Source organism: Oncorhynchus keta, chromosome 30, assembly GCF_023373465.1.
Source record: "Oncorhynchus keta strain PuntledgeMale-10-30-2019 chromosome 30, Oket_V2, whole genome shotgun sequence".
In the NCBI taxonomy this organism is placed as follows: domain Eukaryota; kingdom Metazoa; phylum Chordata; class Actinopteri; order Salmoniformes; family Salmonidae; genus Oncorhynchus; species Oncorhynchus keta.
This window is the reverse complement of record NC_068450.1, coordinates 22,072,254-22,138,952: the sequence shown is the minus strand read 5'-3', so window position 1 is coordinate 22,138,952 and position 66,699 is coordinate 22,072,254. Positions and strand designations below refer to the sequence as shown.

The 66,699-nt window shown below is 44.3% G+C and overlaps 1 protein-coding gene across 3 annotated transcripts; it reads right to left on the bottom strand.

Annotated features, from left to right (window-relative positions):
• Positions 1–16,394: 16,394 nt before the first annotated feature.
• Positions 16,395–60,941, bottom strand: LOC118372263 (protocadherin Fat 1-like). 3 transcript variants are annotated; one of them, XM_052488035.1, is made up of 32 exons: positions 60,780–60,927; positions 57,002–60,289; positions 56,482–56,600; positions 56,248–56,343; positions 56,052–56,151; positions 54,043–54,104; positions 53,526–53,900; positions 51,668–51,878; positions 49,154–49,293; positions 46,271–46,546; positions 44,851–45,061; positions 40,625–44,680; positions 40,297–40,493; positions 39,965–40,118; positions 39,598–39,831; positions 37,399–37,785; positions 37,059–37,273; positions 36,734–36,871; positions 36,406–36,549; positions 35,814–36,011; positions 31,773–32,598; positions 30,886–31,008; positions 30,491–30,648; positions 28,707–29,026; positions 28,425–28,585; positions 28,129–28,282; positions 25,145–25,255; positions 24,588–24,876; positions 24,157–24,502; positions 23,783–23,899; positions 23,564–23,628; positions 17,311–17,491 (listed from the first exon to the last, which is right to left on the bottom strand). In XM_052488035.1, exons 2-32 carry the CDS (start codon positions 60,282–60,284, stop codon positions 17,441–17,443), a joined length of 13,317 nt encoding a protein of 4,438 aa, XP_052343995.1. In that variant the 5' UTR covers positions 60,285–60,289; positions 60,780–60,927; the 3' UTR covers positions 17,311–17,440. The 3 variants fall into 3 exon arrangements, 2 of the variants coding, with proteins under 2 accessions (XP_052343994.1, XP_052343995.1); XM_052488034.1 differs by lacking the exon at positions 23,564–23,628 and having other exon boundaries at positions 16,395–17,491; positions 60,780–60,926; XR_008087370.1 differs by lacking the exons at positions 17,311–17,491; positions 23,564–23,628; positions 23,783–23,899; ... (11 more) ...; positions 36,734–36,871; positions 37,059–37,273 and adding an exon at positions 39,031–39,161 and having other exon boundaries at positions 37,637–37,785; positions 60,780–60,941.
• Between the last annotated feature and the right edge of the window lie 5,758 nt (positions 60,942–66,699).

Below are 66,699 nucleotides of genomic sequence, written 5' to 3'. Positions count from 1 at the left end.
TTGATGTGTGCAGAGAGTCCCTGGTTTGCGCCTGGGTATGGGCGAGGGGACGGTCTAAAGTTATACTGTTACACACACACACCTCGCCTGCATGATGTACCCAGCCTTAGGTCTACATCATTGTTCAGCGCCAGACTCTCTCATCACTTACAATATGCCCCTTTATCCACCACCTGTCCTTTAATCTGCCCGTGTTTTCTCTTCTCCCCTGTAGAGCAAGATTCCCCAAACGGCAGCCTGCGGTTGGAAAAACTTGGCCCCAAGTTTTCTGAGCAAAAAAAACTTTCATTGTTGGACATAAAAGACTGTAAAAACACCAGTAAATCAGCTCCAAATGATTTTCATGTTGGAACTCTGTTCCCAAGTATTGCCATGCATAATAGAGAGTCACGTGATCATATACAAATGCAAGCAAGATTTGAAATGATTGTTTTATGATTATATCTGTTTGGGCTTCTTGCTCAAGAAAAAAACATCCCGCAGCTGAATCTAGTTGATGATCCCTGATGTAGAGCGTGCAATTCAGATTGTTTTCAAAGTGACAACGCTGCTGGCTGATGAGTTCATGTATAGGCTATAAATGATCTGTTCTGTGTTAATAGATGACAAGTTGATACTAACTCTCTTAGAGCGTAGCAACTGTGTTTCACGGGAAACACAAACGACTGAAAAAAATCAAGAGATGTTTTTTTGACAAGAATATGGATATGGGGTTGTGCTTCTCCATTCTCCCCCTGTTGCTCACTGCTCAGGAGTCTGGGTTGGTTGACGGGCGCTGTAAGGAGTCTGGGTTGGTTGACGGGCGCTGTAAGGAGTCTGGGTTGGTTGACGATCGCTGTGACGCGTGTGGGTTGGTTGACGGGCGCTGTAAGGAGTCTGGGTTGGTTGACGAGCGCTGTGAGGTGTGTGGGTTGGTTGACGGGCGCTGTAAGGCGTGTGGGTTGGTTGACGGGCGCTGTAAGGCGTGTGGGTTGGTTGACGGGCGCTGTAAGGCGTGTGGGTTGGTTGACGGGCGCTGTAAGGAGTCTGGGTTGGTTGACGGGCGCTGTAAGGAGTGGGGGTTGGTTGACGGGCGCTGTAAGGAGTCTGGGTTGGTTGACGGGCGCTGTAAGGAGTGGGGGTTGGTTGACGGGCGCTGTGAAGCGTGTGGGTTGGTTGACGGGCGCTGTGAGGCGTGTGGGTTGGTTGACGGGCACTGTGAAGCGTGTGGGTTGGTTGACGGGCGCTGTGAGGCGTGTGGGTTGGTTGACGGATGCTGTGAAGCGTGTGGGTTGGTTGACGGGCGCTGTGAGGCGTGGGGGTTGGTTGACGGACGCTGTGAGGCGTGTGGGTTGGTTGACGGGCGCTGTGAGGCGTGTGGGTTGGTTGACGGGCGCTGTAAGGAGTCTGGGTTGGTTGACGGGCGCTGTAAGGAGTGTGGGTTGTTTGACATGCGCTGTAAGGAGTGTGGGTTGGTTGACGGGTGCTGTAAGGAGTGGGGGTTGGTTGACGGGCGCTGTAAGGAGTCTGGGTTGGTTGACGGGCGCTGTAAGGCATGTGGGTTGGTTGACGGGCGCTGTGAAGCGTGTGGGTTGGTTGACGGGCGCTGTGAGGCGTGTAGGTTGGTTGACGGGCACTGTGAAGCGTGTGGGTTGGTTGACGGGCGCTGTGAGGCGTGTGGGTTGGTTGACGGACGCTGTGAGGCGTGTGGGTTGGTTGACGGGCGCTGTGAGGCGTGTGGGTTGGTTGACGGGCGCTGTGAGGCATGTGGGTTGGTTGACGGGCGCTGTGAGGCGTGTGGGTTGTTTGACATGCGCTGTAAGGAGTGTGGGTTGGTTGACGGGTGCTGTAAGGAGTGGGGGTTGGTTGACGGGCGCTGTAAGGAGTGTGGGTTGGTTGACATGCGCTGTAAGGAGTGTGGGTTGGTTGACGGGCGCTGTAAGGAGTGTGGGTTGGTTGACGGGCGCTGTAAGGAGTGGGGGTTGGTTGACGGGCGCTGTAAGGAGTGTGGGTTGGTTGACGGGCGCTGTAAGGAGTGGGGTTGGTTGACGGGCGCTGTAAGGAGTGGGGGTTGGTTGACGGGCGTTGTAAGGAGTGTGGGTTGGTTGACGGGCGCTGTAAGGAGTGGGGGTTGGTTGACGGGCGCTGTAAGGAGTGTGGGTTGGTTGACGGGCGCTGTAAGGAGTGTGGGTTGGTTGACGGGCGCTGTAAGGAGTGTGGGTTGGTTGACGGGCGCTGTAAGGACGGGCGCTGTAAGGAGGGGGTTGGTTGACGGGCGCTGTAAGGAGTGTGGGTTGGTTGACGGGCGCTGTAAGGAGTGGGGGTTGGTTGACGGGCGCTGTAAGGAGTGTGGGTTGGTTGACGGGCGCTGTAAGGAGTGGGGGTTGGTTGACAGGTGCTGTGAGGGGTGTGGGTTGGTTGACGTGGGCTGTAAGGAGTGTGGGTTGGTTGACGGGCGCTGTAAGGAGTGTGGGTTGGTTGACGGGCGCTGTAAGGAGTGTGGGTTGGTTGACGGGCGCTGTAAGGAGTGTGGGTTGGTTGACGGGTGCTGTGAGGCGTGTGGGTTGGTTGACGTGGGCTGTAAGGAGTGTGGGTTGGTTGACGGGTACTGTGAGGCGTGTGGGTTGGTTGACGTGGGCTGTAAGGAGTGTGGGTTGGTTGACGGGCGCTGTAAGGAGTGGGGGTTGGCTGTCAGCAGAGTGTGAACCTTGCTCTCTACAAAAGAGACTGTGAGAAAGCAGATAAAAGACCACAGGCTTTAATAAAACATTGAAGCTCCTTGGCTACAGCCAGTTCAGTCTGAGTGGGAGTTCCTCTCATTCAGTTACAGACTGGATTGTTGAGGAAACACACCACAAAGACACAGTCCAGTTTTACTTCAGGTTGAACAGAAATGTGCAACAAAATGCTTGCATAATAAACTATGGCCTGGCCTCTCAAATTATACAGCTGGTGTATGTCCTGGCCAGTGGATTCATTACATTACATTTAAGTCATTTAGCAGACGCTCTTATCCAGAGCGACTTACAAATTGGTGCATTCACCTTTAAATGTATCCAGCCTATATTGGACCTTGCAGGACACCATCCATTGTGCCAAGCACTTAGTAGCAAGGTTAGGGTGTTTGGAAGGAGTTGAATATGGAGCCCTCTTTATCACACTGGCATCCAAAGGGCCTCCATGTGTCACTCAGCAGGCACGTTATTTTCAAATACAAGAGGAGGTAGCATCAATTAATTCCAATATAGACTTTGACGATGGCCATAGTGCCCCACCAGGCATGGTTGTTCTCCTGGAAGTGGCAACTCAAGTGATCGGTTTTATCATTACAAATTATGAATAACATGTTCCCCACAGGACAACAAACAGCAGTGCAGCGCTCTAGGAAGCAATAACTTTACTAGAGGTCATTGCCTCTTTCCCAACAAAACGGTTCCATAGGGGTTCTACGGGTGTCCCTATAGTAGAAGCCTTTTTGGTTCCAGGTCAAACCCAGGGTTACCACTGAGCAAACACTGGTTGAATCAACATGGATTATTTTGTTTAAAATATCAGTGAAACAATGTGATGATGTTGAATCATTGAAATTCACGTTGAATTCACGTTAGTTGAAAACTCAAATGTAAATCAAAACTAGACGTTGAACTGACGTCTGTGCCTAGTGGGTTCTACTAACTGGAACATCAAAGGGTTATCCTATGGCAGTGGTCACCAACCGTCGACTGGTCGATCTCCAATGCATTCCTAGTTGATCACCAAACATTTCTGTAAATAAAAACGATAGAAGTTAAGCATTGCGATCCTATTATCTTTAATTGTTTCATGCTGTTGTCGGTCGGTGCACTTGATTCAACAGTTCTAGTGCCGGGAAGGCAAAGTGTTCTCATTTTTAACCATTCATGTGCCTGAAGGTAGAACTCCGGCTAACCGGCAGGCCCTGGGAACAGGTTTACCAGGTCTGGCTAAAATTTCTAGGCCAATGACCCCTGAAAACACACCCACAAGGCCTGAAAACTAGCCCCCCCTAAAATGTAAATGTTGCATCAAGAGAGGAGTTACCACATTTATTTGACCCTTTTTTCATAACGTTATCGAGCAAATTAAGAAGGAATATCAACAGCATTTCTAATGAAGATAAACGAAAAAAACGAAAGAAAAGATCGCCCTTAAACTCTCCAGATCATTTCCCATCAATGGGTTTCGATTTAACTTGTTTTTACTGCTATGATTAAGCAATAAGGCCAGGTGTGGTATATGGTCATATACCACAAACCCCTAAGGTGCCTTATTGCTATTATAAACTGGTTACCAAAGTAATTAGAATATATATTTTTTGTCATTCCCGCGTCAACCACTCGTCTGATATACCATGGGTTTCAACCAATCAGTCTTCAGGGCTCAAACCACCCCGTTTATAATTGTACATACATCCTGTTTGCGAATATGCATAACTATAGATACATTCAACAGGAGAGTTTGAGTGATGAAAGTTGGATAGAGGATCTCAATCTCTGTGCAAGAAACACTTGGACGAACTTCAAAAATCGAATGTCAGGCGATTTTCTGGCAATTGTGCCTTTATTATGTGCCAGATGTTAACCTTTATAAATGCCCTATTTGCGAGATTGACTTGTTATTTCAATAGGCATAGGCTACTGACTAAAATCTGGGTTTATATTTGCAATTCAACTTTGCCATGGTTTGCTGAACTATGCAGGTAGCCTATAGGCCATAATAGGCCAACATGTCAACGTGGAAAAATCCACAATGAAACTGATATCAAATTTGGAGAATGATTGATACATTTGCGATAGAGCTGAGACCATGATCACAATTGATCAATTCCAATTTAATGAACTAAACATGGCCATTAATATTTGCGTGATAACACGAGGCCACGACAACAAGCTGAGTTATAGTTTATTTATTAAATCCATTTGCCAGTTCCTGGCAGGCTACACAAGTGGCACACATTGATTTGCAATGACTCCAGTGATTTCGTCATTTCAATATATTTATTGTATCAAATAGTAGGCTTCAGTAGCCTGAAAATAAAATTAATTAATAGACTACTTGATGGCCAACAGATGCAAATGTAGCCTATCATTCTCCACATTTCATGTAATTTTCATTGTGGACCTTTTCCCATAACAAGCATGAGACCCTAGAACTGAGCACGAGTAAAACCACTCGCTTGATACTGTTATTCATAAGATAAGTCGACATTAGAATTCAGTTTACTCTTTGCGAATTCATCTAAAGAGTTCCAGTGCGCCTAACACCGTTTCCCAGCGCTTTGTGGTCGTTGTATCAGTTCAAGCGCGTTAATATGTTTAATGGGAAAAGCGTGTCTCCATAATGACCAATCTAAATAGCCTACCTACAACTGGTCAACTGTTATCACGACGTGCGTGTTGCTCTGTCTCAGTGACTCAGATGCCTCTGCTGCTGCGCTCTCTCGAGTGCTGTCAAAGCACACACACCCCTCCGGCCCTCTCCCTCTCCACCACTCATTCGCTCTGTAACAGTCTGCTCAGTACCTGATAGTCAGCAGCAGGTCACAGTGAAATATATATTTTTAAAGAGAAATTACATGGCGGCCGCGGTGCAATTTAGAAGTAGCCCAAAAAGCTGCTACCCGCGACCAATACATTCTCACCCGCGACGTCGTCTTCAAAGTGCCCGATTTTTCTGAAAAACCCAAGAATATAGCAACACTGCCAGAGAGCAAATCAAGTTCATTTATAAGCCTACTGCTGGCCAATCAGATAGCTCAGATCAACATGTCTGCAGTTTCCTTGAGCCATAGACTGTAAAATTAAGCGTTGAGCGCACAGCTAAATTGATACTGTGATATTTCAAAACGTTTAAAAATGACTAGAGATACTCAACGAATACAGCAAAACACTGCTGTTTTTCTGAGTGAGTTCATACTTAAGTTGTTATTCATCACTGTCAACACGTTGTTCCAACATTTTTATAAGCCATAAAATGCGATACAAGCAGCTCTGCAGCTGCAATGAATGAGTTATTATTAGCAGCTCGTCTCTTTTTTTTATATCGAGTAATATTTCACTGGACATCGGATTAACAACATGAATTTGTGCATGAGGCAGAAATAATGCAGTGCAACTTGAATTTCGCCATCAGCTGGAAGACAGTGTCCCCTTTTCTCCGCAAAGGGAGGGTGAGCGGTGAGTCGGTTCTCTCGCTCCCCTGACTGACCATCAGATAGATGCAAGCCATCAGTCTAGTAAAATAAAAAAATAAAAAATGATTCTGCTCACTCAGTTGTGCCTCAAAAGTAATACAACAAAGTATCTATTACAAGTGTGATCATATAGGCTACCTACAATTTTGAAATATATTTTCAAAATGGTCTCAGTACAACACTGGCAGGGAAATTCAAGCATAGCCAATGTGCAGTGTTAATGTATTGGGCCTATGGCCTATGACACATCTCATTGCTACATAACTTTTTTTAATAGGTAAATGTTGCATAGGCTTACATTTTTGAAGTCATATTTAATCTGTGCAGTAGAGTCGTAGATCTCGCCTTGCATTTTGACTCAGAAAAGGGGACAGCCGAAGACCCTTTTAGGTTCTAGATAGCACCTTTTTTGTGTACATCAATTTAAGAGAGTCACTCCTCAGAGTTAAAGGCCTGGACCAGAAGAACAAGGCAGGGGAGTGAGACAATAAAGACCAAGGGAACATTGTGGTAACAGAGGCCAGAAACAGACTCGTCTCTGGTGGACAGACAAAACATTAAGACTGTAGAGGCCAGCGAGATTTGGTTCTGGGTTGCTGAGATTAGGGACATATAGCTGGGCAGCCATGGAGGGGGCAGATGAAACAGGCTACAGCAGAGAGGATGGATGGAGGAGAAATCTTGGATGTCGTGATGTGAGTAGACAGTCAGAGAGAATAGAGTCAGCTGAGAATAGAGAGAAAGCAGTGCAGTCTGGGTAGAAAATGTATTCTGATGTATTGTATATGACAGTGTTTGGCTGGACCACTGTATTTGGTTTATATTGAGCTGCTATGCTTCTTCCCACATTTGATTCCATGTTTTATTCTTCACATTCTACTAATTCCATACTGAGACAGATGTTTCACAACTGTGATGTGTCAACATCTACTTGGAGATAGTGTGCCAAATCAAATCAAAGTTTATAGCCAGCACCTCGCCTAAACAGGTGTGCATTTCTTTTGTCTCCAAATTTGTGTGTGGAAAAAGTGTGCATAGAGTCAGTGCAGATAGTCCAAGGGTGAGGGTGGGCAGCCATTGATTAGCTGTTCAGTCTTATTGCTTGGAGATAAACTCAGCAAAAAAAGAAACGTCCCTTTTTCAGGACCCTGTCTTTCAAAAATAATTCTTAAAAATCCAATTAATGTCACAGATCTGCATTGTAAAGGGTTTATGAACCATAAACAATTAATGAACGTGCACCTGTGGAACGGTCATTAAGACACTAACAGCTTACAGACGGTAGGCAATTAAGGTCACAGTTATGAAAACTTAGGACACTAAAGAGGCCTTTCTACTGACTCTGGAAAACACCAAAAGAAAGATGCCCAGGGTCCCTGCTCATCTGTGTGAACGTGCCTTAGGCATGCTGCAAGGAGGCATGAGGACTGCAGATGTGGCCAGGGAAATAAATTGCAATGTCCGTACTGTGAGACGCCTAAGACAGCGCTACAGGGAGACAGGACGGACAGCTGATCGTCCTCGCAGTGGCAGACCACGTGTAACAACATCTGCACAGGATCGATACATCTGAACATCACACCTGCAGGACAGGTACAGGATGGCAACAACAACTGCCCGAGTTACACCAGGAACGCACAATCACTCCATCAGTGCTCAAACTGTCCGCAATAGGCTAAGAGAGGCTGGACTGGGGGCTTGTAGGCCTGTTGTAAGGCAGGTCCTCAACAGACATCACTGGCAACAATGCCGCCTATGGGCACAAACCCACAGTCGCTGGACCAAACAGGACTGGCAAAAAGTGCTCTTCACTGACAAGTCGCGGTTTTGTCTCACCAGGGGTGATGGTCGGATTTGCGTTTATCGTCAAAGGAATGAGCATTACACCGAGGCCTGTACTCTGGAGCGGGATCGATTTGGAGGTGGAGGGTCCGTCATGGTCTGGGGCGGTGTGTCACAGCATCATCGGACTGAGCTTGTTGTCATTGCAGGCAATCTCAACGCTGTGCATTACAGGGAAGATATCCTCCTCCCTCATGTGGTACACTTCCTGCAGGCTCATCCTGACATGACTCTCCAGCATGACAATGCCACCAGCTATACTGCTCGTTCTGTGCGTGATTTCCTGCAAGACAGGAATGTCAATGTTCTGCCATGGTCAGTGAAGAGCCTGGATCTCAATCCCATTGAGCACGTCTGAGACCTGTTGGATCGGAGGGTGAGGGCTAGAGACATTCCCCCCAGAAATGTCTGGGAACTTGCAGGTGCCTTGGTGGAAGAGTGGGGTGACATCTCACAGCAAGAACTGTCAAATAAGGTGCAGTCCATGAGGAGATGCACTGCAGTACTTAATGCAGCTGGTGGCCACACCAGATACTGACTGTTACTTTTGATTTTGAACCCCCCTTTGTTCAGGGACACATTTATGTTAGTCACATGTCTGTGGAACTTGTTCAGTTTATGTCTCAGTTGTTGAATCTTATGTTCATACAAATATTTATACATGTTAAGTTGCTGAAAATAAACACAGTTGACAGTGAGAGGACGTTTCTTTTTTTTGCTGAGTTTAGAAGCTGCCTCGTAGCCTGTTAGTCTGAGACCTGATGCTCCGGTAGCGCTTGCCAGACGGTGTGTGAGATAACAGTCCATGGCTGGGGTGGCATAAGTCTTTGGCAGTTATCCTCAGACCCAGCCTGGTATAAATATCCTGGGTGGCTCGGAGCTCGCCCCCTGTGATGTAGAGCCTTGGGGCCGAGGGCAGTACTCTCAATAATGCATCTGTAGAAGTTATTGAGGATCTGAGAGGCCATGCCAAATCTCTTCAGCCTCTTGAGGGAGAAGAGGCGCTGTTGCACCTAAAATATTTCTGTTCATTGCCAGATTATGCCGTGAGTAAAATATCTATATTATTTTGTGACACAAATGCATGTGTGTAATGGGGAAATCTAAGATGAGTCAGGGTTTCCAGTGATTAACACAATGCATAGCATATTGATGTGTTCAGTTTCTGTAATACACATGATTTCCAGTGATTAACACAATGCATAGCATATTGATGTTTTCAGTTTCTGTAATACACATGATTTCCAGTGTACTATTTGTGACACTGATACTAATTACTTATGTTCCTACCTTTGACCCGTGAAACTGCCAGTATCCAACATCTGCCAGTGTTGAATGGTATGGTTAAAGTTTGGCTCCATTCTGTGCCGGAGACACACGTATAATGTATCTGTTTGATTCTGTACCAGCTGATGTTTGTGACAAACCTCTTGAGCTGCTGTTCAGAGAACGTTTGGTACGGTCTGATTAGAATATAAAGGGCACGTCTCCAAGAGGTCTGTTTCTCTTCTGTGTCTCCCTGTTGAATTACGATTGAATATATCTGCTCTTCTCTTTTATTCACCTAAACATCCCCTTTAATATATAATAATAATATATGCCATTTAGCAGACGCTTTTATCCAAAGCGACTTACAATCATGTGTGCATACATTCTACGTATGGGTGGTCCCGGGAATCGAACCCACTACCCTGGCGTTACAAGCGCCTCTAAAATGTGTATAGGCAATGGTACAAACCATGAATGAATGAATGAATGGGGTCTCTTCTGAATGGACAATAAGCACTCAGTGCGGGAGTAAGGTAAGAAGAGTTTTTGTGAGAGTTAGGCATCCATGTGATTGTTGCGAAACGGTCTGCTAAAGTGACTGGGTCAGGGTTGACCTGGGGAGACAGCGTTGGTTTACCTCTCTATGACTGGGCCAGGGTTGACATGGGGGACAGCGTTGGTTTACCTCTATGACTGGGCCAGGGTTGACCTGGGGACACAGCGTTGGTTTACCTCTCTATGACTGGGCCAGGGTTGACCTGGGGACACAGCATTGGTTTACCTCTCTATGACTGGGTCAGGGTTGACCTGGGGACACAGCGTTGGTTTACCTCTCTATGACTGGGTCAGGGTTGACCTGGGGAGACAGCGTTGGTTTACCTCTCTATGACTGGGTCAGGGTTGACCTGGGGAGACAGCGTTGGTTTACCTCTCTATGACTGGGTCAGGGTTGACCTGGGGACACAGCGTTGGTTTATCTCTCTATGACTGGGTCAGGGTTGACCTGGGGACACAGCGTTGGTTTACCTCTCTATGACTGGGCCAGGGTTGACCTGGGGACACAGCGTTGGTTTACCTCTCTATGACTGGGCCAGGGTTGACCTGGGGACACAGCGTTGGTTTACCTCTCTATGACTGGGCCAGGGTTGACCTGGGGACACAGCGTTGGTTTACCTCTCTATGACTGGGTCAGGGTTGACCTGGGGACACAGCGTTGGTTTACCTCTCTATGACTGGGCCAGGGTTGACCTGGGGACACAGCGTTGGTTTACCTCTCTATGACTGGGCCAGGGTTGACCTGGGGACACAGCGTTGGTTTACCTCTCTATGACTGGGCCAGGGTTGACCTGGGGACACAGCGTTGGTTTACCTCTCTATGACTGGGTCAGGGTTGACCTGGGGACACAGCGTTGGTTTACCTCTCTATGACTGGGTCAGGGTTGACCTGGGGAGACAGCGTTGGTTTACCTCTCTATGACTGGGTCAGGGTTGACCTGGGGAGACAGCGTTGGTTTACCTCTCTATGACTGGGTCAGGGTTGACCTGGGGACACAGCGTTGGTTTACCTCTCTATGACTGGGTCAGGGTTGACCTGGGGACACAGCGTTGGTTTACCTCTCTATGACTGGGCCAGGGTTGACCTGGGGACACAGCGTTGGTTTACCTCTCTATGACTGGGCCAGGGTTGACCTGGGGACACAGCGTTGGTTTACCTCTCTATGACTGGGTCAGGGTTGACCTGGGGACACAGCGTTGGTTTACCTCTCTATGACTGGGTCAGGGTTGACCTGAGGAGACAGCGTTGGTTTACCTCTCTATGACTGGGTCAGGGTTGACCTGGGGAGACAGCGTTGGTTTACCTCTCTATGACTGGGTCAGGGTTGACCTGGGGAGACAGCGTTGGTTTACCTCTCTATGACTGGGTCAGGGTTGACCTGGGGACACAGCGTTGGTTTACCTCTCTATGACTGGGTCAGGGTTGTCCTGGGGACACAGCGTTGGTTTATCTCTCTATGACTGGGCCAGGGTTGACCTGGGGACACAGCGTTGGTTTACCTCTCTATGACTGGGCCAGGGTTGACCTGGGGACACAGCGTTGGTTTACCTCTCTATGACTGGGCCAGGGTTGACCTGGGGACACAGCGTTGGTTTACCTCTCTATGACTGGGCCAGGGTTGACCTGGGGACACAGCGTTGGTTTACCTCTCTATGACTGGGCCAGGGTTGACCTGGGGACACAGCGTTGGTTTACCTCTCTATGACTGGGCCAGGGTTGACCTGGGGACACAGCGTTGGTTTACCTCTCTATGACTGGGCCAGGGTTGACCTGGGGACACAGCGTTGGTTTACCTCTCTATGACTGGGCCAGGGTTGACCTGGGGACACAGCGTTGGTTTACCTCTCTATGACTGGGCCAGGGTTGACCTGGGGACGCAGCGTTGGTTTTCTGCTCTATGAGGCCAGGTGTGAGGAGACTGCAAGGGACAATTAATACGTTAAATATGGTTATTACCACCTGGGCTCCTCATTAACATGAATACATTTTTGTTTATTTATTTGTGTGTGAGAGAAAGTGTGTGTGTGTGTGTGTGTGGGGAGAAGAGTGTTTCTGAGTCTGTGTGCATATGAGAAAGAGAGTGTGTGTGTGTGTGGTGGGGAGTGTTTGGGTCATTGTGTGTGAGAATAACTGTGTGTTTGTGTGTGTGTGCGTGCATGTGTTCTGACCAGGGATTTACATGTGTGTGTGTGTTTGTCATACATCTCCATTGCGCCTGTGTCACATGTTCCTGGTTGTCAGTCAGTCAGAGTGAAGCAGACGGCCACATCACGTTACACACAAGGCTCTGCTCCTCTCCCCTAAGGCCCACCCACTACATGTCACAGAATTTAAATTATGTCACTGTCTGACAAGGATTTGTGCTACATGTAGGACAGAAGTAGACCTGTTTAATCCAAATTATAAACTGGGTGGTTCCAGCCCTGAGTGCTGATTGGCTGACAGCCGTGGTATATTAGACCGTAAACCACGGGTATGACATTTATTTTTACTGCTCTAATTACGTTGGAAACCAGTTTATAATAAAAATAAGGCACCTCGGGGTTTGTGGTATATGGCCAATATACCTGGCTAAGGGCTGTGCCTAAGAAATGCCCTTAGCTGTGGTATATTGGCCAAATACCACACCCCTCGTGCCTTATTGCTTAATAATACCATCCTGTAGTTGGTAATGCCCTCCCTCCTTTCTGGTTTGATAATGTGATGAAGTCTGACACATCCATTCAGAGGAACATTGACATCTGAGCTAGACCACATGAATCCAGGTTACTTATAGTGCTAATCCACACCATTCCCAAGAAAAGCTTTCTGGGGTTATACTGCCATCTTGTGCTATGCAATGAGCATCTTTAGCTCTCACTATCAAGAACCTACTCTAAAACAGAGGCGTCAAACTCATTTTTGGTCAGGCCAGGGTGTGACATGGGTTTATATATTGTATTTTCGTATTGGGGTTTGTAGTATTTGGGATTGCGGCTGAGTAGGGGTGTTGTATAGGCTTGGCTGCATGACGCGGTTCTCAATCAGAGTCAGGTGATTCTCGTTGTCTCTGATTGGGAACCGTATTTAGGTAGCCGGGGTTCCACTGTGTACTTCGTGGGTGATTGTTCCTGTCTCTGTGTAGTTTCACCAGATAGGCTCGGTCACTTTGGTTTTTCTTTTTTACTTGTTTTGGAAGAAGAGAACGAGCGCCATTCTCCTTGCGGAGATGGTGCTAAATCCATCAACACGGTCGGTCCCTGGGATTGGGCTGGCCAACACGATTCGGTTTGCTTGGAAGGAAAAGGAGTTGGAGCCTTTAGGACGCAAAACTTTTGGAAGGATAATATTGATGGGGATTCTAAAGCTGACGGTGAAGGACGTGTTTTGTTTCCAAGGCAACTCGTTGGAGGGAGCATACGACGTGGCACTATATACAGAGGAAAAACACGATGATATCCTGAGAAGGGCAAGAGCAGTGGGAGGTGAGAGGCCGATGTGCCACTATGAAATAACAAGCCTGGTGAAGAATAACTTTTGGGTTGTAACTGTTAACATTTACAACCCTTACGTTAAGGACGAAGAGGTGAGGGCTTTTCTGGGGAGATACATGGATAACGTCTCCTCAGCAAGGCACCTCAAAGACTCCCTTGGGTTTTGGAATGGGAGGAGAGGCTTCCAGGCCCTCCTCAGAGAGGACCCAAAGGGACATGGTGGCTACCTCCATCCTCCTGCTATGTTCTCCCTAGGGGCTGACAGGGGGACGTTGTTTTATGCACGTCAGCCCCCATTTTGCAGGCGCTGTATGGCCTACGGTCACATATTCGAAAAGAAGAAAATGCAGATTTTGTGGATCTGAAGAACACGAGGCGAGGGATTGTGACAAGCCTAAGACGTGCCATGGGTGTGGCTCGTCAGCACACCTGTGGCGGGGGTGCCCGGCCCGTCAGAGGTCATATGCGTCTGCGGCTGGGGGGGGAGCAGGAGTGGGGGATGGGGAAAGAAGAGGAGGGGAAGGAAGCACGCCTCATGACCAGAGTACAGGTCCAGAGGGGAAGGCCACAAGGGAGGAGGAGCAAGAAGCGGCGGATGGAAGAGAGAAGGAAACGGAAGGCACGGGAGTAGGAGAACCAGGAAAAGCGGCAGAAGAAGGCAACCGAGTGGAGGAGCATGAGAGAGAAGAAAGTGAGGGAGGAGTGGTGGAGAAGGAGACGGTGGAAGAGCAAGTGGACTGGGGGGAAAGTGCCCTGGTGGAAGAGATGAGGGGTATGGGGCTGGTGGGGGGGGGGTGGTATCTCTCCACTGCCGCCATCACCAAAGAAGAGAATGAAGAGGAGGGTGCGATTGGCCGACAGTGAGAGGGAGTGGATGGCCAAGAGAGTGATGGGGGTGGGAGAAACATCTGGGTTGCTGCTGGTTTCCCCAGGCCCTCAACTTCTGTTGGGTGGGGACACACCTAACAAGACTCAGGACTGGGTACAGGAGGAGGTGGGGAGTTTTTTGTTTGGGGACTCAGCCTCCCCAATTTTTTTCCAAACCAGCTGCAACACTGGAGAGGGGGAGGATTGTGGGGGTAGACCCAGGGTGCAGGGCACCCCGGAGCCAAACACTATTCCTGCATTCTGGGATGGTGAGGTGGAGGAAGAGGGGGGGATGTCGGGATTACGGATGGTGTTCTCACCGGTAGATATGGAGCAGGGGAGCATCGGGTGAGTCTCCTGTTTTTTTTGTATTTTTTTCTGTCTGGGTTTAGAATTTGAGTGTATTACATGTTTTTATTTCTTCATGGGGTCTACTTTTAATTTTGTTAGTTTAAATGTAAGGGGTTTAAGGGATTTTGTTAAGAGGAGGGCGGTTTTTAGTTATTTGGAGGGTGTGGGGTTTGATTTTTGTTTTTTACAGGAGGTTCACCTGAGGGATGGAGGGGATGTTAGTAGGTTTAAGAGGGAGTGGGACAAGAGGGAGTCGGTTTGGGGTATTGGGGGGGTGAACTCATCGGGGGTAGGGATTTTGTGTGGGCACAAGGAGGTAAAAGTGGAGGATTCTTTTGTGGTAATGCAGGGGAGGGTTATAGGGGTGGATGTCACGATAAGGGATTGTAAATTTAGATTAGTGGTGGTGTATGGGCCACAGGTGGTGACAGACAGGAGGGAGATGGTGGACTGTCTGACGCCCCTGTGTGTCACAAATAGGAAATTTGTGATATAGGGGGATTTTAATACAGATTTAGGAAGAGGGGGGATAGCAGTTTAGTGCTGGGTGTCATTTAGATTTGTAAGGGGATAGATTAGGGACGGGGAGATAGGGAAAGGTATTTTGTAGGGTGACGGAGGGAAGATGCTCCCCTGAGGTTTTGTTTTGGGTTTATGTTTAGTTTAATTAGTTTAATTAAAATTCCATTATTTGAGTATGTATGTAAATTATGAGTTGTAAAGAATGAATGGTATTGAAGATAATAAATTATTTTTTATAATAAAAAAATAAAAAAATAGGCTGTAATTAGGTTTCACGTTCCGTTTTGTTGTTTTGCATTTGTATAGTTATTTCATGTATCGCTCTTCCTTCATTAAAGACATGAGTAACCACCACGCTGCATTTCAGTCCGACTCTCTTTCTACAAACGAAGAACGCCGTTACAATTTTCCCTGTGGGCCGCATTCCATCTTCACAGAGGTCTGGAGGGCCGCACTTAAAATACATTATTCATCCTAGCTGTCAAAATAGTAAAAATAAAGAAAAACCTAGGAATGAGTAGGTGTGTCCAAACTTTTGACTGGTTCTCTATATATTTTGTTTTACATCCTATTGAGCTCATTTATACAGGACTGAACAGAATGGATACTATATATTTGTTGTGCATCTCTGGCTTGCTGTAGTGTGATAAGATCCTATGGAAACAGAAGTATCTGTCATTCTATTTCTCACAGAGGGTTAACCTTGTGAAAAGAGCTATATTTTCCTTGAGAAACATGTAAACATAAACAACAGCTTCTAAAATGATTTTCCTCCAATGGAAACCGCATAAGAAGTAGAGGTGACCGTACTATCGACAGGCTAGATGACCACCATCAAGTAAAGTGCATCTGGTGAGGGGATGAGCAGCAGTCTTCCTTTGATGCCCATGTATACGTCCCAAATGGCACCCTATTCCCTACATAGTGCATTACACCCTTATGGGATTTGGTCAAAAGTAGTGCACTACATAGGGAATAGGGTGCCATTTGGGAAGAAGCCCAGCTCTTTTACATCTCACAAGTTAAACTGGAGTTTTTAAAAAAAAATGAAAGTGTTCCAAATTAAAAATGCTTCATTATTTGGTGAGAGTCCTATTCAGTCCAACTTTAAACATATCAGTCTGAAGTTAGAAACTGTTACCCCCTTTTTAAAAGAATGAGCTTGAGGTCAAAAAGAGGACTTTCCTCTCATCCTCTTCCCCTTTCCTTACTGATGATAGCACGGTATGGCAGGACAACAGGATAGCTAATGCTAAAACAGTATGGCTGTCCCTTCTGCTGACTGATCTGTATTCATTTATTAAAACAAACGTAACAGCAATGATTCAATGGCAGAATCATGTATATAAATGTTTATTGTACAGTACAATCAAACAGCTAATTAATATATAATCAGTATAAATCTAACATAAGCTTCATGCAATGCAATATCACTGAATAGAATATGCAGACGTGTATGGTATTTACAGTGTTAGCCATTACAGATGGACGTAAGGGGTGAGCTTTTTCTTCTGAAATTACATAACATTCACTACACCTTTCCTGCAGTCAAATGACCAAATTGCCCTATAGTGGCCTGTTATTAATATATTTTATAATTTCATAATTAAATAAACATTATTTTACAACACGCCAAAAATGTCACGGTTATGTTATATTTCAGTCTTCTGTGAAGTATATAAAGTGTAATATTGTAATGCAAACTCAAAGTGTAATACATTTTAACTCTATATCTGACATGGTAAAGGTGTCTTCTTTTTCTAAAGCCCATAACCATGTGTATGAGATGTATACTTTTGTTTCAATAGAGAGCCAACGCTCTGATCATCAGGGTCTATCTCTGAATTCTCTAAGTGAAGTTCATAGTTTCAGTCGCCTGTCAGAGGCGTTGTGTCCAGAGGTTAGGGTGTGAGATAACCAAACAAGCCTGCTGGTCACTCTGACCCCTCACCCAAGCCTGACAGGTCAGAGCTGGAGGCATGGGAGACGGGCACACTGCTGCTGAGCTCCTATCCACAGCTCATGTCCAAGGGGTCACTGTGTGTCCCTATATGCACCCTGCTGATACCTGTGTTACTGCCTGGGAGCTTAGTGGGGTCTGTAGGGTAGAGGTGGTGCTGCTGGTGCTGGTAAATGTTTTCCCCCTGCTGGCTACAGGTGAAGTATGTGTCTGGATGGAGTCATCATAACTGGCCCTGATACCTAACAGACATCATCCACATCCAGAGAAAGGAAATCAGTTGATGGAGTCACTCTCAATGTCTATACCTCCTACATAGCAGTCAAGGTTGAGGAGCTCAGGGTCAGGGTCAGAGTCAGTGCAGGAGGGGGCAGGCTTTTCTATACATATACTCTGCAACAGTTCCTGGTCTACAGGACGCTGAGCACTCGGCATCCAATCAGATGTGTCCCAGTGATAGCCTATTCGGGGCGAAAATGTTATCAGTGACAAACAAGCATCAAAGTGTCTGTCTCCCCTTAGACACAAATACAGACATGCATAGATCATCTCAGTAGTCTGTTACTGTGACCATTGTTGGAGAATAGTCTGATAGGAGGTTTGGAGAATATAAACTGTGGATAATTATAGGGTGTCCAATCTAATAAAAAACAAACTGGTAAAATAATGTGTAGATACTCCACTAAGAAAACAAATGGTCCAAACCTTATGTCTCTATCATAATCTGTTCAAAAGTTTACCCTTGTAGGATGGCCAAGACTAGGGTCACAGTAACTAAACTCATCATCTGTCTTCTCCAATCAGGAGGACATAAAACAACATAGAGGTAAGACAGATACAGCTGAAGTCGGACGTTTACATACACCTTAGCCGAATACATTTAAACTCAGTTTTTCACAATTCCTGACATTGAATCCTAGTAAAAATTCCCTGTCTTAGATCGGTTAGGATCACCACTTTATTTTAAGAATGTGAAATGTCAGAATAATAGTAGAGAGAATGACTTATTTCAGCTTTTATTTCTTTCATCACTTTCCCAGTGGGTCAGAAGATTACATACACTCAATTGGTATTTGGTAGCATTGCCTTAAAATTGTTTAACTTGTGTCAAACATTTTGTGTTGCCTTTCACAAGCTTCCCACAATAAGTTGGGTGAATTTTGTCCCATTCCTCCTGACAGAGCTGGTGTAACTGAGTCAGGTTTGTAGGCCTCCTTGCTCGCACACGCCTTTTCCGTTCTGCCCACAAAATGTCTATAGGATTGAGGTCAGGGTTTTGTGATGGCCACTCCAATACCTTGAATTTGTTGTCCTTAAGCCATTTTGCCACAACTTTGGAAGTATGCTTGGGATCATTGTCCAATTGGCAGACCCATTTGCAACCAAGCATTAACTTCCTGCCTGATGTCTTGAGATGTTGCTTCAATATATCCACATACTTTTCCTACCTCATAATGCCATCTATTTTGTGAAGTGCACCAGTCCCTCCTGCAGCAAAGCACCCCCACAACATGATGCTGCCACCCCTGTGCTTCACGGTTGGGATCGTGTTCTTCGGCTCACAAGCCTCCCCCTGTTTCCCTCCAAACATAACGATGGTCATTATGGTCAAACAGTTCTATTTTTGTTTCATCCGACCAGAGGACATTTCTCCAAAAAGTATGATCTTTGTCCCCATGTGCAGTTGCAAAGCATAGTCTGCCTTTTTTATGGCGGTTTTAGAGCAGTGGCTTTTTCCTTGCTGAGCGGCCTTTCAGGTTATGTCGATATAGGACTCGTTTTAATGTGGATATAGATCATTTTGTACCTGTTTCCTCCCGCGTCTTCACAAGGTCCTTTGCTGTTGTTCTGGGATTGATTTGCACTTTTCGCACCAAAGTATGTTCATTTCTAGGAGACAGACCACGTCTCCTTCCTGAGCGGTATGATGGCTGCATGGTCCCATGGTGTTTCCACTTGCGTACTATTGTTTGTACAAATGAAAGTGGTAACTTCAGGTGTTTGTAAATTGCTCCCAAGGATGAACCAGACTTGTGGAGGTCTACCATTTTTTTCTGAGGTCTTGGCTGATTTCTTTTGATTTCCCCAAGCAAAGAGGCACTGAGTCTGAAGGTAGGCCATGAAATACATCCACAGGTACGCCTCCAATTAACTCAAATTATGTCAATTAGCCTATAAGAAGCTTCTAAAGCCATGACATCATTTTACAGAGTTTTCCAAGCTGTTTAAAGGCACAGTCGACTTAGTGTATGTAAACTTCTGACCCACTGGATTTGTGATACATATATTATAAGTGAAATAATCTGTCTGTAAACAATTGTTGGAAAAATTACTTGTGTCATGCACAAAGTAGATGTCCTAACCGACTTGCCAAAACTATAGCTTGTTAACAAGAAATTTGTGGATTGGTTTTAATGACACCAACATAAGTGTATGTAAACTTCCAACTTCAACTGTAGATATCAATTTTGAGACATGACATTTTAATATTTTAGTATACGCTTTTCATATTAATGAGACACTACTCAGAAAAACAAGTGTATCTCTATGAAATGTCAACGGAGCACTGAGCAGCAAGCTATTTATTTCAGTCTTTTACAATTCATTTTCAACATATTCAAATAATGATTGATAGACAATGTCATTAAAAACATTCTTTTGATGAATTTATTCATACTATTTCTTCCACAAGATATAGTCCTGACCCAAATCTGGGGTTGCAACACAAGCCGGCTGGTCGTTCGTTCTATCGGTTCGGTTACCAGAGACGCAATCCAGTAGTTAAGTCTTTTTGTTCTAAATCTATAGACACAATGTTCCATTGCCATGATGGCTGGCAACGTTCTTATCCCTTGCTTGCTAGCTAATCAACTTTGACTAACAGAGTCAAGTCAAACAGTGTAGCCAGAATAACAGCAAAGTAGCTGCATTTGCATTTGTTTAAGCTGTTTTCTAGTGACTTTTTGGGGGATACATCCATAACAATAAGCTAATGATGTGATTTCACCTGGCCTAGAAAATGTGCTCTCTTGCAAGGCCACTGTTCAGAGGAGATAGCCAACTACACAGCTAAAACAACGATTTCAAACTGAAGCTGGAATGACAACAAACTAGCTGTATGTTGTGTTTTTCTATCGACATTTCTTTGTATAAATCCATAAAATGCTGATTCATGATTTCGACTGGCTGAGAAAAGCTGCCAGCCTGTCTGTTTCGTCCCGGCACCACATTCATTACCATAGAACAGCTGGAGACTGAATTTCAATATTGAAACAGACAGCAAGGCTATGACACATCTCCGCTGTTGAAAACCAAATGCTAGTCTAAAAGAAACGGGAGATAATGTCTAGATGCTTTTTACAATGTAGATCTTGTATATAAAATGCCTGTCTGAGCTGATGTGGATTACGCAGTCAGACAGATTAAATAGGCATTTTAACGTCATAGATTTAGCCGGTGGTAATTTGTGGAATAGACATGGGCTGGAATGCATTTTTAACCAACCAGCATCCAGTATTAGACCCACCCGTCGTATAATTAAGCTTTTTGCGACCCCCCCGGGAAGTACTTTTCAGACAACCACAGCATATAAAATCATCAAAAGTCATGGTGAGAAGATCTTGGTACGTATTATTGGATGTATTAGGTTACAAAATACAACTTTTAGGATACAATGTTAATGATATGTTAGAGAAAGACCTCACAGAGTGATTCAGAACATGAACAATCATATTTGTCTTGGTAAAATGTATTTTATAACATAAGGAAGTGATATTCCATCACCAAACACGTTTTCGGCACCTAATAATTAGTGATCTCACAACATCATTGTGAAATCTCCTCTGTATTAAATCAGATTAGACACCAGCAGGACTTCAGCAGCACATTCAAGGGTAAGATGTTATAGAGGGTTTATTTACAAGCCAGCCCATTGTTAAATGGTCCTTTCGGAGTACAATTCTGCATTTGCTACGGTAAGCTAACAGAGCATGAGAGGAGGGAAGACAAGCACATCACCTCTGGTGTTTTGAAGAACACAAGCCCAGTAATGACAGCTGAGAGAGAAATACAAGATTTCAAGAGTTTACACTACAAAGAGACAAATTAACACCCATGGGAGTCAGTGTATTGGACTGATGCCTACTGAAGAGCATATACTGCATGTAAAGATGTAGCCAGAACCACTGGGAACTCTAGCCAGAATCACTTACAGCCAACATTACCTCATCTACTGACTCCCTAAACACAATTATCTACTGACTCCCTGAACACAACTACAGTGGTTTTCAAAAGTATTCACGCCCTTGGCACTTTTCCTATTTTGTTGCCTTCCAATCTGGAATTATAATTGATTTTTTGGGGGGCTTGTATCATTTGATTTACACAACATGCATACCACTTTGAAGATGCAAAATATGTTTTATTGTGAAACAAACAAGAAATAATACAAAAAAACATAACTTGAGCGTGCATAACTATTCACCCCCCCAAAGTCAATACTTTGAATACCCACCTTTTGCAGCAATTACAGCTGCTAGTCTCTTGGGGTATGTCTCTATAAGCTTGGCACATCTAGCCACTGGGATTTTTGCCCATTCTTCAAGGCAAAACTGCTCCAGCTCCTTCAAGTTGGATGGGTTCCACTGGTGTACAGCAATCTTTAAGTCATACCACAGATTCTCAATTTGATTGAGGTCTGGGCTTTGACTAGGCCATTCCAAGACATTTGAATGTTTCCCCTTAAACCACTGGAGTGTTGCTTTAGCAGAATGCTTCGGCTCATTGTCCTGCTGGAAGGTGAACCTCCGTCCCAATCTCAAATCTCTGGAAGACAGGTAGAAGGTGTTGCCTAATAACATGCATTAGCCTGGATTCCAGCACTTACACTGATGTCTCAGTGGGTCATTGTCCTGCTGGAAGGTGAACCTCTGTCCCAGTCTCAAATCTCTGGAAGACTGAAACAGGTTTCCCTCAATAATTTCCCTGTATTTAGCGCCATCCATCATTCCTTCAATTCTGACCAGTTTCCCAATCCCTGCCGATGAAAAACATGCTGCCACCACCATGCTTCACAGTGGGGATGAAATTCTCGGGGTGATGAGAGGTGTTGGGTTTACGCCAGACATAGACATAGCGCCAGACATCCTTGATGACCAAAAAGCTCAATTTTAGTCTCAAAGGACCAGAGTACCTTCTTCCATATGCTTGGGGTGTCTCCCACATGCCTTTTGGCGAACACCAACCGTGTTTGCTTATTCTTTTCTTTCAACAATTACTTTTTTATGGCCACTCTTCCATAAAGCCCAGCTCTGTGGAGTGCATGGCTTAAAGTGGTCCTATGGACAGATACTCCAATCTCCACTGTGGAGCTTTGCAGCTCCTTCAAGGTTATCTTTGGTCTCTTTTTTGCCTCTCTGATTAATGCCCTCCTTGCCTGGTCTGTGAGTTTTGGTGGGCAGCCTCTCTTGTCAGGTTTGTTGTTTGTGGTTTGGTGCCACATTATTTATATTTTTTAATAATGAATTTAATGGTGCTCCGTGGGATGCTCAAAGTTTGGGATATTTTTTATAACCCAACCCTGTACTCATCCACAACTTTCTCCCTGACCTGTTTGAAGAGCTCCACGGTCTTAATGGTGCCGCTTGCTTGGTGGTGCGCCTTGCTTAGTGGTGTTGCATACTCTGGGGCCGTTCGGAACAGGTGTATACATACTGAGATCATGTGACACTTAGATTAACTTTATTTAACTCATTATGTGACTTCTGAAGGTAATTGGTTGCACCATATCTTATTTCAGGGCTTCACAGTAAAGGGGGTGATTACATATGCATTCACCACTTTTCTGTTAAAAAAAAAAAAGTAATTAATTTCACTTCACCAATTTGGCCTATTTTGTGTATGTCCATTACATGAAATCCAAACAAAAATCCATTTAAATTACAGGTTGTAATGCAACAAAATAGGAAAAACGGAACGTGGGATGAATACTTTTGCAAGGCACTGTATCTCCTGCCTCCCTGATCACAACTATCTCCTGCCTCCCTGAACACAACTATCTCCTGAAACAACTAGTGTAGTATAAGATAGGAATGATACCTTATTTTTCACAGTAAATACTGTGTGATTGAAGTCCTATGAGGGCTAAGGAGGGAGTGACGAGAGAAATCTAACATTAGCACACAATAAATGTACCAAATACTACATAGGGTGAATACTCTTGAGTAATGGAGGTGGAAATAAATAGATGGGAATTTAACCATATGTTTCAAAATAAACAAATGCTAATGGTATGGATTGGAACCACAGAAGCCACAAACTACACTTAACACAAGAGTTCAGGACAACACAAGGATATGATCTTACACCAGGAGACTGTCAAACTATCAGGAGACTGTAAAACTATCAGTTGATTGCCAGACTATCAGTACTGTATATGTAGATTGTCAGACTATCAGCAGACTATCAAGAGATTGTAAGACTATCAGGAGACTATTGGGCTACTTCCCACAACGTCAATGTAAATGACAACTTACACTGTGCCCCCTGTTAAACCCTGACCTGGGGCTGTGCATAGATTTAATCCAAACTGGAGCTGAGACTAGAGAAAAGGAGAGGAAGAAGGAAAAGTGACATAAGAGAGAACAGAGGTATCATTACAGGTAGGTGTTGCCTAATAATATGCATTAGCCTGGATTCCAGCACTTACACTGTGATGTCTCACCCTGTCATCTTAGACGAGTAACAACACCTACCGTTCTCATCTCCTGATCCTGACTGGTAGGAACAGAGGGACTCTGAGGCACTGCTACGGTTTTCCAGGTCTTTCCTAGATCTCTGAGTGGAGACTGGATCCAGCTCCACTACCTCTTCTGGGGGAGACAAAGATACAAATCACTTATGACCTTGCTGATGAAGACGAGATTGTTTGATTCACCATAAACACAAAGGTATCATACTGTACTATATGTAAAGCCACATCAAATGTGCAATTTAATTTAGTTGTTTACAATAAAAATACATGCAGGTTATCAAAGTAAAGCTGATAGGTCAAAATGTGAAAACTATGAATGACAAAACAGTGTCTTCTCATTTCCTGCTCCCAGCCTCCAGTCATCTGCTCTCTCACCATCATAGTGGTAGTCCCAGCAGGGTTTCTGGATGGACTCCGTCTCTGAAGGGGTGTTGGAATGCAGGCGGCGTGGCAGGGTGGGAGCCACACTGCACACTGCCACCCCTCTCCTCAGCATGGGCACGGGGTCTGGGTCAGGGGTGCTGTGCTCTGTGGGTTCCACCAACCCAAGACCTTCGCAGGAACCCTTGTTCAGGTTGTGGCGTGAGTTGCTGGGGTAACTAGGGGTGTAGGAGATGGGTCTAACTGGGATCTGTGGTGGAACGTCCAAGTAGACTGGGACTCCCCGGCTGGACTTGACCTCCAGGTAAGCTCTCCCAAAGAACTCTTTACCATCTTCATCCTTAAGGTTCAAAGTTCGAACGTCACAATTATTTGTCATATATTCAAAAATACAATCAATCACTTACTGACAACAGATATGATACCTCATATTCCTTAGATCCGTCCTGTTTGGCCCTCTTCCGGACGGCAACAAAGAGCAGAGACAGGCCGAAGATGGTAACCAGGAACAGGGCCAGTCCAAGGAGTTCCTCCAGGCCAATGGACCAGCTGGTGAACAGCAGCTCGTTCCTGACCAACATCTCGAGCTCACACTGCCGCCCAGCGAACCCCACCACGCAGCTACAGTTGAAGGAGCCGTAGGTGTTTACACACACACCTCCGTTAGAGCAGAGACTCTCTGTCTGCATACACTCATCTACATCCCCAAGGCACCTGGACAGAAGAACACCGTCCAGAGTCACATTCACATACAGCATCTATATGGAGTGTGTTCCAAATGGTCCCAATATAGTGCACTACTTCTGACCAGAGCTCTGTAGTGCACTATGTAGGGAATAGGGTGCCATTTGGGATGCAAACATCCAGAACCTATATGCAGTATATATTGCAGCTCTGGCATAGTGTGACATCATGGATGTGTCATACCAAACCCGGAGTGGAAGAATGCGGGTTAGTGAGAATAATAGATGTTTCTGCTTACCGTTCCCCCTGAAACCCCGGCTCACACTCACACACAGCCCCATCCAGACTGTCGATACAATGTCCACTGTTTCTGCAGGGGTTATCTTTGCAGTACGGACCAACTGCACACCTGGAATATAGACACGCTTTTTAACTTCCCATACATCATCTATTGTCTTCAGTTTTTCACCAACAACAACAATGCTATGAGAAATGTCCAACCCCACAGGATAGCAGACACGTGACTAACACTATAACGTTCTAAAGTCTCAGAACTGTTTTGTGGTGATTTCTTCTTTCATAACCCATTAAGGTCCTCACCATAAAGGTACAGCGCTTTCAGAAAGTATTCACACTCCTTGACTTTTTACACATATTGTTGTGTTACAGCCATATTTGAGCCACTGGTCTACTTACAATACCCCATAACGTGGAATTATTTTTTTCCAAAAATGAAAAGCTGAAATATCTTGTGTCAATAAGTATTTAACCCCTTTATTATGGCAAGCCTAAATAAGTTCAGGAGTAAAAAGGTGCTTAACAAATCACATAACAAGTTGCATGGGTTCACTCTATATGCAATCACCTTCCAGCAGGACAATAACCTAAAACACAAGGCCAAATCTACACTGGAGTTGTTTACCAAGAAGACAGTGAATGTTCCTGAGTGGCCTAGTTTCAGTTTTGACTATGTATGGCAAGACTGAAAATGGATGTTCAGCAATTGTTGTCCGGACCTCTGGCAGTCTGTATGAAGGTGCCACAGGGTTCAATTCTAGGGCCAACTCTTTTCTCTTGCTGCTGGTGATTCTCTGATCCACCTCTACGCAGACGACACCATTCTGTATACTTCTGGCCCTTCTTTGGACACTGTGTTAACTAACTTCCAGACAAGCTTCAATGCCATACAACTCTCCTTTCGTGGCTTCCAACTGCTCTTAAATTAAAGTAAAACTAAATGCATGCTCTTCAACTGATCGCTGCCCGCTTCTACACAGTGCCATCCGTTTTGTCACCAAAGCCCCATATACTATCCACCACTGTGACCTGTATGCTCTCGTTGACTGGCCCTCATTTCATATTCGTCGCCAAACCCACTGGCTCCAGGTCATCTATAAGTCTTTACTAGGTAAAGCTACGCCTTATCTCAGCTCACTGGTCACCATAGCAGCACCCACCCGTAGCATGCTGTCCAGCAGGTATATTTCACTGGTCACCCCCAAAGCCAATTCCCTCTTTGGCCACCTTTCCTTTCAGTTCTCTGCTGCCAATGACTGGAACGAATTGCAAAAATCACTGAAGCTGGAGACCCATATCTCCCTCTCTAACTTAAAGCATCAGCTGTCAGAGCAGCTCACAGATCATTGCACCTGTACATAGCCCATCTGTAAATAGCCCATCCAACTACCTCATCCCCATATTGTTATTTTTTTCTGCTCCTTTGCACCCCAGTATCTCTACTTGCACATTCATCTTCTGCACACCTATCACTCCAGTGTTAATTGATCAATTGTAATTACTTCTCCACTACGGCCTTTTTATTGCCTTACCTCCCTAATCTTACCTCATTTGCACACACTGTATATAGATTTTTTCTATTGTGTTATTGACTGTACATTTGTTTATTCCATGTGTAACTCTGTGTTGTTGTTTGTGTCGCACTGCTTTGCTTTATCTTGACCAGGTCGCAGTTGTAAATGAGAACTTGGTCTCAACTGTCCTACTTGGTTAAATCAAGGTGAAATAAAAAATGTACAAATTAAAATGATCAACAACCAATGTGACAGCTTGAAGAATGTTGACATTAATAATGGCAAAATGTTGTACAATTCTGGTGTGGAAAGTCTTACCTAGAAAAGCTCACAGCTATAATCGCTGCCAAAGGGGCTTCTACAAAGTATTGACTCAGGGGTGTGAATACCTATGTAAATTAGATATTTCTCTGTTGAACGGAGGTCTGTGCCCAGAGGGAAGGTTATATCTGGCACGGAATGTTAAAACCTTCACAGAAAAGTACAGACATTTCATGATTAAATAAAGAGAATAGCCTTCCTTCTTTCTAATCACAAAATCAAATATATTAATTAATGTTCAACACACATTTCTTAAAGCGATAGCTCTCGAAAATGACAAATATACTATATCTTATGGATAACTAGCAGCATTGCTAAAGCTTAGCTCTGGATGAGTAAACTGATATGTGTGTCTGGTCTCTGACACCCAAAGTCAGTAAACTACTTCCTAGTTAGAAATAAAATGTGGTAAGTTTGGCATTTTTGTGAAATACCTCTTCCTTAGAGGTTTTCATATTGATATAGAACATGACAAAAGCAGCCCTAAACATGCCCTAAGGCACCTGTATTTATTAAGTGCTGGGAAAAAGAGGACCAGAACCTATGATATGAATAATCAAGGACTTGGGACTAGAACCCATGATATGAATAATCGAAGACCTGGGACTAGAACCCATGATATGAATAATAAAGAACTTGGAACTATAAGGTCCTACCTGTAAAATGTATAGTTTGGAGTTAATGAGTATTTTTCAAGTCCCAGAACTATTTTGTGATGTCTTCCTCTTTCATGACTCAATAACTATATGACCTTACATAACAGTTCATTTTGATTGGCAGCCCAGCATTGTGTGATTGGATTGCAGATATAACCCTCAAAGCATTAAGTTAAAAGGTGTTTGCGCACAAAGAACATTCCGATTTTTCATTGTAAATTTACTTTAGAACATCTCTGACAGATCTCACATGTAAAGGACCACCTAATGAGCAACTCTATGTGAATAACTCATTTTTTACCAAGATGTCAAATAGAATCTCAAGGTCACGATTGGTAATGTCCCAACTGACACCCTGTTTCCTATACAGTGCACTACTTTCAACCAGAACCCTAAGGGTCATGGTCAAAAGTAGTGCACTACAAAGGAATAAGGTGCCATTTGGGACACATTATTCCAAATTTCAGTTCATAATGGGTAACTGCTCTATGTACCGTGGTCCTGAGTACTGTCCTCTACACTGGCAGTAAAAGTCCTGGTTGTCCAGCACACAGGTTCCTCCATATAGACAGGGGTTGGAGGAACAGGGGCTAGCTGCCACCTCACAGTGAGACCCCATGAACAAGTCACTGCATTTACAGAAGTAACCTGCAATAGAAACAAGTGTATAATGTACAAAAAAATATATATGTAGGATAACAAGATGTTTGAGACCAATATGTTCTGTATAGACTGTGAATAGGACTGTATGGGGATTTTTCTATGGCAATAAATGGTGTCTGTCTCCTACCTCCATGAGGCAGAGTGGAGCAGGTTCCTCCATTCATACAGGGCTGAGAGGAGCAGTCTGGAGCAGGGAGGGCCACACAGCCTGGTGCCACCCCCACCACCTCCTCTACTAGAACATGGGCCTGGGCCTCAGTGTCCAGGTTCAGATCATAGCCATTAAACCTGACAAAATAAAATCAACAGTTATTTAGTCATTTCACAAGCAAATTTGTCACAAATCACATTACAAAAATACAAATAAATAAACAAAAATGTTGACAAAATGGAGGGAAACATCAAATACCTGACTGCCTCAATACAACCCTGAAGATCACGACTGTGAGAGACTGGCAAACGCTGTGAGGCTGTCTTTGCTGTCATCTGCTGGTCGGATTCAGAAACACCACCCAGGAACAGGCTTCCGTCCAGGTTGAGGGAGCGGAGTGTGCCTGGTGCCGTGCCCGAGGCCGTGTAGAGCTGATCCAGAACCAGCATGGCGTGGTTGCCGTTTACCTCAAGGGATACGGTGTGCCACTGGCCATCACTGACCTGGGCACTGTGGATAGAGACGATGCCTGGGCCACTGCCACAGTCAAACTGGTACTGCAGCCTACCGTCCACTATCTGAGGGCAGGAGTGGGTACATAAAGGTAGGAAATGGCTGTTAGGCCTGGGAATTGCCAGGGACCTCGTGATACGATATCATCACGATACTTTGGTACCGATTCGATATGTATTGCGATTCTCACGATTCTATATACACTATAAATACAAAAGTATGTGGACAACCCTTCAAATTAGTGGATTCGGATATTTCAGCCATACCTGCTGACAGGTATATAAAATTGAGCATACGGCCATGCAATCTCCATATACAAACATTGGCAGTAGAATGGCCTTACTGAAAAGCTAAGAGTCTTTTCAAAGTGGCACTGTCATAGAATGGCACTTTTCCAACAAGTCAGTCCCGGTCAACTGAATGTGCTGTAATTGAGAAGTGGAAACATCTAGGAGCAACACAGTTCAGCCGTGAAGTGGTAGGCCACACAAGCTCACAGAACAGGACCGCCGAGTGCTGAAGTGCATAGCACGTAAAAATATTCTTATATAGTGCAATGAGGGGCCAGTTAATTAGGTACACCACCCCATTCACGAAAATGGTTTCTAGGATTTACTGACAAACAAAAAACATCCATTCAGCGGCAGTCCTGTGGGCGAAAACAGCTTGTTGATGAGAGGTTGAAGGAGAATGGCAAGTATTGTGCAAGCTAACAGGCGGACAAATAACGGCGCATTGCAACAGTGGTGTGCAGAACGGCATCTCGGAACGCACAACACGTCGGTCTTCGTCACAGAAGGACTATTGCAGCAGACGACCACAGCAGGTTCCACTCCTATCAGCTAAAAACAAGAAGAAGCCCCTCCAGTGGGCACGCCCTCACCAACACTGGACAACTGAGGAGTGGAAGAATGTTGCCTGGTCTCACGAATCCCGGTTCCTGTTGCATCATGCTGACGGCAGTCAGGATTTGGCGTAAGCAGCATTACTTCATGGCCCATCCTGTCTGGTGTCAACGGTACAGGCTGGTGGCAGTGGTGTAATGGTGTAGGGAATGTTTTCCTGGCAAACGTTAGGTCCCTTAATACCAATTGAGCAGCATTTGAACTACACAGCGTAACTGAACATTGCTGACCAGGTGCACCCCTTCATGGATACAGGGGGTCCGACCCGGTACTAGATTGGTGTACCTAATCAATTGTGTAGATGGAGTAGGGTGCCATTTTGAACACAAGACAATGTGATGTTAGAGAATACTGACTAAACACATACTATTTTCCAATGAGGCATGTGAGTGTCTCTACATGTGTACAGTATAGTGTTGTAGTGACTGTATTCACTGTCATTTCTTCTCAAAGTTTAAATCCTGAGTTTATGGCCTGTTTTTATTCAAATGTAATTATTGATTTTCCTAACTGAACAACCAACAGTAACTTGTGCCCTATCCCCTACTATTTTATAGTGCAGTACTATTGACCAGAACCCTATATACGGAATCGGTGCCATCTGGGACTTATCCATAGACCTACCTCTAGAATGCAGTAGTCTGTTCCTCCGGCAAACAGGAGAGTTGCATGGTGGGACAAGGTTCTCAGTCTGAGAGACAGTTTCATCTTCTCTCTATAGCGGTTCTCCATCAGACGGTACCTGATGTAACCCTTCCCACTGAACCATAGAGACTGACCTCCTGTGGTTTAAACATAACATATAGATGGATCAGTTATGTGACATCTTACATCTCTGTTACTAATATCTGTTTTGCTGGTGACTGAAGTAATGGTTATATCGGATCTGAAGAAACAGGAGCCATTCTATTCATCTTGAATGTGAGAATAATGTCTAGCCAAGTTAGACTAAAGAAACGGTCATTGGAACACTTTCTGGGGATGATGATCTGTTTGGTTGTTTGAGTGACAGACAGTACCTGAGCAGTCTCCCTGTTGGTCAGGTGGACAGATACAGCTGTATGGTCCCTCTCTTTGGTTGGACACACATCCCTCAGGACAGGGCTTCCCCTCACAGAGCTTCAACACAGGACACTCACCACCTATTACCGAACATATCAAATCATTACAATAAGGGAGAGGACACACCCTAAACGGCACTCCATTCCCTATTCAATGCACTACTTTTTGTAGGGAAAAAAGTGCCAATTGGGATGCAGCCGGAATGTAGTGTATTGGACGACTTCTATTGTTTTATCGAATACTTGACGATATGTGATGAGTGATGTGTGTTTGTGTGTTGTGTACTGGTGTGCGCGGTGTGTGGTGTGCGCGGTGTGTGGTGTGTGATGGTGTGTCATGTGTGGTGGTGTGTGTGGTGGTGTGTGATGTGGTGGTGTGTGGTATGTGGTGGTGTGGTGGTGTGTGATGTGTGGTGGTGTGTGATGTGTGGTGTGTGGTGTGATGTGTGTGAGGTGTGATGTGAGGTGCGAGGTGTGATGATGTGTGTGATGTGTGATGTGTGATGTGTGGTGATGTGTGTGATGCGTGTGATGCGTGGTGTGTGGTGTGATGTGTGGTGATGTGTGTGATGCGTGATGTGTGGTGTTGTGTGGTGTGTGAGGTGTGTGGTGTGATGTGTGGTGATGTGTGTGATGCGTGATGTGTGGTGTTGTGTGGTGTGTGAGGTGTGTGGTGTGATGTGTGGTGATGTGTGTGATGCGTGATGTGTGGTGTTGTGTGGTGTGTGAGGTGTGTGGTGTGATGTGTGGTGATGTGTGTGATGCGTGATGTGTGGTGTTGTGTGGTGTGTGAGGTGTGTGGTGTGATGTGTGGTGATGTGTGTGATGCGTGATGTGTGGGGTACCTTTACAGAGGCACACAGCAGATCTGTGATGTGGCGGGGTGATGAGGCTGAGTCTAGCCGTGCTGTAGGTGGTCAGGAAGTTCTGGTCCAGGGTGACCACCTCACTACAGAGCATGGCAGGACAATCCAAGCCTGCACATAGCTTCCTGAACACCCTGACCACACGGAGGCCTGTAAGCTCCTGGATTGCACCCACAGAGGCATTGAGCTTACGAAGGAGGATCCCGTCCTTGGTAGTGGTCAGGGGGCTACCGGGAGGTGACCGCTCCAGAGCCAGCAGGACATCCAGGCTACCAGGGGGCTCACAGGGCTGCAGACTGACCAGCTGGACATCACTCCTCTTGATCCCTGCCACCAGGCGCAGTGCCCTCAGGAAGCCCCTCCAGTGCTCCCCGACGAACTCCTCGGGGCCCACCCCAGCCAGACGGACGGCCACGGAGCTCTCCAGCATGCGCTTGGTCACCTGGTGGACGTGCACACTGACACCGGTTGCCGTGGTGAAGCGTCCGTCAGTAACAGTGACGTTGAGCAGGTAATGGCCCAGCTTGAGGACGTGACCCGGCCGGGTCACCAGACGGCCATCTGAGGGGGACAGGGAGAACAGTAGTGTATTGGCTAAATTGGGCTGGAGGTTGTAGGTCAGGGAGTCATAGAGGTCCTGGTCAGTGGCTCGGATCTGACCCAGCACCCCGCCCGGATAGGCCTCTCCTGGGGTGGAGATGAGTACCTCCAGGGGGAGGATAGCAGGGGGGTGGAGGCTCTCTTGGATCACCCTGATATTGATCACTGTGGAGGCCAGGATTGGTGGTCTGCCACTGTCTAGCACCTGAGGAAACACAACAGAACCACAGCCATTACATCATTATTACAACCTATCACTATAATCACTACCCAGTGCTTGAATTCCTCACTTCAGGTTAAGAGGATAAAATAACAGGCTTGCAAGTGCCATTAATGACCAGAGGGGGGAGTTGGTGGACTTTGAGTCACTGCTGCTTCTGGGATCAAAGGCCAGAAACTCTGGGATTAAAGGAGAAAAGCAATACTGAAATTTGAGCAACCTCTACAAACTCTGTTATGATCACAGAAGTTTACAACCATTCCTGTGTTTGCAGTGAACCTACTGGTGCTCCCTGATACAGACAGCAGGTGTACTACCATTTCACTATTCCCTGGGTGCCGATTAAGCGGATGTCGATTAAGGCATCCCCTTGCAACTCTCTGATTCAGAGGGGTTGGGTTAAATGCGGAAGACACATTTCAGTTGAACGCATTGAGTTGTACAGCTGACTAGGTATCCCCCTTTCCCTTTCAACCATTCCTGTGTTTCTGGTGAACCTACTGGTGCTCCCTGATACAGACAGCAGGTATACGACCCTTCAACCATTCCTGTGTTTCCGGTGAACCTACTGGTGCTCCCTGATACAGACAGCAGGTATACTACCCTTCAACCATTCCTGTGTTTCCGGTGAACCTATTGGTGCTCCCTGATACAGACAGCAGGTATACTACCCTTCAACCATTCCTGTGTTTCCGGTGAACCTACTGGTGCTCCCTGACACAGACAGCAGGTATATGACCCTTCAACCATTCCTGTGTTTCCGGTGAACCTACTGGTGCTCCCTGACACAGACAGCAGGTATACGACCCTTCAACCCTTCAACCATTCCTGTGTTTCCGGTGAACCTACTGGTGCTCCCTGACACAGACAGCAGGTATACGACCCTTCAACCATTCCTGTGTTTCTGGTGAACCTACTGGTGCTCCCTGATACAGACAGCAGGTATACTACCCTTCAACCATTCCTGTGTTTCTGGTGAACCTACTGGTGCTCCCTGATACAGACAGCAGGTATACTACCCTTCAACCATTCCTGTGTTTCCGGTGAACCTACTGGTGCTCCCTGATACAGACAGCAGGTATACTACCCTTCAACCATTCCTGTGTTTCTGGTGAACCTACTGGTGCTCCCTGATACAGACAGCAGGTATACTACCCTTCAACCATTCCTGTGTTTCTGGTGAACCTACTGGTGCTCCCTGATACAGACAGCAGGTATACAACCCTTCAACCATTCCTGTGTTTTCAGTGAACATGGATAGCCATTTGATTAGCTGTTCAGGAGTCTTATGGCTTGGGGGTAGAAGCTGTTAAGAAGCCTTTTGGACCTAGACTCGGTGCTCCGGTACCACTTGCCGTGCGGTAGCAGAGAGAACAGTCTATGACTAGGGTGTATTTGACCATTTTTAGGGCCTTCCTCAGGCACCACATGGTATAGAGATCCTGGATGGCAGGAAGCTTGGCCCCATTGATGTACTGGGCCGTACGCACTACCCTCTGTAGTGCCTTGCGGTTGGAGGCCGAGCAATTGCCATACCAGGCAGGGATGCAGTCAGGATGCTCTCAATGGTGCAGCTGTATAACTTTGAGGATCTGAGGACCCATACCAAATCTTTTCAGTCTCCTGAGGGGGGAAGAGGCTTTGTCGTGCTCTCTTCACCACTGTCTTGGTGTGTTTTGACCATGATAGTTTGTTGGTGATGTGGACACCAAGGCACTTGCGGCCCTCAACCTGTTCCACTACAGCCCTGTCGATGAGAATGGGGACGTGCTCGGTCCTCCTTTAGCTGTAGTCCACAATCATCTCCTTTGTCTTGATCACGTTGAGGGAGAGGTTGTTGTCCTGTAGCTGACCTCCTCCCTATAGGCTGTCTCATCGTTGTCGGTGATCAGGCCTACCACCGTTGTGTCATCGGCAAACTTAATGATGGTGTTGGAGTCATGCCTGGCCATGCCGTCATGAGTGAACAGGAAGTACAGGAGGGGACTAAGCACGCAGCCCCTGAGGGGCCCCCTTGTTGAGGATCAGCGTGGCAGATGTGTTGTTACCTACCTTTACCACTTGGGGCCGCCCGTTAGGAAGTCCAGGATCCAGTTGCAGAGGGAGGTGTTAAGTCCCAGGTTCCTTAGCTTAGTGATGAGCTTTGAGGGCACTATGGTGTTGGACACTGAGCTGTAGTCGATGAACAGCATTCTCACATAGGTGTTCCTTTTGTCCAGGTGGGAAAGGAAAGTGTGGAGTGCAATAGAGATGGTATCATCTGTGGATCTGTTGAAGCAGTATGCAAATTGGAGTGGGTCTAGGGTTTCTGGGATAATGAAGTTGATGTGAGCCATGACCAGCCTTTCAAAGCACTTCATGGCTACAGACGTGTGTGCTACGGGTCGGTAGTCATTTAGTCAGGTTACCTTTGTGTTCTTGGGCACAGGGACTATGATGGTCTACTTCAAACATGTAGGTATTACAGACTCAGTCAGGGACATGTTGAAAATGTCAGTGAAGACACTTGCCAGTTGGTCAGCGCACGCTTGGAGTACACATCCTGGAAATCCATCTGGCCCTGCGACCTTGTGAATGTTGACCTGTTTAAAGGTCTTACTCACGTAGGCTTTGGAGAGCGTGATCACACAGTCATCCGGAACAGCTGATGCTCTCATGCATGTTTCAGTGTTACTTGCTTCGAAGCGAGCATAAAAGTAATTTAGCTCGTCTGGTAGGCTCGTCTCACTGGGCAGGAGGATAGAATTACGGTAAGATTTGCCAAATGGAGGGCGAGGGAGAGCTTTGTACGCATCTCTGTGTGTGGAGTAAAGGTGGTCTCAAGTTTTTTTCCCTCTGGTTGCACATTTAACATGCTGGTAGAAATTGTATTTTATTTCACCTTTATTTAACCAGGTAGGCTAGTTGAGAACAAGTTCTCATTTGCAACTGCGACCTGGTCGAGGGAAATGAGGTAAAACTGATTTATGTTTCCCTGCATTAAAGTCCCCGGCCACTAGGAGCACCTCCTCTGGATGAGCGTTTCCCTGTTTGCTTATGGCCATGTCCAGTGAACCTATTGGTGCTCCCTGATACAGACAGCAGATATACATCAATGGTTGATCTATTACTAATAATTTACTGTATCAAGAACAAAACACATATCAGAAAAATGTAATACTACTGTTAGCCTAATTAGCATTTTGTGAATGTAGTCCAACCTGAGCATGTAGTATGTAGTGGTCCTTTACTGTGCGGTCCAGCAGTGTGGTGGTCCTGAGGGTTCCCTGGGGGTCTATTAGGAAGGAGCCTCCCTCATCTCCCCCAAGGATGGTGAAGGAGAATGGGGGGCCGTTGTGGGAGGCATCCCTATCTGTTACAGTCAGCTTGAGAACACTGCTCCCTACTGGGACACTCTCCTGGGATAGAGAGTGGGGAAGGAAAGAAAGAGGGGGACAGAGGGAGGGAGAGAGACAGAGAGAGGGGGAGAGAGAGAGAGGGAGAGATTCCATATCCATGCCTTTCGATGTTGATTCAGGAGCTACTGTTCAGAGGCTTAATGAAGCTCCCTCATTTATCCTTTCTCTTCTCAGCTATACATCCTGTATCTGTACCTCACACTATTCCTTACACTCCTCTGCTTCAAGTGCAACTCTATGGCACCCAATAACGTTTCCGAGGCGTCTTAACTTCAGTTAACTTGCACCCTCCAGCTAAACCTCACTTCATTTAAGAAGTGTAGTCAGTGTTGTCAGATTTAAATCTCTCTCTCATCTCTCCGTGGCATGTCTACCTCTGACCTGTCTGTCTTACCTGGATGACAAGGCTGTAGTCAGCCTCAGAGAACACGGGCGCATTATCATTGACATCCGACACGTCAATGTTGACCAGGGCACTGCTGGATCTGGATGGACTCCCACTGTCTGATGCCAGTACCGTCAGAGTGTACGCAGGCACCTAGTTTAACACAGAGTAAAGGGGTGGGGGAAAAATCTACTCTAGACTTTGTGAGCAATTAAAAACAATTGAGGCTTGTAACATTGCCAATACTTGTCTGCTTCAAACTGTGATACTTGGAGTGTTAATTGTGCTCTGTTGAATGAGAGGAACATGGGAAGAACGTGGAAAGTTAGTTAGCTACCTTTTCTCGGTCTAATGGGCAAACAACCTTCACCTCACCGCTGACCGTGTCTATGGTGAAGGGCCCGGCTTGGTTGCCCTTGACGATTGAAAAGTGGATGTGATTGTTGGAGGGACCATCAATGTCATCAGCAATCACCTTAACAACAAAGAACAGAGTGCATGGATGGACATGTTAACACTAGTAACAATAGTGCATCAAACTTTTTCTAGTAAAATGACACTGCAGGATTTCCCTTTCTTTCTACAGAGAATTTGAGTACAAATCAAAGCTTGAAAATGTTTCATTTATAGTGATTGGGGTTTTAATGCAAATGGACACTCACCGTCAACATGGTCAGGCCCATGTCGGTATCTTCACTGATCACAGCAGAGTACACCTCTTGGCTGAAGACAGGAGAGTTGTCATTGACATCTTTCAAGTAGATGGTTACCGTGGCAATGTCACCTTGGCTCATCCTGCCTTTGTCCGAGGCCTGTACTGTCAAATAGTGCTCATGGGACGCTTCATAATCCAGAGCCTTGGTCACAAATATGTCACCTGTAGACACACATACATACGCTCAGTAGGGGGGGCACTAAACTCACATGACTAGGACAGCCTTTTCAATGGCAATCCTCATTTCATGTCATAAACAATAAAGTTGACATTTATAGTATAGCTACCGGTGTGTGAGTCCATGCTGAACATCCCATGCTCGTTGCCGTTGACAATGGAGTAGGTGATGTCAGCGGTGGCCTTGGGGTCTCCGCTAGCAGCAAACACCCTGACCACCTGGGTCCCCAAGGTGACGTCCTCTGACACCGTGACGCCATAGTCCCTGTTTTGGAAGGCCGGGGGTCTGTCGTTGACGCTGAGCACAGAGACCAGCACGGAGCAGACAGAGGACAGTCTTCTGGGTGAGCCCTGGTCTGTGGCCCGGACACGCAGCGTGTACCCAGCCTGGGTCCTCACCAGGGGTCGCTCCACACGGACCAGCCCTGAATGCTGCTGGATGGAGAACCGGCCATCGGCTGAGTCCTCAAAGGAATACAGGATCCTGCTGTTGTTTCCTAGAGTGAGGGAGAGGGACAGAGAGTTAATAAACGCACAGCCATCTCCACTCTATCCTACATGAACAATCCAGATGAAATGGGAGGTCAATGGTATTTTGACCCGAGCTTGCCCAGCCCAAGCATATCCATTATACTATATCTGACCACAGTCATTTGTTAAGATAACTGCACGACAGCTGAGGGAATTGGGGCCAAATCTCTACATGATCTCAATGACCTCCAGTCATCAGATGACAAGGCATTTCATTAACTGATCCTGAACGATGCGCGTTATTGAGGCCAGGGAGAGTGAGTCTGTCTGTGATGACATGGACATTCTCTGGGCAGGTCTGTGTTTAGGTCTGTGATTAGTGTAGACAATAGGGTTGTTTACGATAGAGGCCCAGCTGGGGCAAGACATGACTGCCTCACAACAACAGGCCCTGATGAATACAGCCAGGCAGGCATCACAAATGAAACCCAACTCCCGCCATTTATGATGCAACCAAAGAAAGAGAGGAGTATGCTGCATAACTAAACTCTTATCACAGATTAAAGTCTGTCTGGCTCTCCATCACAGCAGGCACCAGTGGAGATACAGAAAGTCCAAGGTAGGAGTCCATGGAGAAATATCCCGGGCGAAATACAAATGGCACCCAGGAGAGCAATACTTTCTCAATATGAAGTGCTGAAAAGCACCAGTAAGAGGTCAATTAGAGGTATATTGGAACAAACAGCTACAATTTGTTGTAAAATCCACACAACAACACTGTTGTTGCACAACTACATCATCATACAGTAAACTCTTTCTGCTGGGAACAGAACCAAAGGTTGTGTCCCAAATGGCATCCTCCCTATTCCCTACAACATAATACACTACTTTTGACCAGACCCTTATGGGCCCTGGTCAAAAGTAGGGAACTAAATAGGGAATAAATAGAGTGTCATATCCAGCATGACTTAAATTAGTGCATTCATCTTAAAATAGCTAGGTGAGAGAACCACATTTCACAGTCATAGTAAGTACATTTTCCCTCAAAGTAGTAATCAGCAAAGTAGATGCACTTGTAATTTCATACTAGCAAGTGTTTTACATTTATACTGTATATATACATATATATATTGACCATGTGTGGGTGTGTTTTCACCTTGGTTAGGGCTGTTGACTGAAGCAAACTACCTAATGTATAGTGGATACCATCACTTTATATTCAAATTGCTGAGGACCAATGGACAAAAGCACTGTCCGTGTCAATCACTCACTGCATTAAGTCCATAAAGAGGAAGTCTTTCATTCTTTTGTTGTTGTTTTCCTTGGTTGGAGAGGAAATATTATTTACACAGCTTGCCGGTGTTTAATTGGATTTCGAGGAATATTTGGGCTTGACTGTTAACTGTTAAGAGGAAAGGACTACGGTCAATAACAGACTAAATAACATTGTCAGCTTATCATCAAAGCAATATTTTTCCATTCAGCCTGGGCCGTGTTCATTTGTGTTTCTATGTGTGTGTGTCTTCCGTTAATACCAGGATAAAGCACAGACTTCATTCTCTGTCTTACTACATAATTGATTACTTGCTACAAAGAGCAACCAGCGCTTGCTTATGACTTTGGAAACTTCTGCAAGACTTACTTCAAAAGGTATACCACGCCAACCATTTATTTTGAATGTGAATTAGGACTTTTCTCAAGGCTCTTTATTCATTACATCAGCATATCTATTCTATTTGATCCGTAAATCGTGATATTGCCACGCATTTATGAAATGAGCTCTGTCTAATAACACGATATATCTTCTGAATACTTTCTGGTAAGTTAATGGCTCTTACCTGCATCCAGATCAGTGGCCTGTAACCGTGTCACATACGTGTTTATCTCAGTGTTCTCAAAGACCGTGACAGGGTAGGGGTCAGCTGTGAACTCAGGAGCGTTATCGTTGACATCTCCCACTGTTATCACCACATTAGCCTGGCAGTAACGCTGTCCTCCGTCATTCGCTTGTACCAGTAGACTGTACACATCCCTCTCCTCGCGGTCCAACGGCAACAGGGTTCTCAGCCGGCCTTCAGAAAACACACAGCACAGACAACTACGTCTTAGGTTCTACAGGCTCCACTCCTAAAACATTTACTGGTAACATTTGGTGAACAATTTTCACCAAACATGATGATTATATGTTTGATTGATGTACAGTACCTGTGTCTGATTCAATGCTAAAGTAATCAGCCCCATCTCCAGAGAGAGTGTATGAGATCTGAGCGTTGGATTGGATGTCTGCATCAATGGCAGAGACTTGCAGGACCAGCCTCCCTTCAGGAGAGTTCTCAGGGACTGTCTGGGCATAGAGAGCCTGTAGAGGAGTCATGGACGTTACATGAGGTAAACAACTCTGTAAGAAACTCAACAAAATAAATAGAAACTTTTGGACTTCATATTACATAGAAACTTTGTAGGGTCATTTTGTTTAAAAGCACTTTCACTCTGTTACAGTATGTTCTCTAAGTGCCTTTGTACTGCCCAACCCTTACCCTCTCACAGACAGGACTGTTGTCATTTGCATCGAGGACACTGATCTCCACAGTGGCTGTGGTCACAGACGTTCCATCGGAAGCAGTGACGTTCAGGAGGTAACTGTCCCTCTCCTCCCTGTCCAGAGCTCTCCTCACCACCACCGTCCACTCCCCCTGAGAGTGCTCCAGGTCAAACTGAGCCCGTGGATCGCCTCCTGGGAGAGGCAAAATACATTTAACATTCAGGGTAACAAAAAATTTTGCAAAAATATCCAAAGCAACTGAAACATCCCTGTAACATTCTGTAATTCAAAGACAATCTGTTTACTCAAGCCAGCTAGAGTACCTGTGATGAAACAGCAGATTGGCTTGTTGAGGTCTTCAGAGTCTCTGTCGGTGGTCCTCAGGACTGTTATGGCCCTGCTAGGAACGGGGATGTCCTCACTGACGCTGGCCCTGAACACCTCTGCCGTGAAGTGCATAGGATTGTCATTGACGTCTACCACCGTCACCTCCACTGTGGCAGTGGTATTCAGCCTCCCGTCATGCCCTCTGTCTGTAGCCAGTACTGCTACTGAGTACCGGTCCTGCTGCTCCCGGTCCAGCTCCTTCAGGGTTGTGACCCACCCTGACTCTTCATCCACAGCAAACATCCCCAGGACATCTACAGAGTTTTGATAATGGTCCAGACTGTAGGTAACCTGGCCGTTCACTCCTGAGTCTAGATCAGTAGCTTTCACCTGAATCACTGAGGTCCCTTTAGGTAGGTTCTCAACAACAAATGATCTGTAAGAGTCTGATTCAAACTGTGGACTGTTATCGTTGACGTCCTGTACCTGAATATGGAGTTGGGCAGTAGTAATCACATCAATGTCCTCTAGGTCGCCCTGGGCCTGCAGAGTCAGCAGGTACCATTTAGTGGTTTCAAAGTCAAGACGTTTGGCTAGTTTGAGCTTCCCTGTGTCTGTGTTGACAACGAAGACTTGGTCTTGGTTGCTCTCAGGGGTGCTGCCTTTAACAAGGTTGTATATCAACAGCTGCTCACTCTCTTGGATGACATCAATCTCAGAACCTATAGGAAGACCCTCACTGACTGACCATCTCTTCTGTAACTCAACTAGTTTTGGCACGGTCACCTCCTTGGGCAGTAGTCTGATATATACTGGCACCAAAGTTTTTTTCGGTGGATCTCCAGCATCTTTAGCACTCACATAAAAGGAAAAGAGGTCATTTTTATAGGCTGTAAAATTATTTTTGGCAATTATATCACCATTGAGAGGATGTATGTCAAAACCTCCCACCTCAGATTGTACAGTGTAAGTGATGTCAGCATTGATGCCTTCATCTGCGTCCACAGCAGTAACTCTGACTATGACAGTTCCTTCAGAGACATCCCTGGGAATATTGGCTTTGTATTCTGCTGCCCTGAACTGAGGAGCGTTATCGTTAACATCAGTCAGGATCACGTTGACAGAGGTGAAGCCTAGCTTTCCCCCTCCATCTTTAGCCATCAGACTAATAGAGATTAGGTTACTGATTACAGTTTCTCTGTCTAAGCTTTCCACAGTAAAAATCTCCCCATTTTCATTGATAGTGAATTTGTCCTTTGCGACATCATTCACTATGTAATATGTCACCTTGCCATACACTCCAAGATCTTTATCGGTAGCTGTGACTTGAGTGACCAACGTGCCAACAGGTGAGTTCTCCAACAGCTCTACAACAGAGTCAGTGTGGGAGAAAGAGGGGCTGTGGAGGTTAGAAGTGACCACTGTGACCTGTACATTACATACACTACTATAAAGCCCATCAGACACAGACACACTGAGGTTATAGAGTGTCTCCCTGTTCAGCTTGCGGTATTTCGATATGACAATCTCTCCACTCCTTTCGTCTATGGTGAAGCTGGAGTCCTCATTGCCAGAGAGTAGGGAGTACTCCAGGCGGTCAGTGTCTGACAGGTCAGCATCAGAGGTCCTCACACAGGCTACAAAATGACCCCTTTGGGCCAGCTGGCTGACCATAGCCTTATACAGATGTTGTGTGAAGACTGGTGGGTTGTCATTGATGTCTGTCACTGAGATGATGACCTGGACCTCACTGGATTGGGCAGGGACACCCCCATCCACAGCTCTGACCACCAACCTATGTTGTGGTACCACCTCAAAGTCTAACAGGCCAGAGGTCATGATCACCCCACTCTCTTGGTCAATGGTGAAGTATTCTGAGCCACCCCCCTCCTCCACTAACTGGTAAAACAGCACTTTGTTGTTGCCCGAGTCTGAGTCTGTAGCAGACACCTGTAACACTGACGAGTCAATGTCAGCCAACTCAGACACACTAGCCTCATATAACCTCTCTTTGAAAGTCGGTGCATTGTCATTGACGTCCTCCAAGATAATGTCAAGGAACACTTCAGAGTGAGCCCCTGTAAGTGAGTCTGAGGCTCGGATACTAAGTCTGTATGCTGGGTGGGTTTCGTAGTCCAACGGCTGTACAACATGGAAGACACCAGTGATGAAACTAATGGAGAACTGACCTAAAGGGTCTCCCTTCGATATGCTATAGACAGTCCTTGGTCCCTCTGAAGCATTGGCCTGGATCTTCACAATGGAGGTGTCTAATGGAACATCCTCTGGTATAACTATGTCATAGGATGATTTTTCAAACACAGGTACGGCTTTGCTCACCACTGTCACAGCCACTTCCACTGTTGCCGAGAGAGATGGGTCCCCTCTGTCTTTAGCGATGACGCTGATTGCAAACTTAGTGTCAACGTCTTTTGGGTGAATGGTCCCTTTGAGTGAGATTTTCCCTGAGGGGCTGATCTGAAAATATCCCCAGTCTTCTTTCAGCTGGTATTTGATCTCAGCATTCCTACCAATGTCTTTATCCACTGTGGTTATCTGCCTGACAACCTGACCCACTGCTGAATCTAACTGCACCAGGGCTGAGTAGGGGAGTCCCACAAACACAGGCTCATTGTCATTTACATCTTCAATGGTCACCACCACAAGAGCATGAGCCACCCCTGAGGATCTGTGTTCCTTCGTCACCTCCACAACGATCTCAAATGTATCCTGTTCCTCTCGATCGAAAGGTACTCCAGTCGTAAACAGCACACCAGAGGTGTGTCCAATTTCAAACCTCCCCTGTGGGTTCAGGATGGTGTAAAACAGAGGTTCGTTTAACCTTTTTCTCGCAGCAGTCACCACAGCCAGAGTTTTCCTCTCAGATGAGTTCTCTGGTAGTGAGACAGTATACAGGTCCTTGGCAAACGCCAGATCGTTGTTCTGATTCTCTCTTATGTTAATTTTGACCATGGCAGTCTTGGTGAACTTCCCATCAGACACTCCGACTGTCAACTCGTACCCATTTCGCAACTGGGCTGGATTCAAAACAGAAATAACGCCTGACTTGGGATCAATCATGAATTGACCTCCTATGTTTCCATCTGAGATAGAGAACAGTAGTTTGGAACCAGCTCCTGAATCCAGATCAGTGGCGTTTATAGAAATCACCTTCACTCCACTGTAGGTTGGCACTATGACAGACGTCTCAAACACGTCTTGGCTGAATGTTGGGGGGCAATCATTGACATCAGTGATCTGGATGGTGACATAGGCTATGATCTCAGAGAAAAGTTGTGGCTTTCCACTGTCATGGACCTGCACAGTGAAGTTGAACTCTGACCTCTGCTCATAATCCAGGCCAGTGACAGTGCGAATGGCTCCGGTGCTGGAGTCAATGGCGAAGTATTCAAGGGCATAGGGCTCTACAATCTGGTAGACCAGCCTGCCATTCAGATCACTGTCAGCATCAGTGGCTTGGATAACCAGAGGAGACCTTCCATTGGTTAGCACCACACTGTTAACAGGGGCGGACTCACTGACAACTCCTCTGAACTCTGTCTGTGTGAACACTGGACTGTTGTCATTCTCATCTCTGAGGTGAATAAGGACTGTAACATAGTTCACCATCTCTGCCATGTTGGTGGCCTGCACTGTCAGTCTATATGAAGACACACTCTCATAGTCCAACAGCCTCTGAGTGACAACAACCCCAGAGGTTGGATTGATATCGAAGGCGTTATTGACATTTCCCTCTCTGATCTGGTAGAGGACAGAAGAGTGACTGGAGGCAGAGACCAGAGTAACTAAGCTCCCTACAGGGGCTGTCTCACTGATAATAGCTGAGATCTCCTCCTCAGGGAACCTGGGCCTGGCGTTATCTGGCACAGTGACAGCTATACGTACTGTTGTCACCGCACTCAGTGGAGGCGCTCCTCTGTCTGACGCCTTTACAGCCAGCTCAAACTGACTCTTGTCATCACGATCTAGCTCCTTAGCCACTGTAATGGTCCCCAGGACTAGGTCAATAGCAAACGAGTTGTCCTCGTTCCCTGTGAAGGGAAAACACCAAAATAGAGTAAAAAGCAAAGATATTAGTAACAGTATGGATTGTTATTCTACAGTCTGATGTACTGTAGTTATTAATTAATAGTAAAAGACTAAAAAGTCATGTTACACAGAGAGTCATGGTTTCAACAGTGTGGTAGGAACAGTACTGTACCTGACTCTATGATGTAGTTGATCTCTGCATTGCTTCCTCTGTCTCGGTCCTGAGCAGTAACTTGAAGTACAGCCGATCCCACAGCAGCTGACTCAAACACCTGGCCTGAGTACCGGGGGCTGGTGAACCAGGGGGTGTTATCATTGGTGTCCTCCACGTTAACTATCACTCTGACCAGGTTACGCTTTACAGGCACACAATCATCACACACCTGGAAAACACATGGATCACAGTACTCATATTAGACATTATATCACACATGGGTAGGTGCTACACTGTACCAGTTATTCCTACAGGCCTGTTTCTCAAACAAAACATCAACCAAGACATCCACACAGTGACACAGAAAGGCCTATTTATCCGCTTGATTTGAAAGTTTTGTTTGTCCGCCTGATTTTATCTGAAAGGCTTGTTTGTCATCTTGATTTGATCTGATTCGAAAGGCTTGTTTATCAGCTTGATTTGCGTGTTATGAGTGATACATGACTCATTGTGCGTTTCAAATAATAGCACCCTCCTCCCTATATAGTGCACTACTTTTGTGGGCCATGGTCAAAAGTAGTGCACTATAAAGGGAATAGGGTGCCATCTGGGACACAACCAAATTAAATACCTAGTTTTGTCTTACTATGACAGTGAGGGAGTGACGGTAGAGCCCTCATGTCGTCTTACCATGACAGTGAGGGCGTGGCGGTAGATCCATCATGTCATCTTACCATGACAGTGAGGGCGTGGCGGTAGATCCATCATGTCATCTTACCATGACAGTGAGGGAGTGGCGGTAGATCCCTCATGTCATCTTACCATGACAGTGAGGGCGTGGCGGTAGATCCATCATGTCATTTTACCATGACAGTGAGGGAGTGGCGGTAGATCCCTCATGTCGTCTTACCATGACAGTGAGGGCGTGGCGGTAGATCCATCATGTCATCTTACCATGACAGTGAGGGAGTGGCGGTAGATCCCTCATGTCGTCTTACCATGACAGTGAGGGCGTGGTGGAAGAGCCCTCATGTCGTCTTACCATGACAGTGAGGGAGTGGCGGTAGATCCCTCATGTCATCTTACCATGACAGTGAGGGCGTGGTGGTAGAGCCCTCATGTCGTCTTACCATGACAGTGAGGGCGTGGCGGTAGATCCATCATGTCATCTTACCATGACAGTAAGGCTGTGGCGGTAGATCCCTCATGTCATCTTACCATGACAGTGAGGGCGTGGTGGTAGAGCCCTCATGTCATCTTACCATGACAGTGAGGGCGTGGCGGTAGATCCATCATGTCATCTTACCATGACAGTGAGGGCGTGGCGGTAGATCCCTCATATTGTCTTACCATGACAGTCAGTGTGTGGCGGTAGATCCCTCATGTCGTCTTACCATGACAGTGAGGGCGTGACGGTAGATCTCTCATGTTGTCTTACCATGACAGTGAGGGTGTGTTTGTTCATGACCTCGTGGTCCAGTGGTTCTGTGGTGTAGAGCTGTCCCGTCCCAGGGTCCAGCCTGAACCTCCTCTGGCTGAAGAGATCAGTGCAGCTCAGCAGAGTGAAGGTTAGCTTGTTCCTCTGGTCTCTGTCTGTGGCACTGAGCTGCAGAATGCCTGTTTCTGGTGCTGTGTCCTCTGGGATGCTGACCTCATACTGGGGCTGAGAGAACTGGGGCTGGTGGTTGTTGGTGTCAATCACTTTGATGAACACCTAAGTAAATGAAGACTGTGTATTTGTTGCACCAATTTCCAACATACTGCAAATTGAAAAGAGGCTGTTTGTTTCAAAATGCATTTAGTTACAACAGTAAGCAAATGAAAATAACAGTATGCATTACATTTAATTGCTGTCATGCATTGCTGTGTAAGTATTTGTTGCACCGATTTCCAACATCTTGCAAATTAACTTAACAGTCAGCTTTAAGTGTGGACATCTTCATTGCTGTCATGCATTACACTTTTCTATTTAAAATAGTCTTCCCTTGTTTCCTGAGTGGAGTCAGCACTAAAAGTGTTCACTTCTAAGATCCTGTTTGAATGTCCAATATTTTGGTACTGTAGCTATTTTCAACATTAGTTCCATACTCCATAAACCCACATAAGAGGGGAAAGAGAAGTGACTAAACGGCATTATGTGCAGGAACATATGGTAGAAATTAAACTGAGGTAGAAATTGCCATAAATAAATGTGCTTTTTAGAGAAAAAGTCGCTACAAACAAACAAATGAAGAAATGATAGTGTTTGGCAGATGCCTAGATTGCAATAAAACCGCTTGGGTAAACAATTCTCTAAACCTGGACCTTTAAAACCATATGAAGGCCATGTGTGCATCCCAGATGACAGCCTATCCCTAATGTAGTGCACTACTATAACAAGGAATAGGGTTCGATTTAGTATGCAGCTCATGATTATCATTTCATGGTGGAATTTCTCTGGAACCAGAGACACTGAAACTGAGACTGAACCATAACAAAACAGTGAATGTCATTCCCTGTCTAACCAATCGCTTCACCCCAGACCAGGTCATGGTGATGCCTGCCATTTCTGTGCACAAACACCTACAAATCCTCCACCAACAACAAGCACACACGGGCGGCTTGAGGATGTTGTGGCTATAGGAACAAGGAGGTATATGTATTTGGTACACATCACTCAACACAAACTATACCCAGATAAAATTGCCTTAGTCTCAAGGTAATGTGTGCAGTATATGAAATGTCTTACAAGGTCGCAGCCTAAGGCCTACAACATTATAGCTAGTGCTGCTTCTTTTTGATTCCCTAAATGTCAGTCATCATCGATGTATTGCATTTAACATTTTACAACTATCCTGAACAGAAATATAAACGCAACATGTAGTGTTGGTCCCATGTTTCATTAGCTGAAATAAAAGATCACAGAAATGTTCCTATGCACAAAAAGCTTATTTCTCTAACATTTTGCGCACAAATTTGTTTACATCCCTGTTAGTGAGAATTTCTCCTTTGCCAAGATAATCCATCCACCTGACAGGTGTGGCATATCAAGAAGCTGATTAAACAGCATGATCATTATACAGGTGCACCTTACACTGGGGACAATAAAAGGCCACTCTAAAATGTGCAGTTTTGTCACACAACACAATGCCATCAATGACTCAAGGTTTGAAGGAGCATGCAATTGGCATGCTGACTGCAGGAATGTCCACTAGAGCTGTTGCCAGAGAATTTAATGTTAATTTCTCTACCATAAGCCGCCTCCCAATGTAATTTTAGAGAATTTGGCAGTATGTACAACCGGCCTCACAACCCGGACAGCTGATGAAGCTGAGGAGTATTTTTGTCTGTAATAACGCCCTTTTGTAGGGGAAAAATAATTCTGATTGGCTGGGCCTGGCTCCCCAGTGGGTGGACCTGACTCACAAGTAGGTGGGCATATGCCTTCCCAGGCATACCGATGGCTGCACCCCTGCCTAGTCATGTGAAATTCATAGATTAGGACCTAATGAATTTATTTTAATTGACTGATATAATATTTGAAATTGTTGCATGCTGCGTTTATATTTTTGTTAAGTATAAACTCAGCCGTGGGCAGATTGTCGGAGGGACGCAACATCATTATAATAATTTGTACACTGCAAATTGACCACAACTAAGCCCAAAAATAGTTTTTATTTGAAAATAATCATTTAATACCTTAATTACTGTCACGCCCTGAACATAGAGAGCCTTTGTTTTTCTATGGTAAAGTAGGTCAGGGCGTGACAAGTTGGGTTTCTAGTTATTATTTTCTATGTGGGGTTCTAGTTTCGTTTTTCTATGTTGGTGTTTGGTATGATTCTCAATTAGAGGCAGCTGGCTATCGTTCTCTCTAATTGGGGATCATATTTAAGTAGCATTTTTTCCACCTGTGTTTTATGGGATATTGTTTTGAGTTAGTGTATGTTACACCTCTTTGTTACGGTTCGTTGTTTGTTTCGTTCTTTCTATGTTCTTTTGGTGCGTTTCTAATAAATAATATGTGGAAACCATATCGCGCTGCAGCTTGGTCTGATAATTATTCCAGCGAACGTGACAATTACATTGAACACCATCACGTCTCTTTTTTTATTCATTGGAATACTTTCATTCTAAATAAAGTTTTTTTTACTAAAAACATTGCCCCTAAATAATCCCTTTACGGGCCTGTTGCCAACCCCTGCTTTACAATATCTCTGAATCATTTAAAATATGTTGGAAGATGTACATAAAAATCCAACAGCCAACTAATTTGTCATTCTGCAGGAGCTTTCTGGGAAAAAATATATTCAGTCCTGTGTTTTTCAATGTCGTGAATTACCTGGGTGCTGATGTATCTGTTTCCATCTGTTGCCTCCACTGTCAGGCTGTAATTTGATTTTGGTTCTGCATGGAGGGGTTTGGCTAAAATGACGGTTCCACTGCCCTTGCCTATATCGAAGCGGCTGTCAGCGTTGCCACCTGTTATCAGCGTAATGAGAAGTGACAGTGGATTACATTAACGTTTCCCTTTCTCTCAACAGGAGACATATAGAGCTTTTTTTTGGATGCATTGTCTTCTATGCTTAAGAGTAAACCCATATAATCCTATTTAATCTTATTCTATTTGATAACAACACCACAAGAGAGTGGACAAATGTCAAAAATAGACATACACAATTTTGTTGGGCATTCTGAGAAAGCATCACAAAGCCTAACAAAGAACAGGAGGTAGATAACAAGATCTGGGTAATCTCTGCAGCAGATACCTTCTGTAGTACACGTCAAGTCGCAAGCCATTTGAGCGATGTGAAACACTTCTTTAGCGTGCATGTCTCCTTGCCAATTAAAGAGAAATCCGCAGAGGGTGAGAGAAAGAGGAGAGTTTGAATGGAGGAGCAGAACAGAAGAGAGATCAATTTGTCAATTGTCGGACAGTTGATTAGTGCAGGAGAAGAGGTAAAGAGAAAGAGAAGTGAACAACGTCTAACGGGTTGTTATCTAGCAAGCCTTACTTCTAACAGGGGTTGTTATCTAGCAAGCCTTACTTCTAACAGGGGTTGTTATCTAGCAAGCCTTACTTCTAACAGGGGTTGTTATCTAGCAAGCCTTACTTCTAACAGGGGTTGTTATCTAGCAAGCCTTACTTCTAACAGGGGTTGTTATCTAGCAAGCCTTACTTCTAACAGGGGTTGTTATCTAGCAAGCCTTACTTCTAACAGGGGTTGTTATCTAGCAAGCCTTACTTCTAACAGGGGTTGTTATCTAGCAAGCCTTACTTCTAACAGGGGTTGTTATCTAGCAAACCTTATTTCTGACATGGGCTGTTACCTAGCAAACCTTATTTCTGACATGGGCTGTTACCTAGCAAACCTTTGGGAAATTAAGCCTAAAGACTTCAACATAGCAGCTCAAGTTTTTACAGAATAATGGTGACATCAACAATAGTAACCCACATTCACACATTTTCTGCATGGGAAATTATTAATGTGCTGGGTTCCTGTAATTTGGAACCAGACAGGTGAGTCTGGAAACACTAATGTGTGTTACTGGTTACCGGTGATTTGGAACCAGACAGGTGAGTCTAGAAACACTAATGTGTGTTACTGGTTACCGGTGATTTGGAACCAGACAGGTGAGTCTGGAAACACTAATGTGTGTTACTGGTTACCGGTGATTTGGAACCAGACAGGTGAGTCTAGAAACACTAATGTGTGTTACTGGTTACCGGTGATTTGGAACCAGACAGGTGAGTCTAGAAACACTAATGTGTGTTACTGGTTACCGGTGATTTGGAAACAGACAGGTGAGTCTAGAAACACTAATGTGTGTTACTGGTTGTGATTTGGAACCAGACAGGTGAGTCTAGAAACACTAATGTGTGTTACTGGTTACCGGTGATTTGGAACCAGACAGGTGAGTCTAGAAACACTAATGTGTGTTACTGGTTACCGGTGATTTGGAACCAGACAGGTGAGTCTGGAAACACTAATGTGTGTTACGGTGATTTGGAACCAGACAGGTGAGTCTAGAAACACTAATGTGTGTTACTGGTTACCGGTGATTTGGAACCAGACAGGTGAGTCTAGAAACACTAATGTGTGTTACTGGTTACCAGTGATTTGGAAACAGACAGGTGAGTCTGGAAACACTAATGTGTGTTACTGGTTACCGGTGATTTGGAACCAGACAGGTGAGTCTGGAAACACTAATGTGTGTTACTGGTTACCGGTGATTTGGAACCAGACAGGTGAGTCTAGAAACACTAATGTGTGTTACTGGTTACCGGTGATTTGGAACCAGACAGGTGAGTCTAGAAACACTAATGTGTGTTACTGGTTACCGGTGATTTGGAACCAGACAGGTGAGTCTAGAAACACTAATGTGTGTTACTGGTTAGCGGTGATTTGGAACCAGACAGGTGAGTCTGGAAACACTAATGTGTGTTACTGGTTACCAGTGATTTGGAACCAGACAGGTGAGTCTAGAAACACTAATGTGTGTTACTGGTTACCGGTGATTTGGAAACAGACAGGTGAGTCTGGAAACACTAATGTGTGTTACTGGTTACCGGTGATTTGGAACCAGACAGGTGAGTCTAGAAACACTAATGTGTGTTACTGGTTACCGGTGATTTGGAAACAGACAGGTGAGTCTGGAAACACTAATGTGTGTTACTGGTTACCAGTGATTTGGAACCAGACAGGTGAGTCTAGAAACACTAATGTGTGTTACTGGTTACCGGTGATTTGGAACCAGACAGGTGAGTCTAGAAACACTAATGTGTGTTACTGGTTACCGGTGATTTGGAACCAGACAGGTGAGTCTAGAAACACTAATGTGTGTTACTGGTTACCTGTGATTTTGAACCAGACAGGTGCGTCTATGGGTTGGGTGGAGATGACCCCCACCATGTGAGCCACTGGGTCAGTCTCCATGACAGAGAAGACGAGGGAGGTCTCTTCAAACACCAAGGGCTCAGAGGAGGGCTCAGGCCTCACGATCCACTCAATGTGCAGCCGACAGGTTGAGGACCTTTGGGGTCTCCCGTTGTCCACCGCTTTAATCTGGGCAACGGCACAACATGGGAGAGCAAGGGATAATAACTGGGTTATTAACAGAAATACTTAAGGTGCAGCCTTGTGCTAAATGGACATAATACATGTTATACATCAGTAGCATGTTGAGCAGAATTAATACACGTTATACATCAGTAGCATGTTGAGCAGAATTAATACACGTTATACATCAGTAGCATGCTGAGCAGAATTAATACACGTTATACATCAGTAGCATGTTGAGCAGAATTAATACACGTTATACATCAGTAGCATGTTGAGCAGACTTAATACACGTTATACATCAGTAGCATGTTGAGCAGAATTAATACACGTTATACATCAGTAGCATGTTGAGCAGAATTAATACACATGTTATACATCAGTAGCATGTTGAGCAGAATTAATACACGTTATACATCAGTAGCATGCTGAGCAGACTTAATACAGATGTTATACATCAGTAGCATGTTGAGCAGAATTAATACACGTTATACATCAGTAGCATGTTAAGCAGACTTAATACACGTTATACATCAGTAGCATGCTGAGCAGACTTAATACACATGATATACATTAGTAGCATGTTGAGCAGAATTAATACACGTTATACATCAGTAGCATGCTGAGCAGACTTAATACAGATGATATACATCAGTAGCATGTTGAGCAGAATTAATACACGTTATACATCAGTAGCATGCTGAGCAGACTTAATACAGATGATATACATCAGTAGCATGTTGAGCAGAATTAATACACGTTATACATCAGTAGCATGCTGAGCAGACTTAATACACGTTATACATCAGTAGCATGTTGAGCAGACTTAATACACATTATACATCAGTAGCATGTTGAGCAGACTTAATACACATGTTATACATCAGTAGCATGTTGAGCAGACTTAATACACATGTTATACATCAGTAGCATGTTGAGCAGACTTAATACACATGTTATACATCAGTAGCATGTTGAGCAGACTTAATACACATGTTATACATCAGTAGCATGCTGAGCAGACTTAATACAGATGTTATACATCAGTAGCATGTTGAGCAGAATTAATACAGATGTTATACATCAGTAGCATGTTGAGCAGACTTAATACAGATGTTATACATCAGTAGCATGCTGAGCAGACTTAATACACATTATACATCAGTAGCATGTTGAGCAGACTTAATACACATGTTATACATCAGTAGCATGTTGAGCAGAATTAATACACGTTATACATCAGTAGCATGCTGAGCAGACTTAATACACATGTCATACATCAGTAGCATGTTGAGCAGAATTAATACACGTTATACATCAGTAGCATGTTGAGCAGACTTAATACACGTTATACATCAGTAGCATGTTGAGCAGACTTAATACACATGTTATACATCAGTAGCATGTTGAGCAGACTTAATACACATGTTATACATCAGTAGCATGTTGAGCAGAATTAATACACATGTTATACATCAGTAGCATGCTGAGCAGACTTAATACACATGTTGAGCATACATATGGCATGTCTTTAACTAGTTCATATTTAAACACAAAGTTTGAAGCTGCAGGCTGGTACTGACTGGCTATATAAATATGATAGATAATTGAATACTACTACTAATACTACTGTAACAAGCTGTACAGACTTACTGTAAGGATGGCATGCTGTCCTGCCGAGACAACCTCTCTGGAGAACACATGGCCAGTTTGGGGTTCGATGAAGAACCTCCCCTGCTCGTCTCCCCTCTCGATGCTGTAGGACACCTCAGCGTTGGGGCCCGTGTCTCTGTCAGAGGCGATCACTCTGTAGATTGGCTCGCTCTTAGCAACCCCCCTCCTCTCTGTTGGTCTCTCCCTGTCTCCATTTGACCTGTCCCTGTCTGACCTGTCCCTGTCCCTCTCTGGGAGCTGGACCTTATAGATCTTCTCCAGGAACTGTGGGGTGTTGTCGTTCTCATCCTGCACCCTCACCACCACCCGGACAGCTGTGGACCTGGCTGGCACGCCCTTGTCTGTTACTGTGATCTGGGAGTGAGGAAGGAGGGGAAGGGTCAAGCAAGCATTAGGTGTCACTTTTACAGGATGTTAGATATTCATATTTTGATTAATTGGATATTGATTTCCAGAACATCCAATAGGATGATGCTACGTATAAAAGATGGTTCACCTCCAGTGTATGTTCCTCTTGCTGCTCTCTGTCCAGTTTTCTGGAAGTGGTTGTCACCAAACCTGTCAGGTCAGATATCAAACACAGACTGTATTAATACAGTCATGATCTACATGTAAGATAATCCTGTGTTCTTGCTAAACTCCCATTTGCATCACTGATAATGCGGGTTAATGTTATTCAAAGGCAAATGAACATGGGTATGTTTCAGAGGCATAGAATGTTTGTGTCGTGTACCCAGTACATGTAGCTCCGCCCAGCTCTGAGGAGCTGGAATAGACCTTCAGACACGTTCTACTTTATATATGGTCCTTAAACACTGGGCCATAAACACAGGTTTTATACACAAATTCATGCACATAAGCCCAAAGAAATTAACCACTTCCAATACAACAAGTTTGTGCCATATTCTGAGGAAAGGAAAACTGTTTTTTTCCCAAGACTTAACGGGATGCTTGTTAGGTTAAATGTGGAGTCCACTTGCCCATTGAAACCACATAAACGATGGCTGTTTTGTGTACTATGTATGATTAGCAGTGGGAAAAAAATACATTTTGTAAGCCAAGCCTGTTGATAGCACAGCATTATGTTAGTTATGCAGGGGGAAAGTCCACCACAACATAGGGCTGGGAAGGTTCTTGATTGCTACTTGAATTAACAATGAAGTAACTAAATAATGACATAATGGAAGTAACTTATTTTTCTCAGCAGTTATAGTATAAAGAAACAAGCCAGGATTTACTGTATCAGAGGGAAAATACATTCTAATACTGTAGCTAAGGATAGGTAACCTATTATAGGTCTACAGACTACAGTAGCATTCTGGAAGTTGTTAGAGAAGGAATCCATTTCCTACTCGGTTGGATCTGTTCTCCACAGGGTCTTTTTTGGTAAAAACGCCGACATTGTTCTCAACCTGATATAGTCCCTGTCCCAAATGGCACCCTATTACCTACATAGTGCACTCCTTTTGATCAGAGCTCTGGCCAAAAGTAAGTGCACGATATAGGGAATAGGGTGCCATTGGGGAGCGGTATGAAGCTGGTTGATTTACAGTGAAAGGGCTTTTTCATGGTCAGTAAACCCTGTTGGCTGGGTGCACAAGGGCTTTCTCATGGTCAGTAAACCCTGTTGGCTGGGTGCACAAGGGCTTTCTCATGGTCAGTAAACCCTGTTGGCTGGGTGCACAAGGGCTTTTTCATGGTCAGTAAACCCTGTTGGCTGGGTGCACAAGGGCTTTCTCATGGTCAGTAAACCCTGTTGGCTGGGTGCACAAGGGCTTTCTCATGGACACAACAGAAAATAGTCTAGTGTTAGAAATAAACTAAATGACATGGTGTGGCCATCAAGCTCTAGCCTGGTCCCAGATCTGTATTTGCATTAGCCAAGTCCTTTGACTGTTTCATGACATTACAAGGAGTTGGCTAAACAAGCACAGATATGGGACCAGGCTCACCCAGATGACATGAAACACAGAGATATATGCTGGACAGACAGCAACACTATCTCTACACTGGACTAGCGATGTTAGATTTACTTTACAGGGAGTGCTGCCATAAAACTTTGCATAACAGGAGCGCTTCCATGAGAAGAGTTCGTACTGAGTTAGATGTCTATACAAACTGAAAATGTTCATGTTTAAATCAGCCTACTGTGCAAAACTTTTCAGGGATGTTGCGCTTGTTAAGACATCAAATGGTTTACAGTATAATGAAAAGTACAACACTTTGGCTAATGATGACGCAATAGGACAGTCTCACACAAATATCAGTGTGTAACAATACAAAGCATAGTGAGGATCTTCTTTCAAAAGTTTTGAGCTTATGCCGCGACCGTTTGTGGTAGATGGTGGCAGATTGTGGTAAATTGCGTAATTCTGGCAACAATGGCTGACACTTAAATAACGTGCCATAGAATTCTGCGGTACCCCGCTATCTGTGCTGCAGTACACCGCAACTTTTAAAGGAAGAACCACTGTAAAAATGCATGAATAGTGTTTAGGATTGCACCCGTCTGGTGGTCGATGCTGAAGAATCCCTGTGGGTTCCCGCTGGTTATCTTATAGTCGAACTGGTCACTGTTCCCAGAGTCAGGGTCCACCGCCTCCACCTGGATAACAGAAGGGGAGAGAACATTCAGCAACTCTCGGAGGACAGTGGAAGTTTATAAAAGTGCTTCTTTAAAAGTACGTCTAGAAGTATGGACCTGGATAACAGATACATCCTTGGGAGAATTCTCCATGACCTCAGGATAATAGACTGGCTCGGAGGTCTGTGGTGCGTTGTCGTTGACATCTTCAACCTGAATAATAAATAATCATACATTTGATTTGGAACAGAACTGTCATTGAAAAACAATCGCAAAGTGCTACATGTGTATTAAGATAAATAAAAAAGAGAGACATGGACAAAAAAGAACACAATCCAAAAATAAACTAACCTCAATGTAGACCTCCATAAAGGACGACTGAGGCACCACAGCTAGGTCGGTGCCATAGATAGTCAGCCAGTAATGATTGGTGGTCTCATGGTCTAAAAGCTCCTGTGTCTGTATGACACCTGTGAGGAGAAAGAGAAGAAGCATGTTTCATGTCAGTCACAGTTTGGAATGAGCTTCCACTGAGCAAGGCATCACTGGGAACTCTGGTCTCACACATGGCTCGAAGATCCCAGCTCTGTGCTCTCTACTTTACATAGCAAACATTGCAGGATGTAAGTCCAGATATAAGTCAAAAACATCATTGAAAATGCAAAGTAAGTTCAAGAATAACCCGGTTTTAAATACCTAAGTGATAAAGGGTTGTGTTGGCCTAAAGGGACAAATGTTTTATCCAAACAAGAAAATATATGAAGACCATTTTTGCATTCACCTGGTTACAACATGCAATATATAGTACATTTCAATGCTATAGCAGGGTTAGGTTTAAAGGTTATCATTTTAAAAAGAAGAAATCTCTTACCACTCTCTTCATCTATGGTGAAGACTCCGAGGCCTGATCCGTCCCTTATAGAATAGCGTATTTCTCCAGCTCTACCTTGGTCATTGTCTTGTGCTGTAACTGTCATTATAGTTGTGCCAATAGGAGCATCTTCTCTCACACTTCCCTTATCCACAAAGGAGGCAAACCGAGGCTGGTGCAGATTCTCATCCACATCTACTACGTAGACTTCAATAAAACATGTGCAGGACAACGACTCAGGTTTCCCTTTATCCTTGGCTCTGGCTGTCAGGTTATACACCTGTCTCCTCTCAAAGTCCAGGGTCCTTAATATACGAACAGCACCGTTTGTTTTATCAACATCAAAGTCTCCATCTCCATTGTCCAGCAGGCTGAAACGGACCTGCCCAGACTGACCTTGGTCAGGGTCATGGGCCTGTAGCCAGACCACCACCGCCCCTAACGGGAGGTCCTCCCACACCTTCACGCGCTGGTGGAGGGGGAAAAACCTAGGAGGGTTGTCATTGACATCCTCTAACACTATCTTCAGAGATACTGTAGAAACCATCTGAGGTTCATCAACTGCCTGATCACAGGCCACAACTTTTAGGATAATAGTTGGGTGTAGCTCCCGGTCCAATGGACTTTTAACCTTCACCAATCCCGTCTGGTCATCTATGACAAAGTGATCGGACTCAGCCATCAATGAATACCTGATGATTCTGTTGGCCCCTAAATCTTTATCTGTGGCATCCACCTGAATGACAGCTGTTCCTACGTCTGTATCCTCCCTTATCGATACAGAGTAGCTATTCTGGAGGAAGTTTGGGCTGTTGTCATTTGAATCCAGGACATTGATCTGTAAGACATGTGACGCTGACCGCTGTGGTGTTCCCAGATCATACACAGTGATGTTGAGAGTATATTGATCCATTATTTCTCTGTCTAATGGCTCCATAATCTTTAGCCAACCCGTGTCCATTTCAATCATGAAACGACTCTCAACATCTCCTCCAGATATCACAAACATCAATGTTCCACTGAAGCCATGGTCTGCGTCTATGGCACTTAGATGAGCTATCCTCATCCCAACTTGTAGGTCCTCTTTAACCTCAATGAACTTAGGAGTAGAGTCCACAAAGTGAGGAAAATAATTATTGATTGAATGAATGTCCTCAAAATGATCTTCTCTTTGAGAGTGTGGCATGGTGCCAAGAAGCAGCTTCTCAGCCAAACGTCCAACCACTCCTGTATCCACACACTTTTCAAAGACAGCTCCTGAACCAGACAGGACTGTGATGTTCACAAACATTGGCTTACTTGATGTCTCCCCATCGTTGGCACTAATTTGTAAGGAGTGGAAGGACAACCTTGCAGCCTCGCCATCATGTAAGGGCAACTTGAGTGATAACAGCCCAGTGTCTGGTGTCAAATCAAAAAGACCAAGGCTGTTACCATCTATGACTACATGCTGAACCCCTTCCATGTCGTCTGCATCGATAGCAGACACCTCGACTATCTGCTCACCCACCCTGTAGTATCTTGGTAAGCTCACTTCACAGTCAACCTTCTCAAACAAGGGCTCATTGTCATTAAGGTTGTTGAGTGTAATAGAAACTGGAGTCTCCACTTCACGACGGAAAGGAGAGCCCCAATCTGAAGCTCTGACTCGGAGGTTGTAAACCCTTGGCATCTTTTCATAGTCCAATTCCCTGGCAGTGCTGATGACACCTGTGAAGTAATCTATGGTAAAAGGTTGTGGTGGGTTTACATTGGCGATGGTGTAAGTAACGTAACCATTCTCTCCTTCATCCATGTCGCTGGCACTGACCGTGAGGATGCTGGTCCCCACTGGTACATTTTCATTGACATTGCCTTCGTAGGACGGTTGCTGAAAAACCGGTGCATTATTATTTACATCAATCACGTTGATGACCACCCTGGTTGATGCTTGTTCTTGGTTATTAATAATCACCTCAAAGTCATACTTGCTGGCACAGTCAGCTTGGATAGCTGCAGTTGTTGTTATCAAGCCTGTGTTTGAATTAATAGTGAAAGGATGAGTGATCTGTTGGATCTTGGGGTATTTGATGGAGTATTTCAACATGGGGTGATTTGGCAAAGCTCTCACCATTACAACAGAAGTGTTGGGTGGGGAAAATTCTGTCAGGTTGACTCTGTAAATGTTTTTTTCAAATGTAGGAGCCCTTGTATCAACACGTGGGGATCTCACTCTAATGACTTCAGCAGAGGAGAACTGTGGTGGGCTACCTTTATCCTCGGCCTGTAGTGTAAGATTGCATCCAAACTGACAACTATCCCAGTCCACATCCTTAATGGCTTTGACCCTGTATTCTTTTCCACCAGGGCTGGTTTTCACTGCCCTAAACTGCTGGAGTGGGTCCCCAGCTACTATACTCAGTGATGCTATCTCACCATTAGGCCCTTGATCATTGTCTTCCACGGTTACTAGAGCATATGTAGGGTCAGTGTCTGTGGCTGATGGAGCTAAGGGAACAGCTGTGAGGAGGGGAGCGTGGTCATTGGCCTGCAGTACCCTGACCGTCAGCTTGGCTGTGCTGCTGAAGCCACTGCTCCCATAGAGTTTCATGCCCCGATCTACAGCCAAGACATCCATCTCAAACAGCCTCCGCTTAGTGTAATCCAGCCTGGCCATGAGATGAATCACCCCACTGGTAGGATGAATGGCAAACATGTGGGTGTGTTCTCCTCCCAAGCTGAAATAGTACTCTGCATTTGAGCCGACGTCGGCATCGGTGGCGGTGACTCTCACAATGCTAGTTCTGATGTCAGCGTGTTCAGGCACGGAAACAGTGTAGGAGGTTGGTGAGAAAAGAGGCCGGAGATCATTGGTGTCCAGAACTCGCACTTGAACTCTTGTTTGAGCGACAGCGTTGGTGCTCCATTTTAGTGCTTTGACTCTCAGTGAGTAGTGCTCCTTCACTTCCCTGTTGAGTATAGCAGAGCTGCCTCCTTTGGTCTTAATTCGCAGGAAACTGAAGTCTCCCAGTACATATTCTTCAGCCTTGAATAAAACCTCTCCATCTCCAGATTCTATTTTGTATTGAATGTCCCAGGATGGGTCTGTGATGTATATTCCCATTTTAATTGGGCATTCTACATAGCTTTTAGCAGCTGAGTTTTCATATATAGTGGTATTGTATACTGTTTGTGTAAATTGAAATGGTGATGTCTGCTGTCCAGGTATTCCTGAGCAACTCCATAAGATCTGCATAACAATTGCTGTGAAGAGCTTTCCCATGTTGGCATCGTATATCAACATAGTTCCTAAAAAAATACAAATAATAATGACTCAAGTGTGAATAAATTGCAGTTGGATGTATGTTTTGAGAACTACTATGCTTAGGTATGCTGCCAACTTAAACCAAATCCCTAAATCCAATTAAACATTTCAAGAGTATCTTAAATAAATCCCACGGACGACAGTAAATCGCTCTGAGTAAGATCCGTCTGCTAAATGACAAAAATGTCAAAATGTAGGATAATAGAGCACTCACACGCAGGCACTCTCTCTAACAGGCATAACACAAGTAAACTAGAATTGTTCTGTTGCAAGCTACACTTGAGATCATTTGAGAGGAAGACTATAAATAGCCTACTGTAAATTATTGTCAAAAGGATTTTTCAATTAATCCACTTCTCAAGTAAGATTTTTAAGCAAATGCATAATTTATAACAGAATGTGCAAATTAACATCAATACTCTGAAAACAATTGCTGGGTAATTAGCCTACAGAAAGCCCTACATGGAAACTCACCTTCTCACAACTTTCTGCTACTCAAGTAGTTGCCAACATTCCTTGTTGCCAAAACAACACGAATTTGAACAGGAATACTGCACACTGAATTTATCTGAAGACATGTTTTATTCTTTAATATCTAAAGGAAGAGTGTATTTCGAAGTCGTTAATGAGTCAGAGATTACAGTCCAATTGTTGGCTCCTCACTCTGAATGAGCGGCTTGAGCGCAGCAGCAGCAATGTGGGATACGCCTGCACTGCAAGAAGTGACGTACTTCAAGCTCGAGCGCTCGTTCTTGTCTGAAAGAATCCTTACAGCAGTGAGGTAATTCGAATGCCAGACAATGGATGGAGTTGGCAATACAGCACAGAACTTTTAAAAATGAAATCTTGCCCGAAACCCACCTATGAGCGTGCACTGATAATGTTATCAAGCTATTTGATATTTACAGACGGGCAGCCAGGTTCGACTTTCCCTTCCTTGGTATTTTATCGGTGTCAAGGCGAACAGCAGACACCCATCTTGTGTTTTTTACATAGAAAATACCCACACAAATAAGATTTTTACCACAATTAACTGATTTTCGGTCAAAAGTAAAATATTGTATCAGGTATTATGAAGAAAATAGTATAATTGCATTTATATGTTTCTGTTCACTGTCAGGTAAAGTCTATATCTGAGCTCAGAGTAACAATACTTAAGCTGCCTGAACTGAATGGTTTGTACCCAGTAATTTCCTGAGCAATTCAACTAAAGATAAACCCTGTTCTCAGTCATAAAACCAAGAGAAAAGAAACTGCATTTCATCCTATAAATAATTTCCCTGTGGTGGGGATTTTCTGTATGAGAGGGGTAGGGAAGTTCCAAATGGCACCCTATTCCCTATTTAGTGCACTACATCAGAGTCCCTATTTCCCTACACTATACAGTATAGACAATAAGGAGCCATTTGGGACTCAGGAGTACATTATCATATGTGTTTTCAGGTAACATATTGTAGGGAAGTGTTTGAAGCATCCTCTCTATGGTTAACAGATCTTCATATTGCGTAAGGCTAAATCTTTATGGGGCTAAAGGGATTCATTTTGACCACAGATCAATAGGGGTTAAAGCTGAGAGACTGAAATATTTTCATCAAAGTTTGAAGAAGTGGAAGAACAATTGATTGTCCACAAATTGGGTCAACTGAATCCAGCAAATTGGGAAAGAGAATTATAATTCCATGGACAATAATTGCCACATATTAGATTTAGTAGAGACATTAGAACCTGTGAAAGTTTGACATATGTGTAAATTACACATTTGTCTAAAAACATCATTTATATGATCTGTCAATACAGCAATTGTTCGACCAAGAAATGTGCATATAGTTTTAGTGCAGCCTCAGTTAATTTGATGTCCCAAATGGCACCTTATTCCCTACTTAGTGCACTACTTTTGACCAGGACCCATAGACAATGACAGAGCAGAGCCACTCAGTGGGTATAATGGCAGTGCTGTCTGATAGACACTTTTTTGTGTCAGTGATGTAGAGCCACACTGATAAAATATTCCCATTGCTATTTCTGCACCTTGATAGAAAAACAACATAAATCACAGACTTTTGTCATCTCATCACCTATTCAGTCAAGTGGACTGTACTGTATACATACAATTGATATAGCCTACAGTTCTTACTCTTAATCAGAGACACCATAGCCATAGCTGGCTGATGCTGTATATAAGAGCAATAAAATAGGACGATTTTCAAAGGGAGATGAATGCATGCTGTCAATCTCTTCCAACCTCAAGACAATTTCAAATGAGTATCTTGGTGAGAACTGTATATATATATATATATATATATATATATATATATATATATATATATATATATGCCATTTATAGTACACCATAGAGGACCTACTATATCCTCACAAGGTTTGGTCTCAGATTGAACTGTTCTTCATCAACACATACAATTTGTGTCTATTTGGCCCACATCTAAGGAAGGTTAATGATGATCCCTGACTGTCAGATATAATTTGTTGTAATGTTGGACAGTGAATAATAGAATGTGGTTAAACATGTACTAATATAGTTAGGCTGTGTCTGTGTGATCCCCTGGATAAAGCTATTTTGAAAGTAAGTAAGTAAGTTTATACAGTATGTAGTAGTATAGTACAGTATGTGGTAGTGCAGTATGTGGTAGTGCAGTACAGTATGTAGTAGTAAAGTACAGTATGTGGTAGTACAGTACAGCATGTGGTAGTACAGTGTGTTGTAGTACAGTACAGTATGTAGTAGTACAGTACAGTATGTTGTAGTACAGTACAGTATGTGGTAGTGCAGTACAGTATGTGGTAGTACAGTATGTAACAGTACAGTATGTGGTAGTACAGTACAGCATGTTGTAGTACACTACAGCATTTAGTAGTGCAGTATAGTGTGTTGTAGTACAGTACAGTATGTGGTAGTGCAGTACAGTATGTAGTAGTACAGCACAGTATGTTGTAGTACAGTACATAGCAGTACAGTATGTGGTAGTACAGTACAGCATGTTGTAGTACAGCACAGTATGTAGTAGTACAGTACAGTATGTTGTAGTACAGTACAGTATGTTGTAGTACAGTATGTGGTAGTACAGTACAGTATGTGGTAGTACAGTACAGTATGTAGTAGTACAGTACAGTATGTGGTAGTACAGTGCAGTATGTGGTTGTACAGTATGTAATAGTACAGCACAGTATGTAGTAGTACAGTATGTGGTTGTACAGTACAGTATGTTGTAGTACAGTACAGTATGTGGTAGTGCAGTACAGTATGTTGTAGTACAGTACAGTATGTAGTAGTACAGTACAGTATGTGGTAGTACAGTGCAGTATGTGGTTGCACAGTATGTAATAGTACAGCACAGTATGTAGTAGTACAGTATGTAGTAGTACAGTACAGTATGTAGTAGTACAGTACAGTATGTAGTAGTACAGTACAGTATGTGGTAGTACAGTATGTTGTAGTACACTACTAATACAGTACAGTATGTGGTAGTACAGTACAGCATGTATTAGTACAGTATGTGGTAGTACAGTACAGCATGTATTAGTACAGTATGTGGTAGTACAGTACATAGTAGTACAGTATGTAGTAGTACAGTACAGTATGTTGTAGTACAGTACATTATGTCGTGGTAAAGTATGTAGTAGTACAGTACAGTATGTTGTAGTACAGTACAGTATGTAGTAGTACAGTACAGTATGTGGTTGTACAGTACAGTATGTGGTAGTGCAGTACAGTATGTTGTAGTACAGTACAGTATGTGGTAGTACAGTACAGTATGTTGTAGTACAGTACAGTATGTAGTAGTACAGTACAGTATGTTGTAGTACAGTACAGTATGTAATAGTACAGTATGTGGTAGTACAGTTCAGTATGTGGTAGTACAGTATGTAGTAGTACAGTACAGTATGTGGTAGTACAGTACAGCATGTTGTAGTACAGTACAGCGTGTAGTAGTACAGTATAGTGTGTTGTAGTACAGTATGTGGTAGTACAGTATGTAGTAGTACAGTACAGTATGTGGTAGTACAGTACAGTATGTAGTAGTACAGCACAGTATGTAGTATTACAGTACAGTATGTGGTAGTGCAGTACAGCATGTAGTAGTACAGTACAGTATGTGGTAGTACAGTATGTTGTAGTACAGTACAGTATGTAGTAGTACAGTACAGTATGTGGTAGTACAGTACAGTATGTGGTTGAACAGTATGTAATAGTACAGCACAGTATGTAGTAGTACAGTATGTTGTAGTACACTACTAGTACAGTAGAGTATGTGGTAGTACAGTACAGCATGTATTAGTACAGTATGTGGTAGTACAGTACATAGTAGTACAGTATGTAGTAGTACAGTACAGTATGTTGTAGTACACTACAGTATGTAGTAGTACAGTATCGTGTGTTGTAGTACAGTAGAGTATGTGGTAGTACAGTACGTAGTAGTACAGTATGTAGTAGTACAGCAAAGTATGTAGTAGTACAGTACAGTATGTTGTAGTACAGTACAGTATGTAGTAGTACAGTACAGTATGTTGTAGTACAGTACAGTATGTGGTTGTACAGTATGTAGTAGTACAGCACAGTATGTAGTAGTACAGTATGTAGTAGTACAGTACAGTATGTTGTAGTACAGTACAGTATGTGGTAGTACAGTACAGTATGTAGTAGTACAGTACAGTATGTTGTAGTACAGTACAGTATGTAGTATTACAGTACAGTATGTGGTAGTACAGTATGTTGTAGTACAGTACAGTATGTAGTAGTACAGTACAGTATGTGGTAGTACAGTACAGTATGTGGTTGTACAGTATGTAGTAGTACAGCACAGTATGTAGTAGTACAGTATGTAGTAGTACAGTACAGTATGTTGTAGTACAGTACAGTATGTGGTTGTACAGTACAGTATGTGGTAGTGCAGTACAGTATGTTGTAGTACAGTACAGTATGTGGTAGTACAGTACAGTATGTTGTAGTACAGTACAGTATGTTGTAGTACAGTACAGTATGTTGTAGTACAGTACAGTATGTGGTAGTACAGTACAGTATGTGTAGTACAGTACAGTATGTTGTAGTACAGTACAGTATGTAATAGTACAGTATGTGGTAGTACAGTTCAGTATGTGGTAGTACAGTATGTAGTAGTACAGTACAGTATGTGGTAGTACAGTACAGCATGTTGTAGTACAGTACAGCGTGTAGTAGTACAGTATGTGGTAGTACAGTATGTAGTAGTACAGTACAGTATGTGGTAGTACAGTACAGTATGTAGTAGTACACCACAGTATGTAGTATTACAGTACAGTATGTGGTAGTGCAGTACAGCATGTAGTAGTACAGTACAGTATGTGGTAGTACAGTATGTTGTAGTACAGTATGTAGTAGTACAGTACAGTATGTAGTAGTACAGTACAGTATGTAGTACAGTACAGTATGTGTATGTTGTACAGTATGTAGTAGTACAGCACAGTATGTAGTAGTACAGTATGTAGTAGTACAGTACAGTATGTTGTAGTACAGTACAGTATGTGGTAGTATAGTACAGTATGTAGTAGTACAGTACAGTATGTTGTAGTACAGTACAGTATGTGGTTGTACAGTATGTAGTAGTACAGCACAGTATGTAGTAGTACAGTATGTAGTAGTACAGTACAGTATGTTGTAGTACAGTACAGTATGTGGTTGTACAGTACAGTATGTGGTAGTACAGTACAGTATGTTGTAGTACAGTACAGTATGTGGTAGTACAGTACAGTATGTTGTAGTACAGTACAGTATGTTGTAGTACAGTACAGTATGTAACAGTACAGTATGTGGGTAGTACAGTTCAGTATGTGGTACAGTACAGTATGTAGTAGTACAGTACAGTATGTGGTAGTAGTACAGTACAGCATGTTGTAGTACAGTACAGCGTGTAGTAGTACAGTATAGTGTGTTGTAGTACAGTATGTGGTAGTACAGTATGTAGTAGTACAGTACAGTATGTGGTAGTACAGTACAGTATGTAGTAGTACACCACAGTATGTAGTATTACAGTACAGTATGTGGTAGTGCAGTACAGCATGTAGTAGTACAGTACAGTATGTGGTAGTACAGTATGTTGTAGTACAGTACAGTATGTAGTAGTACAGTACAGTATGTGGTAGTACAGTACAGTATGTGGTTGAACAGTATGTAATAGTACAGCACAGTATGTAGTAGTACAGTATGTTGTAGTACACTACTAGTACAGTAGAGTATGTGGTAGTACAGTACAGCATGTATTAGTACAGTATGTGGTAGTACAGTACATAGTAGTACAGTATGTAGTAGTACAGTACAGTATGTTGTAGTACACTACAGTATGTAGTAGTACAGTATACAGTGTGGTGCAGTACAGTTGTAGTACAGTACAGTATGTGGTAG

Excerpts from the sequence above, each read along its gene's own strand:
- LOC118372263 (XM_052488034.1), bottom strand. The coding sequence starts at position 60,284 with ATGTTGATATACGATGCCAACATGGGAAAGCTCTTCACAGCAATTGTT. Across the intron at positions 56,152-56,247 it reads AGGATGTATCTGTTATCCAG|GTGGAGGCGGTGGACCCTGA; the intron begins GTCCATACTTCT and ends TCTGTTATCCAG. Across the intron at positions 51,879-53,525 it reads GACAGCATGCCATCCTTACA|ATTAAAGCGGTGGACAACGG; the intron begins GTAAGTCTGTAC and ends GCCGTTGCCCAG.